The sequence below is a fragment of the Sorghum bicolor genome, chromosome 10 (genome assembly GCF_000003195.3).
Source record: "Sorghum bicolor cultivar BTx623 chromosome 10, Sorghum_bicolor_NCBIv3, whole genome shotgun sequence".
Taxonomy (NCBI): domain Eukaryota; kingdom Viridiplantae; phylum Streptophyta; class Magnoliopsida; order Poales; family Poaceae; genus Sorghum; species Sorghum bicolor.
Window position 1 is genome coordinate 17,521,629 of NC_012879.2, and position 71,353 is coordinate 17,592,981.

The following is a 71,353-nucleotide window of genomic DNA, read 5'->3' on the forward strand; positions in this document are numbered from 1 at the left end:
TATTAATCAAGTGATTGCCTTAGTACAGGTACTAATATAGTTGATAGGTTAATGATAATTAACTTGAGGCTAATAAGAAAGGTTTAGTTATCCATACTTAAGCTTTTTATGCAAAATATGTCTAACTAGCTCCACTTATATAACGTAGCCTTTGCATAGCCCTTGGTGTTATTATTTTGGTTCGACGGGTAAGTCTAGCTGAGTACAACCTTGTACTGAGGGTTTATTCCCCCTTGTTACAGATGATACCTTTTATGATGGTTGCTGCAAGACTTGTCTTCACCTTGCTGGGATGATGACTAAACCATTGGGCACAGTTCTCTCAGTCTTCGTACCTGACTTGCTTTTGGTGGATGCGATCGTACCCTAGCTATAACATGTAAACTTGTGATGCTGGTTTCAAAACTATGTTACTTCCACTACTTCGAACTTGGTTTGTAATAACTTAAGTGAACTCCGATGTATGTTGCTTCGGTAGACTTGTGTGAAATGATGTAACAATTGATGTATTGTGTTGACTCATTATGATCTTGGTATGTTGCTCAGTTGGTTTAAAATCCTTTGAGATTTCGGTTGACTACTAGGATTATATGGGATCAACACTAAATACTTCGTTTGTGTATTTAAAATAAAAGAATTTTCAAAGAAAAATTGTGAAAACTATACTTAAAGTGTGCCCGTGATCAAATCCACCTTGCCCATATAAGGACTTTAGGTGGCTATTTAAGTACTGACTTGGGGGTTTTTATTTATGCATCTACAACACTGCTAAGGTATGGATGTGTGATGACCGTACTATGCTACCCTGTGGTCAAATGGTAGAGGTAGCCTTCATATATGAATTAGCCATATATGTTGCTAGATTTAAATTATGCAATGTCGCACCTATGCTCAAGTTTGTGGGAGCTGTGAGAGCATGATCATCCAAACGGTGGTTTAGGGGAGTGTTCATGGTGGTTTTTGGAGTTGTTGCATGTCTTAACCATAGAACCACAAAAGAAACTTAATTGGGGAGTAATTAATTTTAGGGTAGATGTGGTGTCATTGCTTGCACATGCAGGGTATGTGTAATCAGTGTGCACTTAGCTTCTTGCTTTCTTGAGTGATATATTGGAAATTGTTGGGCTACAATGAAGTTTTGTGCCGGTACTCTAACAACGCACCGTATAAATCGTTAGTTAACATATCGAGGAACGAATGTAAACCACCGTATATCTGTTAGATTTGTAAATTTTCTAAGTATGTGAGGATGTACGGAACGTGCATGCATCATTCTACATTGATACACACATTTTGTCTACTTCTTCCCTTACAATTATCGTCCCTTTTAATTAATAAGCATCTCTTAAATAATCTTCTCTTACCAATAGTTATTCCTTGCCACAGATGGATGGGCTCGCATCACCTCTCCCAAGCGACACCATTCTGAGTGAGTTCGGTACTCCTACTCTGTTGTGGAGAGTGTTGCAGTCAGTGGGGTACTCGGAGCCACCTCGGTACTCTTGATGGGAGATAGACATGCAGGGAGGCTTGCGTTCGTTCACTGTGCATAGAGTTGTTCCTCCACATGAGGACAAGCCCACATGGTTAGGCTAGAACTACAATGCGGATGGGCAGAACTCTTGGGAAGTGGCTCAAGTTGCGGCTCAGGCGATTCTGCTCAATATGTGTCAGAGGTTTGGTGATGAGCTGATAGGAGGGCCAGCGGCCTCCATTCCTCATGCTGACCTAGCAGCAGCAGAGTGGAAGCAGGCTGAAGGTTGTGCGCTCGTTCGAGGTCGTGGTGAGTGAGCTGAAAGCTTCAGCCCTGCTATGAGTGCTATGATGGTAGTGCTCAAGCTGCTTTGTCAGCAGGAGGGCACCTATGTTTAGGTAATGAGGGCTCTTCATCAAGCCTAGGAGATGTAGGAGAAGGCTAAAAAGTGTGCTCGCAAGTTTCGCAAGCAAGCTAGACTCCTTGAGCAAGCCCAAAAGGACCATGATGACTGGGAAGGCATCACGGAGTATCGCAGGCAGTAGTGGGTGAAGGATGTGTTGACGGTCCATAAGTACTAAATTTAATCATCAACTAAACATGGAAAAGGATCAATATGCACCAAACATCTAATTAGGGTTTTATCTGACAGAATTCCACGAGCTTTGGTGTTTGTCTATTTCTGCAGGAGGTTATCAGAAAATATGGAGAGAAGGCCCACATGTCATGTTTACAACGAGATAATTACGTGTCGTGCAATTTTCCTTAATCTAGAAGAGTCCAGAAGCCACGGGAACGAACGGGAGACCGGACGGGCTCGGGGGTAGGGCGCCCACCCTCCCCCCTTGGGCGCCCGCCCTGGCCTCGGGGCCAATCACGTCCAACTTCCTGGATTATGCTCCACTGACCTAAAGGATCAAGGAAAACCGTGCGATCAATGTCGATTTGATCCGACGGCCCAAATTCACTTGAGGGGACTATATAATCAAGGCCTCTCCACCCCAGGGGGAGGGAGGAGAAATCATTATCAGAGGTAGCCATCAAAGTTAGGGTTTTAGATCTTCTCTCCCACAGAGAATTAGAATTAGCTACTCCCTAATCCTTCAAGTTTAGAGGATTGATTAGATAGAATTAGAGAAGTAGAGCCTAGCGCTCTGGATTCGGATCTTCGTTAATAAAGATTGGTATTATTTCATATCTTTCTCTACTACTTTATTCTAATTGCATTATGTCTCTATTTATTATGCTCTTAGTTTGCTCTAGTTCTATATTTGATATAGTTATGATTGATAATGAGTTTATGTATAAGTTTGCAAAGCGCTTAGCTCTTAACACGTGGGAGTTAAGTGGTAGATCACATGTAGGCGTGGTGCTTAGATGTTATTTACCTGCAAATGTATTCTATTGACCAGGTCGTGTGGTAGTTCGCGATAGTGACAGCTTCGTTGATTCTTATATAGTCCACCCTCCGTTGATAGGACAGGCAGAATTTGTATTGTGGAGTAAGTCTTGCGATGCTCTGATTTACTTTAGCAATGTTCCTTATACATGAATGAAGATTCTTTTATGCTATATATGATCTTGTAGATAACTAGAGTATATTGTGACTTAGTAGATAGTAGATAACTTAGAATCCATTCTCTAGCTAATCCGACGTCACCTTACATATATGAGGAGTAGTCTATTTTCTAATCGTTGTGTTATTTACCCAAGAGCTTATATTTCATTATCATTATTATTATGGCTTACCCCCCTGCCAAAATAAGTGACTGTGTGACGAGTTCCTCATTAGTAATCATGTTCTTGCAAGTTTATCTCTAGCCTATGCCTTGATAGATTTTATCCTTATCTTTATCTCCATTGTTCTCTTAAGCAAAATTATAAATAACGATACCTGGAATACTTACCTGGTGAAATGCTACAATGAGGTGTTTTATCTGTGCACTTGCGGATAGAATAGATTATTTTCTAGAGAGCCTTTACATTTATAAATACCTTTGTACACTCTGGCACCATGCTGGGGATGACAACCTAGTATCTAAGTGGTGTTAGTAAGTGTCAACAGGATGCTCGTGAGAGGGATCATAAGCAGGACCAGATGGGTCAGTTGTCCCGTGAGAAGGATGCCTTGCAGGAGCACCTAGTGCAGGTCACTCGCGAGAGAGATATTGCTCTACGCGTGTCGAAGAATAGGCACCAAGGGTGGGAGATGCACCGCATCCATGCAGCTGAGCATGAGAACTATCTTTAGGATCAGATTGAAGTTGGTCTTGTGGAAATACACCATCTCAACAACTTGCTGCACCCAATTCCTCGCCCTGCACCAGCTTATCCAGATGTGGGCCCTCAGGTGATAGTGGCGGAAGATGATGGTACGGAGGAAGATGGGTCGGTTGCGGCTGCACCCCCTCTACATGAGGATGTGGAGGATGAGGACCTTGAGCCGGTCAGTGATGAAGATGGGGAGGTGATCTTTGACGCCGACTCAGATGATGAGCCTGCAATGTAGTGTGTGGAGTCCAGTAGTGTGCTTTTGGGAGGTTCTTTTGTTATACCCCAGTAGTGGCAAACTTGCCCTTGTAATCGTAGTTGTAATCAAGAACCTTGGTTTAAGTTCTTGTCTGTCAGAATTCTAATGGGGTAATGAAGACTTGGATTTGTTGTATTATTGGCGTAATCTTGTTCGAACGATCATTTTTGTTATTTATTTGTGCTTGTGCGTTCGACGGACTATCTGTGACATGTGCTGTGATTGGTGATGTTGTTCTATGGAATTGAATTATTGTGCCTGACTTTTCATAAAGTTATTCCTCTCGAATACTTTCAGGCATGATTATAAGTTCTTCTATTACAAATCTTGTCATCATCAATACTCACTGACTGTGTCTTTATAAATGTCTTGTGGCACTCGCGGTGGTGGGAACCGTGCGAACATGGATCCACTCCCTCCTCCCCACCACCCAATTTGGCTGAATTAATGCAGACAGTGGTGGAAAATCAAAGGTTGTTGACTGATGCTCTCCATCAAATAGCAACCAAGGGGGTCGAAATGTACAGCATGGGTCGACACCCAACTAGTAAAGCAGCTTCAAGGATTTTCTAGACACCAAGCCACCTCTTTTTAAGGAGGCAGAGGAACCACTCCAGGCTGAGGAATGATTGAAAACTATTGAACAAAAATTCTACTTTCTTAGGTTGACTGAGAGTCTGAAGGCAGAGTATGCAGCTCATCAACTTTAGGGTACCACTGGTATCTAGTGGAGCCATTATAGGAGTACTCTGCCGAAAAACACTATGGTTGATTAGAATCAGTTTCGTGATGCTTTCAAGGGGCACTTTATACCCCCTGGACTCATGGAAATGAAGCATACTGAGTTTATGTAGCTAACCCAGGGCAACAAAACCTTGAAGGAATATTTGCATGCTTTCAATCACTTGTCAAGGTATGTGCAAGAATTTGTGGATACTGAGGCAAAGAAGATTGCCAGTTTCAAGAAAGGTCTCGGTCCCAAGCTGATGAAGGCAATAGCAAGTGTGCCACGTTCAATGAGTTCATCAATGATGCCCTTACCCAAGAAAACTACAATGTTGTGTACAGTGCAACCAAAACTCGCAAGCAAGCTTTTGAGGTAGGAGCTTCCCAATCCAAGGCTCCAGTGGAAGTGAAACCCCAGTACCATGCATCAGCTCTAAATGTGTGGTACCGTCCTCCTGCGAGGAAGAAGCCGGTGAAGACTGGTTTCCGCAAGGGGTATTCTATTGCTCTTCCTAAGGGGAACACTAGGCCCAGCAATGCAAAAGCTCCACCCACCAACTGTTCGTGTTGGAATTGCAATTAGATGGGTCATTGGCAAAGCAACTGCCCTTACCCACCGAAGAAGACTAATCAGGGTGAAAGGTCCAAATGGCTAGAGGGGGGTGAATAGCCTATTTAAAATTTCTACAAACTTTACTAGGCAAGTATGTTAGTAAAATAAATGGTGAAGCAATTCTAGCACTAGCTCAACTAAGCTATGCAAGCCACCTATACAAACTAGTACAAGGCTAAACACTAAACCACAACAACAAGAGAAGGCTACACAACAACTCTACTCTAAACAAGAACTAAGCTATACAAGCTAAACAACTAGCAAGATAAGCAAGTATGTAAAGGAGTGGAGAGTGATTGTTATACTGATGTTGTAGAGTAGATATATAATCAATCACAATCACAAGAGAATCCTTGGCAAGAGATGACACAAGATTTTTTACCGAGGTTCACTTGCTTCCCGGCAAGCTAGTCCTCATTGTGGCGATACACCCACTTGATGTATCACGAGCTAATTAGCAATCCAAAGCCAAACCCTCAGTGGGTGCCGCACATCCATTCACAAGATGGGGATCCTCCAAGCCATGATCAATCTACTAGAGTAACCAATTGCGATCTTCCATGGGGATGGCTCAAGAACCCCTCACAAATCACTTGGTGAGGCTTGAAACAATCTCCAATCATGAGCTCAACACCTCCGCTGCTCCAAGCCATCTAGGGCATCGGGAAACACCCAAGAGTAACAAGAAATCCACAGTAAACTCAAGAATCAAGTGCCACTAGATGCAACTATCAATGCAATGCACTTGAATCTCACTAGGATTAGCAATCAAGCAAGGAGATGAGTGGAGGGAGTGTTCTCTAGCTCATTGTATGCCTCAAGTAATCCAATGTGCAAGAGAGAACTCCCCAAGGCCGGCCACCTTCTATTTAAAAGCATCTCAAAGAGATAGAGCCGTTGGCTCTGTCACTGGCCAAATTTCAGGGGCACCAAACGCTCAACAGGGAGCCACCAGACGCTCGACCCCTGCGTCTGGTGCTCTGGAGTTAGCGATGTGTCCACCTTTGAATCTCATGCGTCAAACTCTAACGGTCACCTTCAGACCACCGGACGTGACCAAGTGAGCACCAGACGCGTCCGGTACTCACCGGTCTCGTACGCAGAGAGTTTGTCAAACTCAAGATCTCACCGGACTCGTGTGCAGAGAGGTCTGCAAAACATCCGCACACCGGACTCACACCACCGGACACACTCAGAGCGTCCGGTGCTCTCAGCCAGAAACCCTCTGCTGAAGTCAGGCCACACCAGACGCATGAACAGGGAACACCCTGCGTCCGGTGCAGTGCGTCCGGTACTTATCCCTAGCAGAGCTAGGCACTGATAGCACACTAGATGCTAAAAGCCAGCGTCCGGTGCCTCCGTATGCTGCGTCTGGTGAGTGTTTCTCAGTGAGAAACACTCCCACGACTTCACCAAATTTCCCACCGGCACAATAGAAAATATACACTTAATTTTCTCAAAAGCGCCGAATCCCGCCTCACAAGCTCGGCATGAGGGAGAGAGGAACCCAAACCCCTCTCAACCCTAGGAACTCCACCTCCTTTGTGCTAACACCAACAAGTGTCCACCGCCAAAGTGCAAGTGTTAGCTTTTCACAAACATTTTCACCAAAGGAGTTAAGTTAGCACTTTACTAGATCCTAATGCATATGCTCAAGATATGGACCTAGTAGCACTTGATTTGAGAGATGACCATGATTTCCCCTCTTGATAGTCAGCTATCTATCCTAAATCTGGTCAATCACTTCTTTACTCAACTTAGACGGGTAAAAGCAAAACCCTATGTTTATACCTTTGCCTTGATCACTTAATTCCTTGTCCACCACCATGATCTCTACTCCATGCTTCATCTCTTTGTAATCATGTGGCCACCTTTCCATGCCACCTTGCTCCTTCATCACATGTGTTGCTATGTCTATCTCAATTCACTTAAACACAAAGCATTAGTAACTTGGTGTCATTAATTACCAAAACCAAACTTAGGCTTTCACAGGGAAACATCCATCAGGGGCGTTGTTGGGTATTTTAAACGCAAACAGAAAAATCCGCAAGCGCACGGATACCGATGTAGCTTTCACCCGGGAGTATTCCAGAGTATCGATTTTCCACAGAGAACGTGAGTGTACTAATTAAGATTCAAGATCGCCCAAGGATAACTATATAATTATTTTTGGTGGGAAGAGAGGAAGTTTCCTGAGAGTTCTCTAGTTGATCTAAGAATCAAGAATTACTTCAAAGATTATTTATTTCGGGACATCAGAACACTAACCACAGAAAGAGATGAGAAGGGAGCTAGGAAGCTCTGACTACGGTCCTACAAACACCGATCCGAACGAGGTGGAATACGTCGACCGTTAGGGCTGTCACTACCCTAGGGCTACCATAACAATCCACAGGATTGGGTGCAATTCCAGGTAATTGCAAGACTAAACACCACATCTAATCTATTAATTACTACTCTAGCGTTATAAAGACTAGAGCACTTGATGTAAGCGAGAATCCAATAAATAACTTGAATGTAAATAAAAGTAATTAAAGAACTTAGGAATTATAAATTGAAGAACCTGGAGAACGATGAAGAACGAACCAGTTGCTGCAAAAGTACAATGTTGAGGAAGATCCGACAGATCCGGCTCCTCCTCCGCTCTCCTCTTCTCTCTCCCTATTTTCTTGATTACAACTAGAACTAACTAGAACTAGAACTAGATAAACTAGAACTAGACTAGATGAACTAGAGGGATCCTCTCTACTTGGATGAATAATTGAAACCCTAGCTTTGATTTTGTAGAAGAGGTATGCCTCCAGGGGCTGGTGGGGGTCTGCTTATATAGTCCCCTCAAGTGAATCTGGGCCGTCAGATCAAACCGACATTGATTGAACGGTTATCCTTGATCTATTAGGTCGATGGAGCATAATCCGCGAGACTTGTGCTGATTGGCCAGCGGAGGAGGGCGGGCACCCAGGGGGGTAGGGCGGGCGCCCTGCCCCCGGGCTCGCTTGGCCTCCCGTTCGTTCCTGTGGCTTCTGGAGTCTTCTAGATGATAGAAAATTGCGCGGCACGTTAATATCTCTATGTAAACCCGACGTGTGGGCCTTTCCTCCATATTTCCTGATAACCCCCAGCAGAAATAGACAAACACCAAAACTCGTGGAATTCTGTCAAATAAAACCCTAAGTCTGGGTGTTGGTTGCATTTGGATCCTTTTCCATGATTAGTTGATGGTTAAATGTGAGCATTAAGGACCGTCAACATGCGTGTTTATTACACTACTATTGAAGAGATCCCTGCTGGTGAAGTGGTCATGGTTGGTAAGTTTCTAGTTAATCAATGTGCCGCAGTTATGCTTTTTGATTCTAGAGCATCACATTCATTTGTGAGTTTAGACTTTGTGTCTAAGCATGAGCTCAAGGTGGTCACCCTTGATAAAGGTAGTTACTGCATTAGTGCCATTGGGAATAATATTTCTACAAATCAAGTGGTTTTGGGGGCAACTCTAGAAATAGAAGACCGTTAGTTTCTTGCTGATTTGGTAGTCTTGCCTGGTGTGTTCATAGATATAATTCTGGGTATGAAATGGATGAGTGGCAATGGGGTCCTTTTGACACCACTACTCGTGTGGTGATGTTGAGGGATCCTAGCACCAAGGAGGCATTCCTAGTGCAATTTCCTCGCGATATTAACATCCACAGCATGATGAATGCAGTTACATCTAGTGCCATCGAGGACATTCTGGTGGTGTGTGAGTTCCTAGACGTCTTTCCTGACGACTTACCCGGGCTTCCTCCACACTGGTACGTGGAGTTTAAAATCGAACTGCTTCCAGACACTGCTCCTATCTCTAGAAGACCTTATAGAATGCCACCAAATGAGCTAGCTGAGCTTAAGACCCAGTTGAATGAATTGTTGAAGAAGGGTCTTATTTGTCCTAGTTCTTCTCCTTGGGGTTGTCCGGCTATCTTTGTGAAGAATAAGGATCAATCCTTGCGCATGTGTGTGGATTATCGTCCACTTAATGCAGTGACTATCAAGAATAAGTACCCTCTTCCTCATATTGATATCATGTTTGATCAGTTGTCTAAAGCCAAGGTATTCTCCGAGATTGATTTGAGATATGGGTACCATCAGATCAAGATCCATCTTGAAGATATACCCAAGACGACTTTCTCCACGAGATATGGGTTGTATGAGTATCTCGTTATGTCCTTTGGCTTGACCAATGCTCCGTCACATTTCATGTACCTTGTGAATTCGGTCTTCATGCCCGAGTTGAACAAGTTTGTGGTGGTCTTCATTTATGATATCTTAGTGTATTCTCGGAATGAAGAAGAGCATGCAGAGCATCTGCGTGTGGTTTTAAGTCGGTTGCGTGAGCACCAGCTTTATGCTAAGTTTAGCAAGTGTAAGTTTTGGCTAAAGAAAGTACCTTTCTTAGGCCATGTTTTGTCTGAAGAAGGAATCTCGATTGATCCGGCCAAGGTGCAAGAAGTGCTGGATTGGAAGGTTCCGACCTCCATCCACAAGGTGCGAAGTTTTCTTGGTTTAGCGGGCTATTATCGTCGCTTTATTCCGGAGTTCTCCAAAATAGTTGAGCCTATGACTCGTTTACTTCAGAAAGATGAAAAGTTCCTGTGGACGCTAGTGTGATGAGACATTCCACAAGTTGAGAACTTTGTGACATCTGCCCCTGTCTTAGCCCAACCCGATATCGCGAAGCCTTTTGATTTCTTTTGTGATGCATCTATGTTGGACTAGGCCGTGTTCTTATGCAAGAAGGTCGGGTCATTGCTTATGCGTCGCGCCAACTTCGAAAACATGAGGTCAATTACCCCACTCATGATTTAGAATTGGCAGCAGTGGTTCATGCTTTGAAGATTTGGGTAATCTGTGTAACATCTACACTGATCATAAAATCCTCAAGTATATCTTTACCCAGCCCGAGTTGAACATGCGACATCGAAGGTGGTTAGAATTGATCAAAGATTATGCTCTAATAAAAAAAACTTTTCACCAAGAAAACTAAACAAGGCCTAACAAAACGTGTATAGTACCACTGGCGGAGCCTCTTGGAGGCGAAGCTGGGCTGCTGCCCCCCCTTCTGTGAACAAGTTTCTAAAGTTAGGCTACAGTTAGATTATTTAGCACCAAGCTCAGACACCAATACATCCATTATCCAATCACATTTGTTATGTTTTGCCCCTCCTTTGTTTTATGTCAGGCTCCGCCGCTGTATAGTACATTATTAATATATATTATTAAGGAACATTGGTGCATTTCAGATCTAATTAAGGCTTAATGAGAAAAATTGAAACTACTAAGAGCATGCTCGTTTGTTAGAAAAGTCATGGTTGAAAGTATTGTTTGCTGATTTATTATGAGAGAAACACTGCTGGATGACAGAAAAAGTATGGCTTATAACACAAGTGTACAGGCTCTAAGGCCGGTTTTAGTGGAAGGTTAAGTAATCTCTTTTAATGTATAGTTTCATACGACAGTTTTATAGACTAGTTGCAACATTTAATCATCTGTAGGATCCATTCGCTTATCTTATAAGTCGTTCTTTTTCTACTAGCCAGTAGTGTTTTTTCTCATAATAAATCAACGAATAGTACTTTCATTCATGGCTTTTCTGACAAACTGAGGGTGTGTACGTAAACAAATGTGCCATCGAAAATATGTGGCTATCTGAAATTGTAGGTAAACAAAACTACCTTCCAAGAGAAGAACATGTCAATCTATCATGCTAGTTGAATAGAAGATGTAGTACGTAACAGAGATGGCTAGCGCATTTCACGTATTTTCAAGCTGTGAGAGAATATATTCAGTCAGGATTTATTTTATCACCTAAAATAAGTGCGATAAATTCGGTATGGAATGCATCCAAAGAAACACATCAACCTCCAAATAGTCGACAGTACTTATGTGAAAGGGATAAATTATTATAAATAAATTTTAGTGGATTATATGGTATGCTAACAAAGGTGTGTTTAGATCTAAAAACTTTTTGGATTTGGATATTGTAGCAATTTCATTTGTATTTAGCAATTAGTATCCAATCATGGACTAACTAAACTCAAAAGATTCGTCTCACGATTTACAAGCAAACTATACAATTAGCTATTTTTTATCTATATTTAATGCTTCATGCATGTGTCCAAAGATTCAATGTGACAGAAAATCTTGTAAACTTTTTTATCAAGGACGAGCACATCAAAAACGTTTCAACAGCTTATACGTCCAGCACACTGATTAATGACAATACATCTCAGTAAGACTATACTACACCGTTTAACAAGTCGAAACAGCACAGCCGAGTGGAACTAAAACAAGAATTACAGGTGCCAAAGCAGCTGAAGGATGGGCATCATAATTACTCTACGAAGGCATTACAATATATTACCACAAAACAATAGAACATCAGAAAGAGTCACTTATATCTAATATACGATGCTAGGTTAAAGATCATGGTGTGCTCGGAACCGGATCGCTGACAGAAATTTGGGAGGCCGCGTCTTCTTTGGCTGTTGCTGCCACACCCACAGGTGCAGCTGCAGCTGCATTGTTCCCAGGAGATGCTGTCTTCACCGTGTCTTTCTTGCTATCCTTCCCTCCAGACCTGACACCATGGCCACCGCCGTTCTGTTGGCCACTGATTGAGAGCCTTCTGTTTGGAGGAGTGCCATTTGAGACGCTGCCATTCAACTTTGGGCCAATGGCCTTCTTCGAACTGGCAGGCCGGTTTGGACTCACTCGTGATCCAAATGGCCCTTCATGATCAGTGTTCAGTTGCTGCTCAATGTAGCGCTTTTGTTCCTGAGATGTCATGACACCATAGACAAAAAGGAGTGCTAAATCAGTTCATGTTCCCCAAAAGAAGGGGCGAAAATCACATACTTCAAATTGAAACAATCAGAGCATTCTCTGTCAACATTTCCACAGCAATAATTAGATGTAACACCACCATCCAAAATGAATTGAATTCAAAGAATAGCAAAATGCCAAATTGGTGAAGTCAAATGCAAAAAATGGAAAATGTAGTTATATAGTACCAAATATCAGTAACCAAAAAAAATGACCAGACTCCAGCATAGGTCCAAATGGAGCGTAATGGACAATAAACAAATTGGAATCCAGGTGAAAATAGCTTCTAGATTTAAAGAGCATATCACACTAACCCGCATTCTTTTCTTCTCTTCTTCCCTTTCCTGCCTGAGCATAACATACTCATCCAACATAGCTAGAAGAGGTACACCATCATACATAAAGGACAGACCACGGTTCTCCTCCCATGCCCTGGTCTTTGCCACCAGAGTTTCAACAAGTGCTAGGATGAAAGAAAACATTACATCAGCAATCAATGGAACATAAAGCATATCTATCAGATCAAGATAAAAGTCCATTTTACATAAAATAAATTTTGCAAGGCACAAACTTCTTCGCAGCTAAAGTAAAGGGCGTTCATGTCATAATTTGAACTGATACCTGGAATCTTGTTAACAAGAATACGAGCTTTTTCTGCACGCTTCAGATTGAGGTGGGCACCTCGGCTAGAGTTATACCTGTTGTCATCCTGCAGAAGGTATTTTAACTTTGTGGTTAAATGCTACTTCACAGCCCGCACAGCTTTGGTATTATCACATAAATGATCACAGGATACATGAAGCAGTAATTTTGACTTGCCGAACCAATTATTGCCATACCCGGTTATAATCTTCAAGCCAGCTCTCTTCTTCACATGCAGACATCCATCTTTCTACTTTATCAAGGATGTCTTTTCTACTCAATGCTTCTTCCTTTGCTTTTGCTATCTGGGCATCCATATCTGCAATTAGTTCTGATGGTTCTATGTTACCTGCCTCAATCAGCGCCAAGATTTTCTCATGAGCAGCAGCTGTGTCTATTACTATATGAGCACCAGCGTAGATATCTTCCAGCTCAGTTTGCTTCTTGAAAGCTATTTCTTTCATCTTACTGTATTTCAGCTGGTCTAACCTTTGAACCTCAACCTCAGCCTGAATAAATGGAGAAGTAAACGTCAAGCAGGCCAAAGGAATAGTTCATATCAGGTGATGGCACCAAAAAATTATTACTAAGACCCACTTGTTCAATTAAATCTAGAGCAAGAGATCCAGGTGCTGTCACTTCATCCACAGATGCTGATCTGTTGCAGGTAACATGATCAAACATGCGCCTTTCTTCCTTGGGGGCATCCATGAGATCCCAAAGATCATAGAGCTGACCAGCGAGTTCTTGAAGCTGTGAATGTAAGAAAGCCAATGGTGAGATCGTGCACGTAAGCAGAGAGTGCAATTCACATTTATAGACTAAGAGATGTGCTTTTACCTTGCTTAGACGCAACTTCTTATCTTCATTAAGTGTAGCTACTGTCTTGTCAAGATTTGACAACGTATCATTACTAATGCTCTTACAGTTGTCCCCAACGGAGTCATCTAAACTGGGATGAACTTCAGTCACTGTGCTGAGAAAATCCATCCCCAAGACAGTACAAAGATCATGTACCATGCTTACATACTCAAGAACCTTCTCCAACCTATTACTCTGCAAACCAAATTATTTTCATGAATAAGAAACCAATACTGAAGCAATGCCCAAGTATGAAGCGCCATAAAGATAGAAAAGTACCTTCTCTTTCTCAAGCTCCTGGAGCTGAGACCGAAAATCTTCAAGCCTCTCAAGTGTCAAATCATCCTCATTGACTTGGGGGGTTGTCACCTGCTCACCCACCTCTATGGTGCCAGCGATTTCACCACATATTTGATCAATTTGTGATTGTACATTAACAAACTCTCTTTTTCTTTCATTTTTCTGTTTAGTCAACTGCTCAAGTGTTGGTGCTATAGCAGCTAGCTGCTGCTTGATCGTTCCTGTTGTCTTCTCAGGCTGCATGGATTGAATATTCTCAATTGTATGCCCAGCAGTAAAGCAAATAGATTCAAATCTAAACAAATGGAGTAAGGTTTCATATGACTTCTGAGCTAGAACATTAAATCTACTGCACAAGGCATTCAGTGGCAAAGAATGTAATGCAGGTAGTTTCATAAGTAGACACCAAACACCAAAAAGAAGCATAAAATGTGACGACAAAATCTACAAGTAAAATAGGGTTATATACGAAGGCAGCTAGTTCCAATAAGTAGGTATAAGAACATCTCCAGGAGTTTCCAAAAAAAATCCCAAAACCACATAATTCCAACTCGCCAAAAAGTATTGGGAGGAATAAATAAGACCATCTCCAACAGTTTTCAATAATTCACTCCTAAAATATAGAAGACAATTTTACATCAGGAATCCTATACTATTTCTAAATTATCCTAACCACTTTTATGTATTCTCTCTCTTGTATATTGCATCTGGAACCTTTTCCTACTCTTTATTCTTTCCCACTCCCTTCCACCTTAGATTGGGAGACCGGGAGACCAATACACGCATGGAAGACGCTCGGATGTATGCGTGCGTTAGGTGTTTTTTTTTCCAAGTGCCAAAAGATTGGGAGGTGAGATTGGAACTCTTGGAGATTAGTTTTTTCTATTCTTGCCAAAAATCCTAGACTGAGAGGCTTTATTGGAAACTCTTGGAGATGCTAACATGCCATGAATAACACTCTAAACCATGCATAGAGATATACTGGTATTTGTTGACTGCTCTTGCAAAGCATGCTTTTGGGGTCAGAGTTACGGAAGACATAAATGAAGCTACGGATTTTCCTAGCACGGGCATATAATCACTTACGGTTCTTGCAATAGCTTTTTCTCCAAGAGCAGAAAGAAGCCTAGCAAGTTCTATCTTTGAGTCATCCAGCGCCTGGATCAGGAGATCCCTAGAGTTAGTTGCTTGGTCAACTTTCCTCTTGTAAACATCAAGGCATTCCTGATCCAGCTGATAAAGGACCTTGTCACGGTCCTCCTCACTCTCGCCAACTTCATCCCATATGAACTACAGTGGAAGTAGAAGCAAGCCATCATCAGCCACACTATCAAGCAAGAAAGCATAGAATTGCTGCTACTTGTGCTTGTGGACAACAAAACGTGAACATACCTGCAACTTTTGCAGCAAGGATCCGCATGTAATGTCACCGGCCATCACTGACCAGAGCAACCTGTAAGGAAGAAACATTACTTCTGAAAATTATAGCTTACCAGTTAGTACTACTAGAACAAAAAATGCATTTCCAAACTTGATGATTCCAAGCTTTTATCAAACAAAAGTGACTCAATAATTATGTTGGTCTAAAGTAGGCATTAAATCCACCACGTAAAGCAAGCAAGGCAATGAGACTGGCATTCATGCTCCCTATGCCTAACTACCTCATCCCCAAATTAGCAGCACAAGTACAATCAAACACGGCTAATTACCCTACTGACACTAAACGCACAGATAACGATCCCACTAACACTAAAATCCCCAATCATAGGCAGTATTAAATAATGATAGAGACCTAAAGCTTAGGGGGTTTCGCATCTAGGATTTCAGCTAAACCCCAGCAAACAACTCTGGTAAAACCTCGGAAAATCCCACACAAAAACACATGTGAACTCGCAAAGCTGAAGTGTTTGACCACATTTGACCAAGCAAGAGAGCGCCCAAAAGAACGCGATCTGAACATGTCGCTATCACCTTTCCTTTACCGGATCAAATCGTTACGCCAGAACCCAATCGGAAGCAGATCCCCCAGTGAGGCATCAGACCCACCTCCTAATGCCCAGCAAAACCGCCTAAAACCCACACCATCCGGAGCCGTACCACCGCATTAGTGCCCAGGTAGCCAGATCCCATCCTCCAGCGATGCCCCCCAACCCCAACCTCCGCCACCACCACGAATTCTGCTACGGGAAACAGAGAGAGGAAGCAGCCGGACGCTCTTACCAGATCACGCGGAGAAGACTAAAGGAACCCACGGAGCGGTGAATGCAGGCGGGCTGCGTGGCTCAGCGCTCCACTCGACGGGACTCAATGCCGGAGGAGCTCGCCGGTCGCCGGTCGCCGGCCGCCACCACTGAGAGCTCTGAGCTGGGACTGAACTGGAGCGGAGGCAGTAGTACTGCTGCTGTTGCTGCCAGACCACGGGGCAACCGAATTAATTGGGGGCGTTGAGGGGCCGGTTCGCGCGCGGCGGGGCCGCTGGATGCGACTGGTCGGGTGATCGGACGGCCCTGGTCAGCCCAAGGATTTACCACGGGTGTCGGTGAAAAAAGGTACTAGTACGGTGATTAGAATATGTATACGCGGGGACCACTTTAGGTGTACTGTACGCGGTTGATTAATTTTGGGCGTTAAAAAATTTTGTTCTTGGTTTGCTGCTGCCTTCGGGAACTGTTTATTACAATTTGTTGACGAGGCGATGACCGGTCAAATCTGTCTCCTTCCGTTCTGGGTTTGCTATCCTGCGGTGTTTTAATGCGATTTTTCAATTTAATACTAATTGAGTTTCCGAGGTTTTTTTAAACAGTTTCCGTGGTTAGGAGCTTGGAATTTCATAGCGCCATAGCTGCCCAAGTACCATTTCATGGAGTAAGGCTAGTGTTAATGAGGAATTTCATATCCTAATTTTAACATATCTTAGAAAAGTTTCTCTCCTTCTATAAAATTCTTATCATCTCTCATTTTATTAATATGGTGTGACATCAGCATATTTAATGTCTATGAAACTTCAATAAAATCACATTGAAACTGACCTAAGTACTCCATATTTGCTAGACTTAAATAAATTTGATACTGTGTATATTTATATTAGAAATCTAATCCACTGAGGATTCATATTTGGAAGCATTTTTATATCAATTCTGTGGCTACGCATATTATAGAACATGACAAATTGATACTTTAAAGAGTCTGTTCGTTGATCTGAAAGTCATAGCTAAAAATATTATTCATCGATTTATTGTGAAAAAAAATACTGTTGCCTAACAGAAAAAGTACAACATTTAACACAAACGAACGTAGTCGAAATTGGTATGCAATTCCTTGGGCCACGGTTGTTAACAATGGCACTTTGTGATTATAAATCACTTTGTTATAGGGTGTGTTAGAATATTCGAAGTTAAGGTAAGTAAATCTGTGTCCAAAATAGTTCTGTAACATTGTTCTGTGTATTGCAAATACATCTTAGCAGAAGTTAGCAGCTTTTTTAGATGATGGTGATGAATAGAAGTTAGCTCTAGGAAATAAGATTTGTGGTTTTCATCTTGCAATCGGTGCCTGTAATGATGCAGTGTCATGTTGAGGAAGTCATCAGTACTCAGGCCTTGTTTAGATATACCCAAAAACCCAAAACTTTACAAGATTCCCCGTCACATCGAATCTTGCGGCACATACGTGAAGTATTAAATATAGTTAAAAAGAATAACTAATTACACAGTTTACCTGTAAATCACGAGACGAATTTTTTAAGTCTAGTTACTTCATAATTAGACAATGTTTATCAAATAAAGACGAAAATGCTACAGTGTCAAAATCCAAAAACTTTTTGCATCTAAACAAGGCCTCAGTTGACGAGAACACAAAAAACGCTGCTCCAGTCTAATCTAAACCCTAAAATACAAGTGTCCCGCAGACATCCTTGGTGCAAAAAGAGGAGAAGCCACGCATTTTCTCTTGAACGGCGTGAGGCTCCCTCGGCCAAAGACGGAGCAGATTATTTGTAAAGGAACCAGAGATGTAACAGGACTGCTCTCCTCTGCGTAGGCAAGGAATCCGGGCAAGGCGATCAGATGGGTAGGCTTTTCCGTTGAGCACGAGATCAGCGGCGGCCCACCTTTGGTTCTTTAATCACACCCAGCCACTGAGTGCTAGTAGAGGAGTAGATCAATCATCCAAAAGGCGATTACCGCCGGCCTGCCACTCCCAAATCAACCAGGTTCCGTTTTGAGCCACGCAAAGGCACAGGCAGCCGACGAGTCCCACTAGTCCCACCGTCCGGCTCCGGCACCATCAGCTCCCGTTTTTTTACCGTCGTTTCACCGGACGGACGGCCTGCGGTCCTAATGGCATGCGATGCGAGCCGGAAAAACTGGGAAAGACGAAACAGAAGGATGTGGATGTGGATGTGAGGCCGCGCGCGCGTGAGTGAGCAGGAGAGAACCCCGCTTGGCTTGTCCTCTTGCGCGCGGGCGCGGGGGAAAGGGGGAACGGGTGGACGCCAACGAGTGCGTGGCGGGGCCCGCGGGAGCCGGGGGGCGCAGGGCAGGGCAGGGGGCGCGGAGCACATGGCCGTCCACGTGCTGCTGCAGAGAGATCTACCACCACCCTCGCTCGCCTCCGCGCCGGCGCCGGGGGGCGTCGTTCGCGATCTCGAGCCCCCGAGCCCGAGCGTATGCCGCGTCGGCCCGCGCGCCCCAGCACGTCGTCGCCAACGTCGCGTGCCCGCAGCGACACGGCACTGCCAGCCACGACCACGAGGATTTTTTGGGCAGGAGAGAGCCGTGAGCCGTCCTCCCGCCGCCGGGTGTGCCGGCCCGGCCTTCGGCGTGTCCGATGGCCGGCTGATGCCAAGCGACACGCACGGCGCGCGTCCTTGGCTTTGGTTTCCTTTCGGGCTAGAGTATGTGCTGTTCCGCGAGCTGCCTTTTTGCTTGGCAGCCTCTGCACGTCGGCTTGCGTTGCGTTGCGTCCGTCATGTCATCCAGGGGTCCGGCCGGAGACGGACGGGTGGGGACGGCGCCTGCCTGTAAGACTGCACCTGCATGCTGCAGCAGGCACGCTCCCGCCGTATCTGCCCGGTCGATCGGCCTGCTCCTGCCTCCTGGCATGGGGTAGGTTAGGTTGGTGCGCCTTTGCTTCGGCCATGGGTTTGGTTTCTTCTCTGCACCACAGCACCAGTACGGCGCCTTGTTTAAGCGCACTGCAAAAGGGAAACGGAAGAGAGGGTGCCTCGTCACAAAAGGCAGAGGTGTAGACTCCAAAAATCAAAAAGTTTTTAAGTTTTTACGTCACATCGAATCTTGTGGCACTTGCATGAAGCATTAAATATAGATGAAAATAAAAACTAATTATATAGTTTAGCTGTAAATCGTGAGACGAATATTTTAATCCTAGTTAGTCTATAATTAAATATTATTTATCACAAACAAACGAAAGTGTTACAGTAGCGAAATCTAAAAAAATCGCATCTAAACAAGGCCGTAGTGTAGGAGTATAAGCCCGTTTAGCTAAAGATTAGCACGTGTGACAGTGATCGTTTGTTCATTCATCAGCGCAGTTCTCAGGATGTCGGCTCGGAAACGAATGGGCCCAAGGCCCAAAACTGAGATGGATAGCCTGCTCCGTGGTCCGTGCACCTTACCGGGAGCACAGCCCATTGCCCCACTCTTCTTCTTAAAAAAGAAAAACGAAGACAATTTCCACTAAAAAAACGAAGATCAAGCTAAGGCTCACCCCAAAAACCAAAATCTTTTCAAGATTCTCCGTCATATCGAATCTTGTGGCACATGCATGGAGATTAAAAATAGATAAAATCAAAAATTAATTGCACAGTTTGTCTGTAAATCGCGAGACGAAACTTTTAAGCCTAGTTACTCCATGATTGGATAATGTTTGTCAAATAAAAACGAAATGCTACAGTGTCAAAATCCAAAACCTTTTTATCTAAACAAGACCTAAAAGGTAAGGTTTTCCACCTATAACGTGATCTTTACATATTTTCAATGGTATGTACTCCCTCCATGCCCAAATTATGTCGTTTTGGGCTACCCCGCGATCTCACAAAGATTGTCGTCACGGCTGTATGTAGCTGCACTTTGACCCATTTGCCCCTGACGCTTGGACGGCCATGCCCCACCCACTCCCTCGACAAGAAATTAATTGCGGCATGCGCCACCCGTTCGGTGCTCGCATCGAGGCATGGGAAGGCAAATTGCGTCATCTAAGACTATCTCCAACAATCGTCACCCAAAATACAAGACCCATTTGTCCTTTGGGTAGCGCTACAGGTAAAAGGTTCCATACCTATTTTTAGTCTTCTCCAACAACAAGACCTAAAAGACAACACTCTCTGCAAATGGGTCTCGAGGAGAGAGGATACCCAAATTTGGGTTAAGCCTCCCCTGATACAAAAAATGGGTTTTCTGTATGGGTACTCTGTTGGAGGCTATAGGTATTGTGTTGGAAACCTATTTTGGGTTTGGGTTCCCAAATGCATATGCTATTGGAGACAGCCTAAAAAATGCATACACGAGGGGATTCAAACCCTATCCACAGGGCTTAAGACGCATCCTCCTGACTAGTCAAGCCACAAAAAGATTCACATATAAAAGATGCTTGTAGCCCTATTTAATAAGGGTAAACATGGAAGAATACCCACTAATTAATGACTCTTCTGTAAACACAATTATATCCTAAACGACAACTAATATGGTTATAGAGGAAGTACTACTTTATGAGAGTAAATAAAAGGAAATGGAAATATTCTTAAATTGGGATGTCCCACTCTGTAGGCCTCATTTGGATTGGAGGAAGAATGCAGGAAAAGAAACTCAATTCCGAGGAATCATTGTCTTTCTCATCGTTTGAAACAAGGGAACTAGTAGAAAACTTCCCTGAGGAATCTAAAACGAGCTATGAGCTCACCGGAAACTTTCCCACGGTTGCTCACTGGCTCACTTGCTCCCTAAACATACTGATACAGATTAAGGGACTGCTTAGTTTCCTTTGGTCAAAAAAAAAATAGGTTTTGGTTTACCATTTTGCATAATAAAACTAAACACCATGCAAAAATTTTAGCAAAAAGGTGGCTATTCTCTATTTTAAATTTTGTCCTCAAGAGGTAAAGAAAAGTCCAAAAAGACTCAAGAGGCTCTAATGAGGGAAATAAATTCTGCATTTTAGATATAACTAAACTTAACCTTAAAAAATTTAGCATTTTACATTTTATCATTTAAAAATAGTTGACATTTTATATTTTATATTCTATGGGTAACTAAACAGCCTAGACCGTTTGGCGAAGGGAAATGGTTCCGATTCTTGGCCGGGTCAGCAGAATCGGTGACAAATGCGTAAATCGCGAAACATTTCTCACTCAGAAGGCTTTGTATAGTTCTACATTTTTTGCACGGGTGAGCGAAATGGCCAGGGACTGGTTTCGCTAGATTCGGTTTCTAATCTTTGTCGCACACTAGCGATCGTATTTTTTTTCTTGTTATTCTTTTTAAGGCCTTGTTTAGATGCGAAAATTTTTTGAATTTCGTTACTGTAGCACTTTCGTTTATTTGTGGTAAATATTGTCTAATTATAGACTAACTAGGGCCAAAAGATTTGTCTCGCGATTTACAGTCAAACTGTGTGATTAGTTTTTGTTTTCGTTTATATTTAATGCTTTATGCGTGTGCCATATGATTCGATGTGACAGAGAATCTTAAAAACTTTTTTGATTTTGGGGTGAACTAAACAAAGCCTAAGTGCAACAAATAAAAACGTGTTGTATTAAGTTATTTTTGGACCACAACGTTTCTTAAAAGAATCTGTAATTAAAACATTTATACGAGAATCTAGATCCCTACTAAAGTTTATGAGCTGACAATCTTTGGCCCATATGTAGGAGTCGATGACTATAAAATGCCACAAGTAATTATAGAATTTCCTAAAAAAACAAGTAATTATAGTTTATCGTTCCTATGTTTTTTTATCCCAAACATCTATTTTGTTATTGTTTCTATGTTTTCTATTCTTCTACTCTACAATCACATTCCTTTCCATTTCCTGTGTTGTTTTATGTATTCCTTTATTTTCTATTTCTCCATTCCAAACAAGCCCAAAGTGGTGATACGGTTCTCTAAGAAAAATTGTGCCTCGCTTTCTGTTGGGACAACTAGCGATGGTACTCTATGCTTGTGAGCAATGTGTGGGTCTATGATGCCATTAGTGGCAAGGAGCTTACTACTTTTCCTCCTATTCCTCTCCTTCTTTCTACTTTTCTCTACACTAGGTAGCGTGCCCGTGCGTTGCTACGAGATAGTAAACAATTTATACTAGAAATACACAGATCGCACAATAAGGTAACATTACTGTCACACATAATCTATTGAAGAACAACATGGCATCAATCAAACTTTTCGAACCAAGATCCAACTATACTATCACACAGCTTGTATAATTCATATGAGATGATAACAATCTATCTGGCTACATATGGCTGAGTCGAAACAAAAGGAGTCAGGAGAATTTTCCCAAACACACTACCTACACTCACATCTAAGCAAGAATGAACCAACAAGGAACTGTCTACAAATTGCATAAGTAGACTGAATAACAAATTATGAGATGTCAGCAGCATTTAAGCAAGGACGAAACAAGGAATTGTCTAGGAATTGAATAGTTATATGTTTGAATCAAGGAGCGAGAAAGCCAACACTTTGGTAAATATTGTCTAATATAGGCAATGCAAAGATCAAAATTTCATGCATGTTTTTTTAGAGAACTGGAGGGGCCGTGGCCCCTACAGAAATATATTAATCAAGACAAAAAGTTTCAAGAGTACAACAAAAGGAGAAGACTAGGGACTAGGGTACAAAAAAGGAGAGAAAAAAGATGAAGAACAAAAGAGCAGCAGCGCCTAAGCTAGCAAGACTGAGATTGAATGCATCCATAATTCAAATCTTGGAAGGGCACTTGGTTTGATTCTGTGAAGAACCAACTTTAACTCTCTAAGAAAGCTCTGCTTGCAGTTTTGGATAATGGGGTGCATGTTCTTGAAGATCCAGTCGTTTCTTGCTATCCAGATCGACCAGCATAATAGTATAACTGCCACCATGTAGAATTCTGACTGGAGTTTGTCCCTGAAGGAGCTTGCAACGTTAGGGAAAGAATCTGATTGGTGGATATCAATCCCAAGGAGATTCCAGCACTGCTTGGCAAAATCACAAGTGAGGAACAGGTGATCTAGGCATTCCTCTATCGACATGCTACAGAGGACACAGTCGTAGCTATCCATGGCCATGTTTCTTCTCCTTAGGATGTTTCTAGTGTTCAGTCTATCTTTGAGCAGCAGCCAGAAGAATACTTTGTGCTTGGGCTGGCATGGGCACTTCCAAACCCATTTGAAGGCAGGGTGAGGTACCGGGTGCTCTACCAATTCCTTGTACATTCTGGAGGAAGAAAACTGATTCGATCCCCATGTATAAATCCATCTGTCCTTCCCATCAGACAGATTGATGTGATGTAGTCTAGACTGGAGAAGATTCATTTGTTCTAGGGCTATCTGGGAGACTGGGAGGTGGAAGAGATCAGGCGATATGTTACCAAGCATGGCTTTTTCCACTGAGACCGATTTGTTTTTGGCAAAGGAGAATAATTCCGGGGCTAATGACGCTGGTGGTTGATGACACCAGTTGTCCGTCCAAAAGAAGCAGGACTTTCCATCTTCAATCACAACTGAGGTACAGTCTTTGAATTTCTATAGCAGCTTCAAACTGTCCCTCCACCAAAAGGATCCTTTTCTTATATGACTTGGCAGTTTCCCATTTGCATAATGTTTTTCCCAGACTAAGCTGACCCAGGGGATGTCCATTCTGTTGAAGAATTTGTGAAGGTTTTTGAGCATCAGGGCTTGATTTTGCTTTTCAATATCCAATACTCCCAATCCACCATCCTTCTTTGCCACACAAACCATCTTCCAGGCTGCCTTTGGAGGCTTTCTGGCATTAATTTCCCCTCCTTGCCATAGACAGTTTTTTCTGAATTTGTCTATTTGTTTGATAACAGTTTTGGGCAGTTCCAAGGAGCACATATAGAATGTGGGCAGTGAGGTGAACACTGCATTGGTTAATTCAAGCCTTCCCGCCTGACTAAGAAATGAGGAGATTCCAGCCAGTCTCCTTTCACATTTGCTGATCATGGGCAAAAAATCCTGAAACTTGGGTTTACTGATACTTAGGAGCAAGCCTAGGTAAGTAAATGGGAGCGAGCCTGTTGCACATCCAAATATTTTTGCCAGGGTCTGCAACTTTTCCTCAGATACATTGATTGGGACCATCATGGTCTTCAAGAAGTTTACCTTCAGTCCCGTGCTCAGAGAGAAGCTGTTCAAAAGGGACTTGAGGAAGAAGAGCTGCTTGGTGTATGCTTCCATGATGATTAGGGTATCGTCTGCATATTGTATCACAGGGAAGTCACGATTGTGCTGCATGGGTATTGGCAGATTGATGAGTCCCATGTCTTTTGCCTTATTGATCATGGACTGTAAAAAATCAGCAGCAAGGACAAACAGCAATGGTGACAGTGGGTCTCCTTGCCGCACACCTCTCTTACAGTTGAAGGTCTTCCCAGGGACCCCATTCAGCAAAACTGCTGAGGTAGCAGAAGAGAATATTCCTTCCATCCAAGATATCCATTTCTGTCCAAAGCCTTTTGCCCTGAGCAGAGTTAATATGGCTTGGTGCTCGATCTTGTCAAAAGCCTTCTCAAAATCGATTTTGATGATGATTATTTCTTTTCTGGAATGATGGCATAGGTGTAGGTATTCAAAAGCCCATGCGAGGCAATCTTGAATAGTCCTGGTACGAATGAACCCATACTGATTTTTGTGGACTAGATTGGTGATGACAGGTTGTAACCTATTTGCCAGAACCTTTGTTATGAGCTTGATAGAGGTGTTTAGCAGAGAGATAGGTCTATAATCAGGAATAGTTGTTGGGCTGTCAACTTTTGGGACCAAGGTAATGTGGGAAGAATTGATGCTTCTGAGACAGATATTGTTATCATAAAAGGCCTTACACAGGTTATAAACATCCATCTTGATGATATTCCAGCATTTCTTGTAGAATTCATTATTGAACCCGTCAGGCCCAGGGGATTTGTTGTTTGGCAGAATTCTAACAACTCCATCTATCTCAATGTTGTCAAAGGGCACTTCAAGGCTAGACAGACCATCTATTCTGTTGACGAAGAACGTAGGGTCAACCAAAAAGCCCTCGAATTCAGAGACACCCAACCTGAACTTAAAGTCTTCCCAAATAGCTAGTTCCTTGTCCTTGTGTGAGGAAGCCAAGACTCCAGAGGGTAAGGTCAGCTGGGAGATTAGGTTCCTCCTATGCCTTATGGTTGCATTAGCATGAAAGAAAGTGGTGCCTGCATCCCCTAGTCTAACCCACTTGATAGAGCCTCTTTATTTCCAATAGGTTTTTTGTTGCTTCCGAAGATCAATGAGCCGATCATGGAGTAGTTCCCTAAAGTTCCATTCTTGTAGGCTGAGGTCTCTGTAGTCACCTACTACTTCTAGCAGCTGAATAATCATCTTGACATTCTTTATGAGGGTCTTGAGGCTGAACTGAGATGTCTGCCATTCTCTGATCAGATGCCTTGTCTTTTTAAACTTGGTTGTTAGTATTTTGGCCGCATCATCTTGCCTAGTTGGGATTGACCACCCTTGCATAATGAGTGGCAAAAACTGGTTATGTTCCATCCAGTAGTTTTCACACTGAAAGAAGCTTCTCCTAGGGATGGCAGTAGAGATCGTTATGACACAGGGGCAGTGATCCGATGGGTCCATTCCCAGGGCCTTTACATAAGTATTTGGGAAGGTGATGGTCCAAGAGTCATTAGTGAAGACCCAGTCCAACTTTTCAAGGAGAGGAGATGGTTGTTGCTGGTTAGACCAGGTGAATTTCCTCCCTTGAAGCTCGATCTCATTCAGTCCAAGGGTACTAATTGCATCATTGAACATACACATTTCTGAGATATTGCCCCCTATTTTGTTCCTGTTCTCAGGCTTTCTCATTAAGTTGAAGTCACCAAGAATGATCCAATCAAAGTCCGGGGGCATTTGTATGTTTTTCATCCATTCAACGAATCTTTGCTTCCCATCGGGTGTGCACGGACCATACATGCAGGTTAGAATCCAGTCGGTATTGTTGTGGAGGGAGGTGAACTGAATTGAAAGAGCGAATTCATTAATGAACAGACGCTGCCCTGCAAATAGGGCACGCTTCCAAGCAATGATAATGCCCCCAGACGCCCCCACCGAGGGTAGAAAATCAAAGGAGTCAAAGCCGACTGGGCAGAAATTTTTCAAGAACTGGATGTCAAAAAGTTCCTTTTTGTTTCCTGAAAGCAGATGATGTCCGAACCAGCTTCCACAACTTTATCCCTAATTGCATTCCACTTCCAGGAGGCATTGATGCCCCTAACATTCCAGGACAGAACATTCCAACTTCTATAATAGTTCTGATTCATGATAACAGGAGCTAAAGTCTGATTCTGCTAACTGTCTACTGCTTAACAGTCTGACCAAAAGAACAACAAAAGAAAACGACACTGATCTAGGATCCTGAGGCAAGCCTTCATTCCTTAGGTCCTTCCTTCTCCTCAGGCTCCCTTGAGGCTTCTGGGGGCTCCTCTTCACCTTCAAAAAAATTCTGCTCAAACTGAAATTAAAACTCAGGGCGGCACTGCCTCTCTTTGAGGGCGGCACTGCCTTCCTGCAACCGTGTGTCCAAATGAGCCCAAACTTGGTAAAGAAGTACTAGAGGTATCCAATGACAAATCTGCAAAGTTTCAACTCAAAACACTATCAAATTAGAGGGCGGCACTGCCGGCCTGCGCAGGAGGAACTTAGTACAATTCAAAATCCAACCAAGGAAATTTAGATCAGGTAAATTTCTCAGCTTCCTGCAAGTATGTTAGTCACTGAATAGTAGTTATACGCAGCAGAACAAGTACCACCAAGTAGATCGGCCACAAACCTTACAAGCACCTCAACAACAATATAAACTTGCAAGAATGTAAAACAAGCACAATATGACACGGTGTTTATCCCGTGGTTCAGCTCGCCACCAAGGCTTGCCTAAGTCCACGTTGTTGAGGTATCCACAAAAGGATTGGCTAGCCACCAAGGCTTGCCTTGCCCTCGTTCTCAAATCAAGAGAATGAACTCTTGAGATGAGGGGTGATTTCACTAGCTGCAAGAGAGTCTTACAAACTGTCCCGCTGCTCACCACAAGCACGGGAGCTCGCCGGACGACGCCTAGCCGTCTAGGAGGATTTACCTCCAAGAGTAACAAATGCACAATAAAGATCGACGAAGCTCAGCAAGTGCTCAAGGTTAGGATTGCTCTAATATGCTCTCTAACACTTAATCACATAGCCCCAACACTTAATTGTGCACTAAGCACTTCACTCCCACAAAGAGAGGGTTGGGGAGAGGCTTTGCAAAGGTTGGGAAAGTCTGGAGCATCAGCAGCACGACCAGAAGCAGTGGGATGGGTATATATACTCATTCCACTCAAACTAGCCGTTAGGATTCGAAAACTAGCCGTTGTGACTGTACACTTGTAAAAACTGCACAGGTCACCTTACGGAAAAAGTCATAACTTTTTACTCCGAACTCCGTTTGCAGTGATCTTGGACTTTTCGGAAAGCTTGTTTCAAGGGCTGTCCAACTCTGCAGAGAACAAGCTTCAAGATCAAATAGTGCAGGTGCAGTGCTAAGTGTTTTCTCTCATGTTAGCACTTGGGTTCGGTTAGTTTGAGCACTTGAGACTTGTCTATCATTCGTATTGCATCCCCCTTGATAGTACGGCATACCTATACTCAAGAACAAAAGAATATAACCAATTTAACCACTTGAGTCTTCAATGTCTTCATATGCCATTTCTTCTCAATATTACTCCATAAAGGGTTGCAATCAACTTTGTCTCCTTTTCTTGAGCAAACACACCTTGAGCATGTGACTTGACCCATTTCAACACATATGAGTTCACCTCCATGGCTTCAAGTCACTTCTACTAAAGATTTGATTCTCAACACAATATGACTCCTCATAGCTTGATTAGTTCCTCGACTCAATGCAAGTACTCTCTTCTTCACCTTAGCCATGGTACCTCGGTCCTTAAGCCGTCGCTTATCCCTTCACCTCCGCTTAGTCCCTCGAAGCCCTTTCCTTGCTATCTTCACCTTATCAAGCCATACTCAAGTCATATCACATTAAGTATCCATTGAATAATCATTTCTTCAATATTGTGATCCTTGCTTGAATATCTTCTAGATATAAATATTGAGATCAATCAAGCTTCAGTTTGACTCACATAGAGACATATATGGATCAGCATCAATATGATCAAGCCAATTCATAGTTCCTTATATACTCTCTATTTTGGCTTGACACTCAATACTCACTTCAATCTTGATCTTCATACTTCTAGCTTGATCAAACCTAGTTCACTATCAAGCTTTTCTTGTTCATGAAAAGCAAGCCATTGTAGACACCAATCCAAGAACATCAACTCATGTCTCTTTTGCCATTTGTCAAATATGCTTGCTTTCTCATGATGTTATGATATCCCACAGCATATAAGCCATTCCATAGATTTTATTTGCATTGTTGTCTTTTGCTTGACCTAGATTGTTTCCATAATCCTTTAATACAACAATACACAATTTGGCCTTCATTTCAACACTATGTGGCATATCATCAAGTTTGCCTACTTGTTGAGCCTTGAACATACTTGTTAATACACAATCCACAAGTATGTGCAATAGACTCAATATCCTGTTCAACACTTAGCAAACTTATTAGACCTTTAATCATGTTGTCATTCAATTCACCAAAACCCACAAAGGGCTAGATGCACTTTCAGGTTGGCTCCCTCTTTTCTTGGGGGTGGCTTTGGCACCTTTCTCCTTTCCATGAGACGGGCACTTCGGTGGAAGGGAGAACTTGATGGAGCCACTAGGGTCATCAAACAGGTCTAATACATTGGAGAGAACCAGTTCTCTGGCCCAGATGAAATTTGAGGGCGACAAGAACATGACCGTAAAGAAGTTAGCCCAGGAGGTAGGTATCTGAATGGAAGTATTACCCGGTGAGCTGCTGCAGAAGAACTTGGACCTAGAGTCTGGTAGCATCAGCTGTCTTAGCCTTTTCCCACATTTGCTCCCACACCTGCTCAGCTGAGTTGTTTCCCTGGTTCTGTATCAGTGCCATCCCCACCTGCAGGTTCTGATGGAGGCCTACATCTGCATTGTCTGGTTCTAAATTGTCAGGGAGGACCACATTTCCAGGGAGTGGGATGTGGTCATTGTTGATTGCCAGATCCACTGGGCCATCCTCATGTGGTAAGTTTGCTGGGCCCCCATCACCATGCAGGTGCATCTCATTGTCCTCTTGTTGAACCAACTGTTCAGGAAGCAGCCCATTGAGCCCAGCCAAATGGTCAGGAAAATTAAACTGCAGCTCGTGCTGTGCCTCAAACAGATGGTGTTCATCCAGGAAGCCTTGCATCTGCCCTTGGAGGCCTTGATGGCCATGCTGCTCTTCTTGATCAATCAACTGATCCAGGGGAACTTCATCTCCCAGTAGATATTGCAATGGGGGGATTGGGAAGCCCTCTACTTCAATAGGAGCCATGTCAACCTGCATATGAACTGGGTTTTGAGGAGCCTGATTTTCAATGTTTTGCTGCTGGGGGATGTTTAACTCCACTTCCTCAATGAAGCCATTCACTCCAAGGGGCCCATTGTTGATTGGGTTGATGATGACTTCTAGAGGGTCTAGGTTCAGGTCAATCTCCATGCCCATGCCTTGCTGCTCATTTTGTTGTCCCATTGGAGGGGCATTGAGATCCTGAGCCTGTTGGGCCTGCTGCATTGCAGGGATTTGCTCCGGCCATGCGGGCCAGGGATCCCAGGGGTTGAGTTGCAGCTGCCCTTGCCCATTGTCCACATGCTCCTGGTGCTGAGGAGGCCCATCTGCGTGCTGACCTTCCTGTTCTTGCTGTCCTGCCGGCTGGGCCACTGGTTGACCTAAGCCAAAGAAATCAAAGGGCACCACTGCTTCCATTTCAAGCTCGTTTGGAAGGGGGTCTTCCTCTGGTGGGTCGAGGTCAATTGGCTGGTGCTGACAGACCTCGCATTGGATAGTCCATGAGTCTCCGTGGACATTGGAGCTATCAGAGTAGACAATGAAATGCGGAACAGCTTGAACATTGGTGACCCTAACCCTGGCCATAATTCTCCCTTTGTAACCATCACTTTCCTCCCACAGCATCAGCCTGCCAAAGGCGCCAACAGCATTCTGGATATGGCGTTCAGACTTGTAGTCTTCAGGGAACCCCAGCATCATAACCCAGCACTCCTCATTGAAGAAAACCCTTCTCCAATTCCTGCCCTCATTATGCTTGGTAAAGGAGATATGGGTGTTCCCGAAGGGCAACGGACTCTGACTGACCATATTATCCCTATCGTATGCATGAGCAAACCGCACATAGGCCTGTCCCAAATGGTAGGGAAGCACAGCAAGGTAGCGAACATTCCGACCATCTAAGAACTCTCTCATGACATTTCTAACAGCAAAGAAGTTGAGTTCATTACTCGGGAGGGGGTCAAAAGTAACGATGGCGAGGTTTTCGTTGGTGGCCGGCGGCTTTACTGGCGCCACCGCTCTGCACATGTATTCCCGATTGGGGACATCGACCCACTGGAAGGACGCCGGGAGGAAAGGCCGGGGATCGGCGCGTTGATAGGCCATTGTTGCTGAGCGGCGAGCTGCGGAGGGACAGCTCGTCAGCGGGGAGGGAGGAGGCAAGGCGGGGTTTTCGGAGGAGGGAGCCTGGGGCGCAGCAGGAGGTGAAGAGTCGAGAGAAAGACGAAGGAAACTAGGAGAAGAGGGAGAGGCCACACTGGGCTGAGCATGCCTGTCCGCGCCGGCAACATTAATCGGCACAAGTTCCCTGGTAGCCCAAACGCGGTTGGGCAAGAGCGTCCGAGCCATTTCCGTAAAAGAGGGAAAGATGGGTGGGCTGGAAGGGGAGGGCCCAGCCGCAGCAGAGTTGAACCAGCCAAAGGGGATAGGCCGATTTGCCTTTCCAGCCATCCTAGTTTTAGGAGCAGTAAAATTTTTTCCAGGGTGAGAGATGGGGTCTGAAATTACAGAGTGACAGCGTTCGGCAATATGGCCCCAGTCAAAACAAGATCGGCACCTGATTGGGTGCATGCATACCGCCCTTCGATGACCAGAGAGAAGGCACCTCTGGCAGAACAGGGCCGAGGTTCTGTCCCCCAGGCGATCTTCGTAGGATTGGTATGTCGGGACGCCATGGCCCTTCCGAGGTTGAAGACGAAGGAAGACAGACTTCCTGGCAGCGCTGCCAAAAGCATGAGGGAAGGGCGACGGCGCCATGGCCAGACCCCCTCCACTAGGCCCTAGAGGAATGGCGTTGGCCCCAGAGAGCGGTGGCATAGAGCGATCAACCCCCTGAGGAGCGAAAGGGGCTCCAGGGTGAGGCCTAGTCAGCGTCCTCCTGACGATATCAGCAAAGGATGTTCCCGACGCCGCTGCCGGATTCCCACCAGTGAAACCCAGAGGCGTGGTATTAGCACCCGAAAGAGGCACAGAAGAACGATGAGGCTCCTGAGGAGAGGCGTAAACACCCAAGGGGAGTCTAGCCGAGCCCGGCACCCCTTTTTTGCGCATCAGATGCCAAGAACGAGCTTCCTCAACAAGGAAGAGCCTGAGTTCTCTCCTCCAATCAGGACCTCCATTGCTCCAGAGGTGAAAGGTAAGCTTATAGTCGTCGCAGGAGAAAGAACGAAGGCTATTGATATGAAAACCCACCAGCCTGGAAGAGACAAAGAACTTGAACGTTCTGTTCGAAAGAAGGGAGACATGGAACTGCTCAGCAAGGCCACCGATGGTGGCCTAAAGCAAAAGGCCAACAGAAGAACAGTCCAGGCGGAACTTGCACCAACCAAAAGCGACAACGAGAGCAAAGGAAGATGGACAACGGGCCTCGAGGGTGACCGGCTGCCCAAAAAGGCGAAGAACATCACTCTGAACTTTGGAACCCGGAGCAAAGGAAAGACCGGGAAGCGCCATACGGAAATCAGGGCAACTTACAAGAAATAGGAGCAGCGAGGGGAATGACTCGCCACCGAAGCTTTAGCGAAGCAGGCGATTGACCATGGCTTTCGTCGGTTTGCATAACGCCGGTGATTTGCAGGGCGGCGGCCGGGTTTGCATACCGTCCGCGCTGGTCCTCCAATTTCATGCATGTGTTTATGTACTATCCTAACAAGTGTGAATTCAGGGAGAACAAGGCACAAATTGGTGAAGGGCTCTAGTGGCTCCCTAGGCTTCTTTCTGAGTTCACTTGCTTCCTACAGGGCACATATTAATCTAAAGAACATGGTATATATTTAACACAATGATTTCTTAAATTGTTTACACTCAACAACCTCATAGCCTCACAGTATACTTGATAGGACAACTACTTAACAAGGTTTTAAAGGAGACTTCCATAAACATTATGACGAAAATCAAAGCATACTACAAGATATACTACAACATATAGTTCTGATATTTGCTTTGAATTTAAGTTATGTGCATGCCAAGGAGATAGGAGCTGCACAAACCGTGGCTAAAATTGAACTTCACACTTTATATAGAGAAAGAAATAGTTGACATTTGATCAATAGATTTAAGTACTTCCATGGAGTGTCCAGGGAAACAAATTATCACAATATGGCTAAAAGAATATATGTATCATACTTTTGTTGGAAGAACAAGCTCACTGTTGTTAGCAGTACCAACATCAACCATAATGGTTGTAAACTCAGTGCCACCTTCAAAGAAAACCACTGTGATAACCTTATCATCAATTCCCTGTCAACCAGCAGAGGATTTCAGTGTGTTTAACCTAAATGATTCAGAAATACAGTAGAAAGAATTTTGCACCTCAAAAATAATTTGGGTTTAAAAGAAGGCAGAAGAAACAAAATAAGTTGTGCACAAAGTATATTGTAGTTTCACTGAGTAGTTCATCCATTGCCCCTATTATCATAAATATTAGTTCTCAAGTCCGAGTATCCCACAAGTCATTGCATACAAAGAATTAGGAGGGCTGACATGAAATGCAGACCTGCAGTAGAAGTCGGCAAGAAGGGATATCTAGGAAGTTTCTTTCAGGTGAGATCTCATCAATCTGAAAGCCAATAAATAATCAAAAAGATAGTGCATGCCACAATCACTACTGAAAGAATTATAGTGTCCTTTGATTTCTTCCACTAAATGGCGCCTGGAAGGATGGATAGGAATAATTATATGGATGTAGTAACATAGTGGCTGCAAGGAGTCCATTGGGAACGTAATATTACACAGCAGTGAGTAATACAATTGCATCACAGCATAACAAAAAATTAGTGCTGCAATGTGCAAAGAGATACCTTGATTATCAAGAACTTTTCACCCAATTGCATGACTTTTTCTTCAATCTATAAACAAGCCTGTCTGATTGGAAAGGACCACCAGAAACTGCTTGACTTTTTCTTCAATCTATAAACTTTTCACCCAACTGCTTGACTTTTTCTCAGCTCTAAGTTTGGTAGATAGCAAAAAGTTTGGCATTGAACAAAATTAGGACGTGTACCTGCAAATAGAAGGAAATCTTGAGAGACCAATAGCAAGTTTTACCTAACCTGACACATTAAAGGCATATACAAATTCAGAGTAGTTCATATTTGTGGCTGCAGCTACTGGCTGTCAAAGGCATATACAAATTCAGAGTAGTTCATATTTGTGTCTACAGCTACTTTCTATTTTCTTTCACTTTAGTAAAATAACAGCTATGGTTTACAAGAGACAACATATGTATGAGTGTGTGTTATGAACGGTTACAAATTCCTTACCAAAGCAGAGCAAGCAGGCCCAATAACATGACATTAAATTTTAATTATAGTAATTAAATCACATAATGAAATCAATTCCAAGAACCAGAGCAAGAAACGGACGGGCCACCCGACCGATCAGGCGCGCGCGGCCGCAACAGCCATGGGGCTGTCATGCTGGTGCCGGGGCCTTCGCCTCCTCTTCGTGGCGTCCCTGCTCGTCCTCTCCGCCGCGGCGCTGCTGCTGCAGCCCTCGCCACGCGCGGGGAGCCGACCTCCTCCGCCCGAGCCGTCCACCGCCGCCGCCGACGCGCTCCTCGCCCGCATGTGCGACCCTCGCGGCTCGCACCCGGCGCCGCCCTCCTGGTGCCACACACTGCACCTCAGGCGCCGCGTCGGGGCCGCGGAGCACCGCCACCACCAGCACCACCACCACCACCGGCCCGTGTCGATGCCGCTGCCGCCTCCGGGCCGCGACGGCGGCGCTGGGGAGGAGATCGACGTGCGCTACGGCGTCGCCAAGCGGCTCGTCCCGACGGGGCCGAACCCGCTGCACAACTGAGGCGGAGATGGCAGGAAGACGCAGGCGCAGGCGGATCTGGGAGGGGGGGCAGGTGACCACCGACGGTGGTTTCTTTCCTTGAGCGAGCTTGTTTCCTTTTTTTTCGTCGCAAGAGAGAGAGTCGGGCGAGATGCGGAGGCAGGACGAGAAAGGATAGGGTAAAATGTCGCACCAAAATGGTGTCCATCTTTTAGTAATCTTTTTAGTTGTAGGAGATCTCTCTATTTTTGATCCTTCATATTCGTTAGCCATGTATGTATATAAACTGTTAGGGGGGAAGAGTTGCTTTGAGGGGCTCCATGGTCCACATAGGGTAAGGTCCTCAAGACCCCTAGCCCACACGTTGGACTTGGGCCTTGTTTATATCAAAAAAAAAAATTCAAGGTTATCCATCACATCAAATCTTTAGATGCATGCATGCAACATTAAATATAGATAAAACAATAACTAATTACACAGTTTACCTGTAATTTACGAGACAAATCTTTTAAACCTAGTTAGTCCATTGTTAGAGAATAATTATCAAATATAAACGAAAGAGCTACAATAGCCAAATTCTAAAAAAATTTGGGAACTAAACAAGGCTCTAAGGATTATGAGCAATGTTGACACTTGAGCAAATACCAGAAGGAACTAAGCTCTAAATATCATAAACATTTTGCTTATGGACTACTCAATCAATAGAATTTTACGTTTGTCTAAGCTTTGCCTCTAAATAAAAATGCAAGAAGATACCAAAACTTGAAATATAAGTTGGAACAAACAGTATTGTGTCAAAAAAAAGTTGGAACGTGCGAAACGATTACTATTGACTTCGTCCAAAGAAAACGTAACACTGTACCATTCAAAATCTGTCCAATCCGATTCATATATAAACTCAATTTTCGTGAATGAAAATCCTAAAACACAAGTATTTTTTAGCACTGTGATTGTTGAATAGATCCCGACACCGAGTAGCGATGACGTGTACATACATACATATACTACATACATTATGGCCTTGTTTAGTTCGCGAAAACTTTTGGTTCGGAGTACTGTAGCACTTTCGTTTTTATTTGACAAACATTGTCGAATCATGGAGTAACTAGACTCAAAAGATTCATCTCGCGGTTTACAGGCAAACTGTGTAATTAGTTTTTATTTTTATCTATATTTAATGCTTCGTGCATGTGCCGCAAGATTTGATGTGACGGGGAATCTTGAAAAATTTTGGGGTTTTTTGCGAACTGAACAAGGCCTATATGCAATTAACAAACCACAGTTCAAAGTTCAAACGCCATAGGATAACACAAACAAAGCGTTGGGCGGCGGTTCTAGGCTGTGTTTAGATCAAAGGAATTTTATAGGAAAAGTGGAGGAAACAAAAACAAAGGAAAGGAAAAAAAGATTTACGTTTGGAACAAAGGAAAACTCCAATTTCTTTCCTCTGGAATATTGTACCATCTTTAAAGCCAGACCTCTGGTTTTCTCTTCCTGTGTGGAAGCCCGAGGCCACTGCGCACTAACTCCTTCGCTGTTAGAGAATTAGCCTTCCGATGTGCATGTAAATAAACATGGGTACATTATTTAATACAACAATGCCATTTATCAAACCAACTACTTTTGCCATTCCATAATATAATTTTCCTGCATTCCAAACACCACCTTTCTATGATTTTTCATTTTTTATTTTGCTACAACACTCATATTATTTTTCAGCGTTTTTTTTATTCCTCCGTTTTACATTCTTTCGTTCCAAACACGCCGTCTATCGCAGTCTTGCGCAAACTGATCATCCTGAAGATCGGACGGCCGAGCGCTGCCAGCTTCAGCCGCGGGAGGACTCGGTTGCAAACGCGTGAGAACCTGGGGTGCCTCCCTGCAAAAATACCACCACGATTCCACGATCGGAAGCTTCTCCGCCGCTCTCCTCTGTTTTCCTTCCCGACGAAGCAGCGGCAGCAGCAGCAGCAGCTGCAACGACTCCTCACCCAAATCAAACCAAACCAATCCGCCGCTCACTCCGCCGTCATCTCCGACCTCCTGGGATCTCAGCCGCCAAATCCGGGCCGTGCTCGCGCTTGGGCGTCTGCCGCCTCCGATGGGGAGCGAGTCGGAGCCCGCCAAGGGGCTGCTGCCCTACCTGCAGCGCGCCGACGAGCTGCAGAAGCACGAGCCCCTCGTGTCGTACTACTGTGAGAGACGCCTTCTCTCTCCTCGTCGGGTTCGTTCCCAATCGCATCCTTATTGGTTAGGGTTTTGATTCGATTTGGATTTGGGCAGGTCGGCTCTACGCGATGGAGAAGGGGCTCAGGATACCCCAGAAGGAGCGCACCAAGACCACAAACTCCATCCTCATCTCCCTCATGAACCAGCTCGAGAAGGCACGTGCCTACATCTGGGTCTCCTCTCTCTTGTCCAGTTGGATTAAACAATTGCTGTGGTTAATTTTCCATTTTAGATCTATCTATTGTATGCCCTTATGGTGGCAACCAGAAAAGCATTTTGGATGTTGTGTCTTAGTAAAACGTTTCAAGCTTTCTGTACAACTGGTATCAGTAAAAATTGATTGTTCCATCAATATCGATTGTAGGTTCTGTTTAGATATATTTGTTTTTTTTTGACAACAGATATATGTTGAATTATCAGTATAGAATTATAGGTTCTGTTTGGATGTATGTTGAATCATCAGTATAGAATTATAGGTTCTCTTTTGATGTGTTGAACCAAATGTCTGTGACAAGGATACTAGAGTGGGGGTTTATGCTTTGTCTACTTCTAGCATTCATGTGGTAGGACCTTCGTTATATTGCTGAGTTTGATATGTTCGTATCATGCTGTGTAACAATTTGTGAAGACAGATTTCACCAGTGTTAATCTGCCATGATGCAAGCCTGTCCAGAACTTCTTTACAAGTTTAGTAAAAATCTGGAAGTTGTAGTTTTTTAATAAACACTCATTGACTGGTTGATACTAAGAAAAACTAGTTTAAACCACAAATTACCTTCATTTTATGTCTTATACCATCATATTCATGCCAGTACTAAATCGAATCAATCTCTTACTATCTGGAAATTGGAATGCTGGCGTCTTGCCTTTTTTAGTTGGTTTAGTGAAACCAATATGGTTATATGCCTTTGCTTAGCATTTGACTAATATATGAGGTTTATCAATTGGAAAAGTTATGGATGTGTGGGTTGGATTGATGATCATATCTGCATATTATATTTTGGGTTCTTGACATTTGACAATACACCAATACCCTGAAAACAATATGAACTTATTGATATGTCTTTTGCTTTTATGATGGAAGAAACACTGATTCCAATTTCACAGTGACTGGCATAGAACCTGCATATTTGTAATTCTACTTTATGGCTAGATGCTGATTGACCTTTTGCAATCATTGTAATAATTTATTGTATGAATTCAGCAGCTGTCCCACCACCCTTAACAGCTTTTGTAGTGTAGCCTTATATAGTTATATGTGGAGTAACTGTGACATTAAACTTCACCTACTCATGCACCAATAACACAAATGTAGCATGCAACTGGTTTTGATATGCTTGTCAAATTCATATGTTTTCCATTTCATCACTTAGTCTAAATATGTTTTTTCATCCCCCAGGACAAGAAATCATTGACTTTGGGGCCTGACGACAATCTTCATTTGGAGGGATTTGCATTAAATGTCTTTGCTAAAGCAGATAAACAGGACCGTGCTGGACGAGCTGACATGTATCACACCTCGCGAAATTCCCATTCTGCTTCAATCATTTTGGTATCATCTTTTTACAAAGTCTTACTAATGCATGCCAAATTAATCTTGCAGAAACACTGCTAAAACCTTTTATGCTGCAAGCATCTTCTTCGAGATTCTTAACCAGTTTGGCGAGCTTCAACCTGATGTATGTTATTGCCTACTAATGCATTATTAATATATAATCTTAATGCTCCTTGACCTATAGGGAAAGCTTCCATGAACATATCTGTATTGCTTTTATTTTGCCTTGAGCAGGTTGAGCAAAAACAGAAATATGCCATCTGGAAAGCTGCTGAAATAAGAAAAGCTCTCAAAGAAGGCCGGAAGCCTGAAGCTGGACCACCTGGTGGGGATAAAGATGAAGCGCCTGTCAATACCACCACCATTTCTCAGGTAACTATCCTGACTCACTAGCATTGGTTTATGAATGACTATCGCCATACTCTCACTCTTGGCTAGTGTGAAATTTCCTCTTTCTATCTACTATAGCAGTATAACTTGCTTCAATGTTGCTAACACCAATCCTAATGTTCCTTCTCATAGGTTACTCAAATCTTGTTAGATTGCTTCTGTTTATCATTGGCTGCATATTAAGGCCTTGTTTGGATGTCGGATTCATCTCATTCCACATGTGTTGGAGTGGAATTTAGTTCAAGTTCCACTTCAACCCACCCTTACACATGTGGATTGATGCGAATCTGACTACATCCAAACAAGGTCTAAATGTATTACCCATCCAACATACATTCAATTTCCGTGAATGTATATTGTCAACACTCTTTAGTCTTAATTCATGTAAACATAGATTCTGGACAGTTCTGTTACCTTTACCTGTTTCAAATGAACGGACACAAGACAGGAATATTTTTATTTATTTAACTTAAGTTGTAACTTACATTCAGTCAGGATTTCCTCCAACCTTTCTTCAATGCTTCCATATATGTCATTTAATTAGCTTGAAAGATCTTAAACTGTACAGTAATCACTGATTATGCTTTCAGTATTTTGTGCAGATTTTGGCATTCACTGGTTCTCAACTTTTGTATTGTTTGGTACTGTAAACAGGATATGGGGCAAAGTCCTTCCTTCAATGTACACCAGGGCAGTGAAGCCTCACCTCGACCTGTCAACATGGTTATTTCCCAGCTTCTCTTTAGTACTTGTGATTTGCAATCTTTTAACATGGTTTTGTTGAACAAAGCAGCTTTAAATTTTTTTATATCAATTTTGTGCACAGGATTTTAGTAGGCGGGATAGCTTTTCTGCTGTGCAGCCAGGAAATAATGTGCCTCGCCAAAGTACAGAGTTCAATGATCATCCCTCTACCCAGTTACCTTATTCACCCCCACCACCCTCACAATCTCAGTATCCTTCTCCATCACAATCTTATTCCTCTCCCTCGTACCAGGCAACAGATTACCCTTCTGATTTACACACACCATCCCCCAATTTTTCATCTCCCCCCTACACAAGCACAGATCATCCTACCAATGAGGTCCACAAACCACCTTCCAATTATTCCCCACCTCCTTACACCAGGACAGATCACCCTTCCAGTGATGGCTACAATCCTCACAGCAATGATAAACCAGATGTTTCGGCTTACCCTCAGGCATACCAACCCCCACCCTACACAATTGACCCTCAGCACACCTCTCAAAACTACTACTCCACCGAAGCCCCAGCTGCTCCATACAACTACCCTAATTTCCAGTCATATCCAAGTTTCCAGGACAGCACGGCACCTTCTGTCCCAACACATCAATCTTCATTTTATCCTGCAAGTGATGGCCCTGCAGCTACATCATACACTCCTGCATCGAATTCCTCTGCCCCTACACACTACCTCTCAACTGCTGAGTCTTCACCTCAACTTGCTCCTCCAGCTGTGCCACCAGCTAGCCAGTATAAATATGATAGCAGTTACCAGCCAGAAGTTGAGAAGATTGCTGAGGCTCACAAGGCAGCCAGATTTGCTGTCGGTGCTCTTGCATTTGACGACGTATCTGTTGCTGTGGATCACCTGAAACGTGCACTGGATCTTCTGACAAACCCTTCCGCTGAACCTCATTAGCTCTTTGCATCACCGTGCGTGCTCTTGTCAGAAGCATCATCTGTACATATACAAGATTGGTATACCACCCATGGGATATTGCCAGTTTGCATACATACAAGACAGGGGTTACCACATAAATCTAGGAGATAATAAGCGAGCCGTGTGGGCTTTTGAAGTGACACTTACAGGAATTGTCAAATTCAATTATTTTATTCAGAGTTTTGTGCTACGTAACCCATCGTATTCATTCATTTGCATATTCTTGAGGTCTGGTATGGTATTTTGGGTTTGGATTGTTGATGCAGTGCCTGCTTTGTTTGTCTCTTTCATGGTTTGTACCACAAAAAAACACTAAATTTTGAAACTCTGGAGTAAGGTAAGCAGTTGAGCCAGAATTCGGGTGGTGCGCACCGATGCGTCTTCTCTAGGGATTGCTTCACGTCCTGATAGCGTTGCCCTCTGGCAATTGTTGTCATCCTCCTCCTCTGACGGTCTATCTGTAATCGTTTGTCTGGTTAATCCTTTTTTTTTTATCTTCTCTGGTTAATCCTTTAGAGGAGAAAAAAAATGATGTTCGATAGTGGTGGAAGAGTCCAAAGCTAGACAATTACTGTGCCTTATTGAACTACAGAGCTGCGTGTCATTGATTACTACGACAAAAAAAAGAGAACATCAGACAGAGGACAGTCTAGGTCGAGCACAAAACCAACTCGGATACAAACAAACAAACAAAAAGGAGAGAAAACTCGCCACAAATAGAGGGGAAAAAGAACCATACCAAAGACCATCATGATATCCGAAACCTGAATGAATATCTAAAATCTATTTTATATGGCAACATAGTAATAACAATAAGGACTTTCTATAAACTTATACATGATATATATATACACATATTTACATGTACTAGGTTAATGCCCGTACATTGTTACGGGTTTTAAAATCCACATACTCTATGTTTCTTCATTGTTATTTTATTTTTTTCTGTCTATATTCTTCCTTTTCCAATTTTTTTTTCAGTTTTCATTTTTCAATTTTATATTATTTTGTATCCTTTCTTTATTCTTTTCTTGTTTTAGTTTTACCTTTTATTTTTTTTCTTTTGGTTTTATTTGTATTGTTCTTCCTTGCTTATAATTTATATATCTGGTTTAGGAGTTATGACTTTTTTAATTCGCTAAAACAATTTTGCATGCATAGGTGAGTAGGGTCTAGGTTAATGGGATAGCGTGTCATCGTGTAGTAAAAAAGACCACCAAACGGATGAGAGTTGTGGGCAGGTCCTCTCCATAATTTTTAGTTGTAGAGATAAATATTCATCAATAAAATTTTATCTAAAAATATCCATGTGTGATCTTGTTTTGAAGGATTTGTTATAAGAAATTTAATGGTGCAACCGGAATTTAATTTATATCTTCGGTTTAAGATTTATGACTTTTTTTAATTCGCTAAAACAATTTTGCATGTATGAGTGAGTGGAGCCTGGGTTGATGGGATAGCCTATCATGTTGCAGTAAAAGGGATGGGAGTTGTGGCTTCACCATAAGTGTATTAGATGGGTTCTCTCCATAATTTTTAGTTTTAGAGATAAACAAGAGACAATAAAAAATAAATATTTTTATGAGTTAGCTTAGAATAAATTTAATAATCTAAGTAAACAAATTATTATTAGCATATTATAAAATATAAAATTTAATTCTAATAATTTATTTCAGATATTCATTGGATATCCACGGATGAAAAATCGGTTTCGGGGCTCCAAACCTGAAAACCATGGGTGAAAAATCATCCCTAAACCTAAACACGCGGGAACCAAAACCCACGGATATCTGACCCAAAACTGGATATCTGACCCAAAACTGCCCCGCTGCCAGTTCGGTTTCTATTTAAAATGTTGGCTAAATAATGAGTTAGCCATCTATTTTTACCATCACTTTTAGCTTTCTAGCTTTTAGTTTTAGTTTTAGCACGCAGCGTTCCAAGCCTCCAACCTGGGCCGTAGGGCGTAGGTGGCGGTAGTGCTCTTCTGTAGTCCAGCTTGGCAGTCGGTACGCCGTCTCCACCTGTAGGCTGGTCTGGAGCTTCACCTAGAAGAGGGTGGCAGCAGCCAGAGAGGTTTGAAGGCAACGCTGCTGTCAGTTTGTCACACTGGCGAGCGAGCGAGGCCGAGCGGAGCAGAAAGCAGAGGCTGGATGAATAAAGTTTGAGCACTTTGGCGAATGGCGATGGCAAGTGGGCAATTTTTGGTCCAAAGCTGTCGGAAACCGCCAAGATGAGCTTTTGAGTTTCTAGCGTTTCTTGGTTTTGGTGGTCTTTCTGACTTTGGCCTTGGAAGCTGCTTTTGACGACCAAAAGCTTCCAGGAAGTCTAACAAAACAGGCCTTAAGGGCAAGTTTCCACTTTGAGAACCGTTCGGGGCATCAGACTTCATTCCATCACTATGTTGTCTTCCCTTTGAAGAAGCATGTCAACCACTTTGCTGCCAGCTGCAGGGAGGGTTTTGCAATGCACATACGTCCGTGACAATATTACTTCAGCGCCTTAGCCAGCAAGAGCACCGACCATTTGAACAACAAACGAAAAAAAAAAGAAAGAAAAGAACTAATTAACTCCAGGATCATGTCGAGCGCACTTGCATCAATAATTTCACTGGGTGCGATATAAGGGAACAGCTGAATGCAGGAGCAGCAGGCAAACCACTAAATTCCCCCCAGGCACTCACCAAAGTTCTACGGAAACAACTTCGCCTGTACCAACAAGCAGGATTTGGTAGCAATCAACCGCACCCCAAAACAATGTAATAATAGCTATTATCGAGCAACCAGAGAAGGAATTTTTTTTTTTAAAAAAACTAGACTCAAGCTAATTACAGAAAAGGAATATATACGGACAGATATGACATAGCAATAATAGGGCCAGCCAACAACCCTCTTCTAGCCACACCCCATCTTACAAACTTTACAGGCCTGCAAAGAGAAGTGGAAGACATCTTATTAATTAGTATATATCATAGCTAGAGCTTACATCAGATAATTAGGATTGCTGATTGTATGAACGCAATCAAAGGTAGCATACCACAAACCTGATTTCAGCTAATCCCTTGGTTTGCCATTGAAAATAACGATGTATAATTCTTCAAAAAACAAAGAATGTCAGAAACTACTTAATTGTCAACATTGTAATCTTTATACAGACTGCTTGTGGATTCATCATAATTCCACCTGCAAAATAAAAATATACAAGTCAACCTTTTCAGCTTCGGTAGTTAATAATTGTACTAATATGCAAACTTTTGTAAGAATTATTAGTTGGGGAATTCGTGAGGGCGAGGGATCAAAGGTGATATCTATGAGGTTGGAGAGGGAAACTACAGGTCTTGGGCCCTATTTGGATCTGCTTCTTGGGCGGTTTAACTTAGAAGCAAAGCACTTCGTGGCCAAATGGAAAGCTTCTAATGAAGCATATTTCCTAAGCGCTTCTCTTCCTTCAACGTGGGCCTCCGAAAAGCCAGAAGCCCATGCGAGGGAGCCTTTTCAGCTTCCCCATATCCCTCGCATGCCACCGTCTCACCCATGCTGCTCAGTTGTCCCATCCACACTGGCGTAGCCGACGGCCTCCACCGGCTCCACCCTTGAAGCAGTGGCGTCGGCCTTCGATCTCCCCCCTCCCCCCCCCCCTCCAACATGCTCTGCTGGCCCAAACTATAGCTGAGAGCATGCTCAAACTAGAGCGACTGTCCCTCCCTCCCCCCCTCTCTCTCTCTCTCTCTCTCTCTCTCTCTCTCTCTCTGAAGCGGCCATTATCTAGTAGACTTCAAAAAAGCTCATCCCCAATAAGTTGATCCAAACAGGGCCATTATCTAGTTGCCTCAGGGTTGGTGCAGCATGACAAGCAGGATGAGGCTGGCGGAGATAGTGAGAACTGAGAAAGCGGCGACAACTAGGGATCAGGATTAAGAGTTTGAGAGGTAAATATCTTCTATTCTTGATTTGATGAGAGAGAAAGCCAGTGGACACTTAATGAATTCAATCTAACTTAGCAAATACGGCCAGATCAGAACTAATCATAACCACAGCAATGATCCTCCCTGTTTGTGTTAGTCCCTAACTTCAGAAGCAACGAAATCCCTTGGAAATTTGCAGCCTAGCTATTAGCTTCTTTTTTCTGAAGGAAAAAAGCCACTGAAACATGTGATGTATGCTTATATCAAGGGTAGCACTAAGACATGATAAAACTGACTCCATGTGAAGTAACATGCAAAATGGTTTAGGCTCTGGTGGTCCTTGGTCAAGCTTTTCTTCTTTGTGGTGAGTTTTTTGTTCTTGGGGGTATGAGTGGGTTTTTGTACTTGGACTGGGCCTCTGTTCTTAGCCCGTTGTACTTTCTTTATCTATCTCAATGAAATGGCAAGCAACTCTCCTGCCTAGTTTGGGGGGGGGGGGGGGGGGGGGGTGATGCAAAATGTCAATGCTTGCAATGTTAATGGTAATGTGTTTGGCATAGGAAGCATCAACAACAGGGGCGGTAATAAGATGGGAAATGATATTGGTGCCGTTATTGATCACTACTAGCTCCAAGGGCAAAAGGAACACACAATCTCTGACAATAAAATGACAATAAAGGTCAGTGATGCCTTCATTTTCTTGATGTGTAACTAGTTGACTGTTGCAAGATAGCCTAGGACTCCTTAGCAAAGTTCAGCTAGGCGCTGACCCTCCGCCTAGCGCTTAGTCGGGAGTAATCGCGCCTAGGCGTTTCTAGGCGGTGATTAATACATGTATAAATACTTAAAAGAAAAGAAAAAACAAGAAAAGTAGTAATAATGGAAGGGAGAAAGAATAGAAGGCCCATTTAACAGCCCACTTTAGCCCAACTCTCTCATCCCCGCGTCGCCCCCGTGACTCCCCGTCTCCCGCAAGCCGCGACGCGACTCTGCCCGCCGCCGCCGCCACCGCCCTCTCCCGCTGCTCCCTCTCTCTGCGCACGCCGTCGCCTGCGCTGCTCCCCGCCGGCGACTGTCTCCTCCTCGCGCCCGCGCCCTCCGCGCTCGCCGCCGTCTGCGCACGTCTGAAGCTCCGCCGGATGCTCTCCACCCCCACCGGCGGCGCCGCCGCCGCCTAGGTTCCGCCTACCCCCATAGGCGAGGCAGGGAGCCTCCGATTCGCGACTAATCGCGCCTAGGCGAGCGCCTAGCGGAACTATGCTCTTTAGTGACACTAGAAAGCATGATGGGATAGTATGGCTCTAATACTACGGCAATGACTGATTGTATAGTTGGACTTGGAGAACAGCATGGACACAGGGATAGGGTAGAGGGGGGACTTGTCGACGACGAAGAAACATAGGCTTGAGATAACTGACTAATTATTAGTGAGAAAAGAAGATAAAGCTGTTCTTATATAGATCCAGCACTAAAAACTCAATCTCACCACCTTATGAAGATAACATTTCAACTACAGGTGACATACTTGACAACGAACTCAGCCAGGCCTAGCTCATTTAGTACCATACTACCATTGCCAGGACCAATGTTCCCCATTGAAAAAAATAATATTGTTAATTTGGATATTGTTCTAGTTCAACTCTCTTCTTCAAGCGAATTAAGCCAGTGTTAGAGGAAGGAATAAACCAAACTCAACCATCCACAAACCACAAATTTGGATTTAGTCATTAATTAGCAGTTGTATGCCCTTGGTCAAGTTTTCAATTACCATTCATGTATCAATGTGAGAATGGCCACGGAGAAAATCCGAACTACCAAACCAACCAAACCAGCAGCAGCATGACCTATTTCTAGTACTACACATGATTTTCTTCATTGATAAATGAGTACGTTTATTAATAACAAAATAGTTTTGGGTCGGGCAACCAGTTCTGCAAACAAATACATATGTTCACTAAGGTAATATAAATATTAAAGGATAAGAAACAGACCTGCAAAAGAAAATTGGATGCAACCTACAACCTGAACTGTCTAACTGACATCTTCTCTTGGACTCTTCTCTAAACTTGTCAGCATGAAGTACCTCACAAGGGCCACAAATAGTGGAAACTAATACAGTTCTTTCATCATTTGAACCATATACCTTCAAGAAGAGAACAGGAATAAGCAAACCAGAAAGTTATTACGGTAACATTTATCAACTACCACTATAGGAACTATCCTCCTGAATAAGGCTTATAAATATATTATTACTACAAGAAAAACATGAGAAAGCTCAGATCTAGCTAATTGGCGGAAGATTTTCGTAGCAATGAGAATAAAAATTCTACATTATGATTGATAAATTGATTTCTTGATGATTTAATAATTGTGTATCTGTACAATATTATATAGGTTGCTTACGACATCTAAAAGAAATATTGACACAGGTGAGATTCCACGATATCTTATGAAAAGTAAACATTCCAATGGTTTCCAGTTACATCACAATAATTAGTTGGCTCACCTCATCCTCTTCAACACATGGCTTGCTAATAGATTGTGGAAGATCGGAGCCTAACAAATAAGGATTGACCATAGCCAGTCTAGAACCAGAGTCATGATCTTCCCATAGTGACTGTAAAATGGGCAACACAATTAGTAATCCTGCCTTTGTTTCAGAAAGAAATAAATTGCCACACACTCTACTATGAACAAGCATAGAACCAAGGTCATGCTCTTCCCACAGTGACTCTAAAATAGGTAAGACAATTAGCAATCCTGCCTGTGTTTGTAGAAAGAGTATAGTACCACTCACTCTACTACAAATAATGGTTGGTATAAACTCAGAGGGAAATGATAGCCTTTGACTGTAAAATAGGTAAGACAATTAGCAATCCTGCCTGTGTTTGTAGAAAGAGTATAGTACCACTCACTCTACTACAAATAATGGTTGGTATAAACTCAGAGGGAAATGATAGCCTTTCAATATCATGACATATGCAGTACAAAGTAATTAAGGGAGCAAAAAGAAAGCAAACATACCTGCAGCTTACACGGACTGCACTTGTTACCTTCAATGGCAATCAAAATATGATCATGAAGACTGTATATTATGCCATCAATGTTACAAGAGTTATAATAAGTCTTGTTGTCAATAGATTTGAGGCCATCACCAACCCAACCCACAATACTGGCTGTGCTGCAACCTACGTATCTATCATTACAATCCCCTACAATTTCATGCTTAGAATAGATGTGTCCATTTGAAGTCACCTGATGAGCATTGTCATGGTTTGTGACGGTATCATCTGCCATAATTTTGAGTTTACGTGGCTTTCCTATCCCATCTTTAGTGACCCCATCTGCTTGATGTATTTCATCAGTTGATGTTCGAGTGCTAGGCAACTGTACATTTTCGCTTGGATGTCGGAAAGGTGTTCTGGTGCTTTCGCAAGTCTCTACAGAAGAAACAATAAAAGAATGGTATGTATGTTTCAAGCCAGAAGGTTCTGTAGACTGCCGATTGGAATAATTTACTGGATTTGCAGAATTGCTCTTGATATGCATATGAGACCCCCCTGACAGATTGCCAGAACCATATGTTGATGCTCTGTTAGTTTGATCTCCATTGTATAATGTTGCAGTTTCTGTAGGCATGCCACCACAAGGCACGCTATTTCCTTCCTTTTCTACAGATGAGGTTTCCTGATATTTAACATTTTCCTTTTGAGGTTCAGCACCAGAGATTGATGCTGATTTTGAACCAGCATCTAAATCCAATGTACCACTCTTGCACACATGGCTGCCAACTTTGTTGGTGTTTTGATTGATGACACTTCCATTTCGTGCTAGATTTTTACTACAACTAGTGCCACCTGTTTCAGTTGGGTTTTCTGCTCCTACATGAGAAGGCTGTGCACCACCAATCATACAAGTCTTTAGTGCAACTATAGTTCTTGTAACCTTGCCATATTTTGGAGGGAGGGGTTTGCCCTTACAATGGGCCACACATGTTGGACAATACCACTCAGTTTTTGGCAGGCCTTGATTCCCATAATACTGAAGGCACTTTAAGTGCATGCCCCTCTCACAGGCATCGCAAACAAGCAAACTTTCCATATTCATGTTAGCAACTTTACATATCTGACAGTCCAGTCTAGTATTCATATACTCAGTTGAAGGCACAGTCCAGCTAGAGTGATTAGCAGGTCGGTGCAGAATCCGTTCAACATTTTTTGCTATTGCCTTGTGATTGGAGAAGATTGATTGTCTTTGAATAGGTAATTTCTTCTTAGGATCTTGATACCCCATAACAACACTTGATGTCACCGGGTGAACAGCAGGTCCCTTTTTGTCCACAGATTTCTCTGCTTCACAGGAACTCTGTAAGGAACTTTGATTGGCACTGGTAGTGTGATGACCTGATTGATTTGACTCTGTTGACATAGAGAAAATAATTTCAGATACAGAAGATTGAAAATCCTTCACTGCTAGTCTGCTACTCCCTCCAACCCTTTTAAAGTGACGCCTAGATCTTCATGCTAGAACTTTCTAAAGTTTGACTAGATTTATTGAAAATGTTAGTAACATTTGTATCTCCAAATAAGTGTATTATAAAAATATATTCAATGATTAATCTAAAGATACATATTATGTACCATAAATATTAGTAATCTATTGTATATATTTGGTCAAAGTTGAATATGTTTGACTGATATGTGAGAACGACACTTAAAAAGGGACGGAGGGAGTAGTTACTAATTTATTTTATTACTATCCTTTATTTTAACTTGGTTTTGTGGATGTTGTTTGCTTGGGTCCAAAAGCTTTTATTCTTGTTGTACTGTAGTATAGCAGATTCAAAATAATAGTCTTGCATTCAAAATCAAATATCAAATTTTGCAGGTGTGAATACATATTTTTCCCATAATATTTTTTTTATCGAATACACAAATCTGTGGATCATTGCATTAAGAGAGAAAATGTGACCAATCTAGGAGGAACTAGGCAGTTTTCATTAAGAAGAAAATAGGCACCCAAATTTGAGCGTGCGCGGGGGGGGGGGGGGGGGGGGGAGGGCTCGAATTTGGATGCTTGGGTGCATGACCACACCACCCACGGTAAAGTTTATTTTGCCCTTGAGGGCATCCAATGGATGGGAGAGTGAGGGTATGTGCCCTTAAGGGCAAAAAAACCACCTCCACCACCTATCCAAACAGTTGAGCTAGGCTCACTTCCTAGTTAAAATGAGACCAACCTGGGAGGACCTAGGCGGTTTTGCAATATAATAATACTCCCTCCATTCCAATTTGTAGATCGTTTTGGTATTTCTAGATACACAACTTTTATTATGTATCTAGAGTCTAGACACATCGTATATGTAGGTGCATAGCAAAAGCTATGTACCTAGAAAAGCCAAAGCAACCAATAATTTAGGACAGTGGTAAGAAAATAGGCACACAAATTTGAGTTGAAGAGGACTGAGTCTGGGAGGTTGGGTGCATGACCACCTTCCATCCCAATGAGTTAAGCTAATAAAAGAAATTTATATCTTCATATCTGCTTTTACCTCTCTCTGATTCAGAGAATAGGCAAAAGACTGTAGGGGCAATAAATACAATTGTAACCTAATAGGAATGTTGTGTGAACAAAGGTTCGCTATTCAGAGATTGGCAAGCACACATAAAAAATGTAACTGTCCACTTAATTTATTCATATATTGGATTCTAAAAAAAACAATCATGCAATCAGGATCTCTCTCATCACCTACAGACAAATAAACATAGGTAAATATTTTGTACTCCTAGGAGTATGTTAGTACTACTATATGCACTTACTATGTTTATGACTTTTAAGTATCATGTACTTTTATACGGCACAGAAGGAAGCTGTTCTCCTATCCCATTGTGCATTATCTAAAGGTTTACATATTGCAAAATATACATGAGCAGTACAGACTACAGAGCTACACGACATGCCAACTTGCATGATGATGTGATGTACCAGTGGAAGGAACTATTTCTAGGAGAATGGTAACAACTTCCAAAAAACATATTTATCTTAGTGCATGGCCACATTTTTATATGGGGACATATCAAGTGCCAAACATGAACTACATGCAGCTATAATCATTTTTTTTCTTAAGTGGAACAAACCAACACAAAATGACCTAACATCTGAGAAGTTATTATACATGTGTTCTCTCAACCTTCTTATAGAAGTTTAAACTGAAATACAAAGAGAAATAAAAAGATTCGCTGCAGACAGGGCCTCTTGCCATTTCACTATTTTGTTTGTTTGTAGTCTGTCAGGATTTTACATTTTGTTTCTACAAACAACCCATCTTCATAGTTAGTCATGTTTGCCAAATTGCAAGTGGATCTAGACAAGCATACATAGACCCATCTCAGACATAAACGTTAAGCCTGAGTGGTCTTATGGGCGGATCCGTTATAGCGTGGATAGTGGGATGTTAAAACATGTGAGTACCTCGATTTTGTGTGGAATCTGAACCATTAACAACAATTTGCTTTTTGAAATCTGCAGATCCTGTTGGCAGCAAAACAGCAGAAGGATTGCTAGGTGATTTTACAGACGATGCTCCTGCTAATGTTCTATTTAACAGGGGCTGCTTCGAGATAACTTGGGATACCATTGGGGTTGAGAGATTCTTGGATGATCCAGTGGTGACCTTAGAAGCTCCATGCTGCAATCCGTTTCTTGCACTTGAGGCTGTCATTTTAGGGACAGTAGTTGAAGGGGCAAAATCATCCTTCCCTTCCATCTACTTAAGGGGATGAATAAGGAAAGATGACAAAAGATCAGTAAAGAGGCATCTAATTTGTATTGAATGCTCAGAGCCAATGACGGTACAATTTAACAATGTTATAGTATGTATAACAGATTAGCATGTTTGAACTATTGCGATGAGAGATTATACTCAGAGCTTTATCATAACAAATAAGGGAATCAAAGGGAAACCCAAAATTCAAAGGCACTAGCATATCCAGAGAAAAAAATATATCCAATTATCAATTTTTGTCGTGCGATGCACAGTGTACGTATTCCTGAGCTTTGTACATGGTTCCATTTGTAGTCTTGATGCTCACGACGTGCAAAATCATAGTATAATATCTTGGTATGAAATACTAGATCTAGCCTTTGGTCAGTAAATTGCAACAGATGGCTTGCTCATTTCTTGGTTTAGCATACAATGCATAATAAATGAAAATAATTTAGCCTGAAAGAAAAGGCCCTGCATATCACTAGTGTGACCCTATACTGTGTCACTATGGGTCTGTTTGGTACCCGACCAAAGCCTGCCACCACAATGGAGTCCGCAACACTTTCTGGCGAACTTTTTGGCTGCCACACTCACCATGGAACGGTGAATGCAAAAACAGTGGCGGCCACATCACAAGGCGAGCAACCAAGCACCAACTTTTTTCCCGTGGCTGCCGAACTTTAGCTGTAGCGCGCTTTGGTTCAGAAGCAGACAGGCCCTATATGGCATTGCCATCATGTAGGTAGTACTAAAAACTAGTTGCTGTTCCAACTCATTGCATCAAATCAGATATGGTTGGAGCTGAGGCTAAGGTTGCGTTTTGCGAGCCGAATCCGTTTCTTTTCTCATACGTATCGGCAGAACGCTACCAAACGCACCTGTGACCCAGAGTTTCGAACCTAAAACGTTTCTGGGTTTCTGCCTACAGAGTCAAAACGGCCACATGCTAGTTTTGCGGTGATTTTCCTTTGCAATTAATAGAGGTCCCCACCTGCTTGGTAAGAAATTACATGACCTGCCACAGTTTATCCAGATCTGAAGCATTTCTATTAGAAATCATGATCCCTACCAAACGGACCCTAAATAACAGAATCATGGCCCAGTCGCTCGTGCACATGGCCTGGACTGTGGCATGCTTACTGCTTTCACTGTATAGCATTATCGAGACAAAACAGCAGGCATTAGCAATTCATCACTTCATATCCGGCATTGTACAAGGTGAGGCTAACTATCCGAAAATCCGAATCAATAATACGCAGTGCTGCCGGAAAGGGAACGAGCGCTGAATTATAAACGATCAGAGAAGAGGTGTCAGCGTCAAACCTTACGCTTGGTGAGACGGACCCTATCTGCGATGGAGGCCTTGAGCGGGCGATACCCGAAGACCGCGGGATCCCTGGCGCGGGTGAGCCCGAGGTCCTCGACGAGCGAGCGCACCGCCTCACGCGGGAACAGCTCCCTGGGCCGCAGCTCCACCTCCCCCATCACCGCGGCGACCAGCGCTCCCCGCGCCTCAGCCGCGAGTGCGTTCTCCGCCGCCGTCGGGGCCCAGCCCCCCCGCGCCTTCCCCGCGGTCGCCAGCACCATCACGATCTCCGCCACCCGGCCCAGCTCCCCGTCCCCGCGCCGCCGCTTCCGCCCGATCCCCATCGCGCGCGGGCGGTGAAACCGGAGGCCGAACCCTAGGTGGAGGAGGGGGTCAGCGAGGAATGGAGAGGGGTTTGGGTTTTAGAAGGTTCCAGAACTGATGCGGGGGGTTTGGAAAGGTTGCTTGGCGTGGCGCCGTGGCGCCTTGCTTGGAAGAGATGGGGAGGTGTTGGCGGTGATGGAATTTGGGATGGATCGAAGCGAAGGCAGCAGGCCACCAGCGGGCAGCGGGAAGAAAATTAGGTGCGCCCAGGGCGTAAACACTTTCCTGTGCGCGAACATCTTAGATACACGCCGCGTGGCATAAAATAAATCCTGCGGACGCCATCGACGAGTGCTTCCACGATGGATTGGCTCTCAACACGCAAGGCTCGACCAATTCGGCTCCCGTGCTAGCACGGCTCCCAGGCTCCCAGCCACCAACCACAGAGCAGCTCGCGAGCGCGGCTCCCAAGTCTCCTCCGTCCTCCCTCGTGGCCTCATCCTCCGAATGAACGTCTCCACAATGGCTAGCGCACGCATGTCTTATCTTTTACCGTCACTTGTGCTTTAGGATTCGCGTTGGCCCTTTACTACCTCCGATTCCCAGCTTCCTTGAGTGCTTGGTTGATTCCCACCTGGTCCTCAGCGCCATTTCCAGGTTCCAAGCGTCACAACCCAGGTTCGACTCCCACTGACATCCTCAATTTTTTTTTCCGACAGTTCTTTTTATTTTTCTTTTGCCTTCCTTATATCCTTTTTCTATGTCCTTATTTTGCGGCAGTTTGTTTTCTTTCTTTTTTGCCTTCCTTATCTCTTTTTTTGTCTCATTGTTTATTTTTACAACATTTTTTCATTACTACTCTTCATTTTTATATAGTCACTATCATAATGACTTGTTAAATTGCTAGGGTAAGGGTCTACATATCTAGCATTTTCTCTTAGCATGATGGCTTGTCAAATACTTTCAACTATTCCAAATCGCCAAACATTTTCTCTTAGCGTTCAGTTACTTAGCATTCTTATGTTCTAACTGCCTTTTGCAGTAACTTCAATCACAACCAAATCAGGCCTCAGGAGTACTAGTACTTGACAAAATACTATTACTTAAGAGAACAAAAATGCTATATGCCTTTTTATAAAAGTACCATCACCATTCTCAGAGATAAATACATGTATGACCAAACAAAGAAAAGTATATTTAATACTAAGACCAGAACCATCTTGGCTTGTATTTCCTTCGAGACCATAGGTATAAAAAACAACTTAATTTTTCCTAAAATCTCACGTAGTATAGCAGTTCATGGAAAAGTGCTTCGTTCACACGTAGTATAACGTATCCTTCTAGCAAGTCCTCTTAGATCCATATTTTGTAACCATTCTCCTGTGATGTAGAAACTCACATTGATAAATAGGTGTTCGGCACACAAATGACAGAGTATATATGACATGAGTTAAAAAGGGGTGATTAATACATGCTCCCATATTGCCTGTTAGCATAAACTAAAAGGTATTAGATTGGGAATTAATGGGCAAATTAAAGAAGGGGGCAAACAAAGGCAACATTTTGATGAAATGATACATGACCAAAAGCAGAGAAATGTGGTGTATCTGCGGATGTCTGGTGCTCTAGGATGTCAATGACAAAAAAGTGATTTTTAGCATATAACTAAGCGCAGAGAAATGATACATAACAAAAATTTAATGCAAACAAAAATAGTAATTGGCAGGATGAGTACCTTAAATTCTAAAAACACTATTAATCAAACATTCTCATAAACCAACAATCTCTATTGGCATATAACTATGTTGATAAAGTGATTTTTAGCATAAACCAACAATAGAGAAATGCTATAAGTTGCATTTTTGTACATATAAAGATGGCATGTACATACATAAATATGGAAAGTATATGAGGTAATCCAAGTTAAATTGGTGTGCAACAATCTAACCATCATTGATCAATGTTTTCTGCTCCATCTGAAGAGAGGGCATCAAATCCTTAGGGACAACTAACGATGAATGAGGTGAGAACTGATGTACCAGCTACTCAGTGTAATAATGACTAATGGTATCACATCACAAGGCTAAAGATCAATGTTTCGGCACATAGCAAAAAAAACTATTTAGAAGATTGACACATAATAATGACTACAAGGTGTTCACATCACAAGGCTAATAAGACATATCTAATACATCTTAATAGTTCAAAATAGATTCTAGTTAAGAAATTCATAATAACAAAAAATAGAAAATTGATCTTGCAAGAAGCTTGAGGAGAATTTTAGGTCAAGGAGTAAAAATATGGAGTATAAAAGTCTGCCAGCTAACGTTTGCAGAACAATGATCAATAGGATAAAGACATCAGCATGGTAGGTGAAATTCAATGTTAAAAATAAACCTTGAACAAGTATGTCTGAATGTGCTACGGTTGGGCTCAAATCGGAATTAAACTAAAATCACAGTAGAGAAATTAGGATGAAAGCACGAAAAATTATTACTAATTGTGTAGGATATCTGGACTTAAAAGAGATTACAATTAAGTGAAGACAGGGTATATTGCTCCCTAATATTTCACTGCATACCTCCATTAGTTCAAGATAATAGATCAGTATTAGGGATCCCTGTTTCTTTTATTTCAGAAATATATAGTAGAAAATTAGCATTGCACATTAGCAACAATACAAGAAACAAACAATAGATATGTATATGACGATTTATGTGTAAAATCAAATGTTAGAGCTACATACTGAAAGTGTGTTCCCATACAGTTTTGGAAGGAGAATTACAACTCTGTCCCAGCACTCAGTAGGTAAATTGAACTACTCCCTCCGTCCCTGAAAGAATAGATTTCTAGCAAGTTTTAGACAGATTAGCATAGCTGCCAAATGACCAAGTTACCCTTAATTAATATGAGTTTTACCATTAAGATGCACAGAAATCACTGCTTTGGGCTACGAGCTGTTCACGTCATTTACTCATCCAGCCAACTGTCCACCACTAAATGAAGGAGAGAGAGAGAGACGAGGTGTGTGCGTTTTGGATGCCACGATGAATACGAGGCGAGCAGTGGGGACCATATATCCTAGAAATTGATTTATTTGGGGACAAATTTTTAGGCCAGAAATCTATTCTTTCAGGGACGGAGGGAGTATCAAAATTGATGACTGCATGCAAATTTAGATAAAAAACTATGGCATATCTTCAATCAAAAATAAGTTATAATAAAATCCAAAGCACCATAGCTATATGAAGTACAATACCATTAATGCAATTTCACGAGGCAGAGAGTATTAGTTAACTTATATTACCATCTACAAGGCAGTGCATTGAAAAAAGTATAAAAAAGGTGTTGTCATATGGGATCTGTACAACATATTGGCAGTGCAAAAGGCTGATAACTTGGTGTGAACTGAAATAGTCCATAAATTCATCAGAACACAACAGACATCGTAAGATGAAATATATCATCACTGCAAACTCACATTTTTAACCAAGTTAATCTCGTATTCATTAACTTAGAACCTCTCTACAAGTTAAGTGTAGTTTCTTCTAGCTAGTAATTAATAGAATAGAAGACTCGTACAAAAAAGTAATAACCTAGTACAAATTAGTATGATGAGCAGAGGTAGAGGAAACTAATGTAGGAAATAAAAAGCCAAAATAATAAGCATAGAATGGTAACCGCTCATTAAAAATTATGACAAATAGTGGCCTCAGTAGTATAGACTCATACAAAAAAGTAATAAGTACAAATTAGTATGATGAGCAGAGGTAGAGAAAACTATTGTAGGAAATAAAAAACCAAAATAATAAGCATAGAATGGTAACCGCTCATTAAAAATTATGACAAATAGCGGCCTCAGAACCAATTCTCTACGTTCATATGAATAGTGGCCTCAGTAGTATAGACTCATACAAAAAAGTAATAAGTACAAATTAGTATGATGAGCAGAGGTAGAGAAAGCTATTGTAGGAAATAAAAAACCAAAATAATAAGCATAGAATGGTAACCGCTCATTAAAAATTATGACAAATAGTGGCCTCAGAACCAATTCTCTACGTTCATATGATCTTGTTCTTGGAGCTTAAGAGCCATAGACAAAAATTCCAATAGCATGAAAAGGCACCAAGGTGAAAAAGAAAAACAACACAAGAAAACATAAGGTCTGTTTTATAGTAAGAACATCACTAGAAAACTGTAGGTACCTAGTCCCTCACAAGAATTATAGTAAGAACATCACTTGAAAACTGTAGGTACCCAGTCCCTCACAAGAACAAGATCACTTTTCCATCACTAAATTGGGGATTTTCATCATTGGCCACTTATATAAGAAAAGCCTTGCTAGCTTGTCCAGCTCATGAGAAAGAAGGCTTCAACTTTCAAAAACAAAATACTAATCAATGCTCAGATTAAAAACAACCATCATAGCAATAGACATCGAAGGATGGGAATACAATGAGTCAGATGTAATTAGGAAGGAGAAGCCAGGAATAATGAAATAGTAGTAGGAATCGTGCACGTACAATTTTACATCATGGTAAGCATGCTTACCTCTTACCACAAATATGCAGCTCCAACTATGTACTATTAATTTATAAGCTTAGATCAATGGAAATCCAAAGATGATTATAGGTTTAGATACAATCTAGCTCCTGAGAGAGTGTGATAGAGAGGACATCCAACCCATAGCAACTCTAACCAAAAGAACTAAAGAGTAGAACTTGAAAAGAATATTTTATACTGACATTTAGATTTCTTTAATATAGACTATGAAAATAATCAGAGGCGATTCTACTGAATAATGGATGTGCTCACTGCAGATTTTTACAGCTACAGCTATGTTTGCAAAGAACAAACAATATCCATTTACTATGTGTAACCATGGATACAAATATATAATTTAATCTCAGGTTGCAGTACTAATGAACATTTGACTAGGTTAAACTTATCAAACGTGCATAAAGGACAACCTACTGTAATCTTAGGAACCATACCTATAAGCATTATACTTGTTGGGAAATAAAACAATACTAAAATCTTTTTAAATGACGCTAACACAAGCCATTCCATTCTTTTTAAATGAGGTATACATTAATATTGCTAAAATAAATAAATTCATCATAAAAAGGAATATTACAGGATGACATAATCATAGAGAAATCCAAAAGTGGAGGTATGGAATATGTTCGTCTAAACATATGACCGACATCGTCAGTGAGTAGTTTGACAAAAAAAAATAGACAGATGCATTTATTCCAAACTGCCACAAAAACAAGCTATCAGAGATGTGCTAGTTTTAAGCAAAAAAGAAGCAAAATCAAACTGCGAGACATTTTGGGATGAACAACCAACTAAAAGTGATTAGATCAATTGATATTCTATATTGAGAAGCAACTTGACTATCACACTTAAATGAAAATAGTTGAAGAGAGGAGATCTGTGAGGAGAAATTTGCTACTAACGACAAGGCAGCGGACAATGAGGAGATCTGTCATGATATGTGCTATTTGATTTACCACTGCATTTAATCTTTCACATAAACATAAGAAGTTCTTGGGAAAATCAATATCTGCTAAAATTTTAGCTATATCTAACTATTAGAACTAAACTTAGTAAAACTAAAAGCAACATACCAATAGATGGCAAACTGAATGCACATACCAGAAAATTAAAATATTTGCATCTACATTCAGTCATGAATTTATTTTGTTTGAAATGTATCGAAGAAAAAGGAAATTTTGTTTGCCGAATAAATAAAATTAAACTTTTATACTTAAATTAATACCTACTCACATCTAACAACAATTTATTCATACGCACAGGTATACTAGATGACTGTGGGAAAAACAACACATGTATATCTTAGATGTTAAGAAAAAGCTAAAATGCTTAGTTTGAACAAGATAAGGTTAAGGAAGTTCTATAAACTAATTGTACTCTCATGGAAGAAGACATTGCTAAATTTTATGACTGTAAATTTGCACCATGAAGTCATTGAATAGAATGTTGATATGAATTATGATCTTGTTCTTGGAGCTCAAGGGCCATAGACAGAAATTGCAATAACATGAAAAGACATCAAGGTTGAAAAGAACAACAACACAATAAAATATAAGGGTCTGTTTGGTAGTAAAAAGAATAGCACTAGAAGACTATAAGTACCCAGTCCCTCATAAGAATAAATATCCAGCATTAACATGGAGTCCATTAGCACAACAAATAATTAGTTATAAATATTGTTGAAAATAGGAAAATATTAAGAATTGTGACAAATAGTGGCCTCAGAACTGGTCCTCTACGTTCATATGATCTTGTTCTTGGAGCTTAAGGGCCATAGATAGAAATTGCAATAGCATGAAAAGGTATCAAGGTGAAAAAGGAAAATGAGTGGACGGGAAAGAGATGGGTGAACATGAGGGGTTGACCAGCGCGAATCTTGGAGAAGCTGCAGCCGTAGGATAAGGCAACCCGGTTTTTCCAGAATGGCATGCGGATGCATGCCTTATTCCATCGCAGCAGGTCTGTTTTAGTAAGAACATCACTAGAAAATTGGAAGTACCCAGTCCCTCAAAGAACAACTGAACAAGATCACTTTTTTATCACTAAATTGGGAATTTTTTCATCATTGGCCACTTTCAAACAAAAAGATCAAATTAATTTAAATGCCATAATTAGCAAAGATGTCTACAAACACTTATGGAATGTGAACATCGATCTATTGTGAAAATTCTTATCCTATTTGTTGGTTCAAATTTGTCCTACTGGTAGATCAAGAATTTGTGTTGCATATTTTAATATGCTTCATATCAAGCTTCAGACCATGTGCCATCTCTTAAATGCAGTGAATTAGTATGAAACCAAAATAGTTGAAGGTTGTGCATAGATTCATCGCAGGCATTAAAGGATGGGAAACAAAAAACTCATGATGGCTTGTTAAATTGCCAGGGTAAGGGTCTACAGGACACTCTAGCATGAAAATCTTCTATGTGAAACCTATCGCTATTAAAACTAGTAGTCCATATCCAGCACCTTTCTAATCATGTAAAAAAGGAAAACATGTTAGGAAAGCGGTGTTGTTGTAGTATGAGTATTAATCTCAAAATAGAATACGGTTAAAAATATATGTGTATGAAAAAATAATAAGATATAGATCAGTATAGGTACATTGGAAAATAGAAATTAGAAAACATGATAGACACACACCATATTCATAATGACTCGGTAGAGTTCTTCAAAAGGCTAAATAAGAAAATATTAAGACACGTAATTAGTTAGTACCAGTAAAAATGCAAAGAGGAAAAATAATGATAACAGTGATTAAAAAGGGGGACTAGACGAAATGGTACGAAGAAAAGGATATGGATATTAAAGTAATGTTGTGGAGATGATTTAACTGCAATATACTATATCCAGGTTTGTAAAATTGAGAGGCTATAATATATTATACGAAAGAATAAAAACTGTAAAACGTAGATACTCATAAGTAGGGGAATGCACCTCTAGTTTTAGAAAAAAAAACATGCAAACATATCTAAAAGGTCATGTTGTGTAACCAAACATCCACATTAGCTTATCGAATTAGCAAAAAAAATTATATCCTAGATGCATAAGCATGTTGCAGCATAGAGAGTGAATCGTAGGCACAATGAGTAGAAAGTAAATATGCATTTTACCTCCAACGCATGAAATGGACATAGCTAAATAATAGGAATATCATTAAGCAGACTTAGTGAGAGTGAATTTTTGAGATGCAATATATCTCATGACAAACATTATCTGATATGGATTGTTTATCATATAATATTTGAATGTGGGTAGGAATAATCTTAGAAGAGTTTTTTTTTACAACAGAATAATCTTAGAAGAGTTGATGGTGTGCAGGTGAGATACCTTTTATGTAACAGAATCAAGCATGTATGAGACCTAAAGGCCACTTAGGGAAGGAACAATTAAATTTCTCACACCTAAAACTCTATTTTTTAAAGAAAACACACAATTAATCTGATGGTTAAAGTAGTTCAAAGATTGATAAAAATATCAAATCACCTAAATCTGGATCTATAGGACAAAAAGCAAACTGCAGCAGATATATAAAGAATTGAAGAAAAAATAATTTACAAAATAATCGAGTAACTGCAGATGAAAGATCTGTCTATGTTTGAGGTGACTGTACACTTGAAGATTGATAAAAACATTGAATAATCCAAAATTGGATCTATAGACAGAAAATAAATCGCAGAAGATATAAAAAAATTGAAGAAACAAAAATTAATATAGAAGAATCTAATAGACTCAAATGAAAGATCTATGGATAGACTAAGGTACGAATACATCTAGAACTGAAGATACACAGTCGATTTGATGAAAGAAAACTTTCAATCGGTTGCAGACAGAGAGAGGGACGAGTAGAGGGGGAGAGAGAGGGAGAGAGAGATGGAGAGTCATGGAGAGACAGAGAGGGAGGGAGAAGACGGAGGTAGAAGACGACTCATAGAGGAGAGAGGGAGAGGCCTCAAGAGAGACAGAGACAGAAAGAGATAGAGAGGGAAAGGCGGCGATGGAGAGGGAGAGACGGAGAGGGAGAGGGAGAGACGGAGATACAGAGAGGGAGAGGGAGAGATGGAGAGAGAGAGGGAGATGGAGGGAGACGGAGGTTGAAGAAGGCTCGGGGAGGAGACAGATGGGGAGCGGAGATGGTAATGGATGGGGGAAAGTAAAGTGGAGGATGGGAATGCATAGAAGGTTTAGGAAAGACTGGGGAAAAGGGCCGGCGTGAATCTTGGAGAAGCTGTAGCCGGAGGATAAGACATGCGCCCGCATGCCGTTGTGGAAATACCGGGTTGCCTCATCCTCAGATTGCAGTCACAACACAGGTGCCTGTGCCTCCAAGATTCATCATCTGTTGCGGCTATATCGTCTTGTGCTATCGCTGTCTCGTCCCCATTATTTCTTCTCTGCTAATCTGCCTCCCTTTTGTGCTTCGTCTGTCTGTCTTGATCGACAGGAGGCATTGGTGGTCGCGTTGGCGTCAGAGTTCGCTATGTTGCATCCTAGCTGATCGACTAAATGCACTACTGGGACATTGATCCTTCGGTAACTTATTTTTCTTCTTTTGCCTGGCTTGTACTGTGTTTCCAAATATACTCTCAGGTTTTGTCGATCATGGCAGATAGGTTGTTTTTTTTCTTCTCCTTTTTACATTGTTCCAAGTGGAAAGAAATTTGACTTGTTTTGCATTTGCAGATGATACCTCGCTTCTATATGGGCCACTTTGCCTCGTGCAACTGATGCAAATTAAAAAAAATTAAGCAATTTAGGTACGAGAAATCACAAAGGAAAGCTGAAAGTACCTATGGCGAGCCATGATTTGGTCCACTGTAGGTGTGTTGTATTGTTACATCAGTCTCATATTCTCTGGTGACTGGGTGCATGTTTGCAGAAAAAAGGTGATTTTTTTCTCTGATGTCTTGGAACAAAGAATATGTGTATGTAAACTGACAACTTATATATCTTAGATAGAGTACAATTTGATTGCATAAACAGAGTGTTGTCTTGAGAAATACAAATAGACTGAAAACATATTTCAGTTCGCATAGTACATGATAAGCAAATGTACTAAATATGTGGCACTCCATCAAAGTGTAACTTCCTAACAGCAGTTTGCATTGTGGCATCTTGATCAACTCCAAATAGTAGACTTGTGTATCCTCCTGGTATATAAGGAGTAGCCATTCCAGAAGGATTTGCAATTGAATTCAAGTGTGACATTGTGGAAGGAGCAGCCATGATTGGCATTGTGGAATTAGCATATCCACCTTGCATAAAAGGAGCTGTCATGATTGGCGTTGTGGAATTGCCATATCCACCTTGCATGAACGGAGGAACCGCTAAAGATGGCCCAACATTAGAATCCTGTGTCATAGCATAAAAAAGTGTTCTCAAATCATACTTGTAAGGAAATAAATTATGAAAATAGCTAATGCCTTACAGTCATCTGCGTTGGATCAGCATGTTCATTTCTTTTCTGTATATCATTATTTAGATCTTCACCTATAATACAATATATAAGATATTAGAAGACTTAAAAAATTATAGACATAAGCGAATGGTAGTGGACAGATCACTACCTTTCTTCTGAGCAGTCTTCTTCTTCTTCTTCTTCTTCCCTGGATTTTTTTCAACAACATTTTTGAAACGTGTATTCTTTGGACCTTTTATTACCTGAGGAATTTTAAATGATATGGCACCATTTAATGGTTCTCGGGCACATTCATTTGGAGTTGCAGGAACCTCGTTGGATTTTTCATGCATCTCACTTAGATAAGTATCTGCTTCCAAGCTCAAGTTATGTATGGCTTTTTGCAATTTATCAAGAAGTTCTTTTGAGGGCAAACACTTCAATGCAAGAGATGTCGCCTCTCGAGATATAACTGCAACCTGTGTTTTCAAATCCTCCTTATCAGTTCCTTGTGTCTCAATATAAAATCCAGTTTTCGCATATTTTGTCCATCTAGGCAGTATATATTGCGATGGCAAATTGTATACTCCATTCATATTGAAGACTCTAAGAGCATGCTTGCACAATATTCCTGTAACATATAGTCGCCAATTTGAATAACTTAAATTATAGGCTACAATGTAAAAATTGAAATGTAATAATATGCATACCTATGGATTCAAACATCCGGCAAGAGCATGTAATATTGGAATCATCTTTGTTGAATACTACAGTTGCTCCACGATTAGACTGCATATACTTAACAAAGAATGTCAAGTTTGTCCCAACAACTTCCAACAATTCAGAAGACAATGTAAATTGTTTTTTAAACTCTTCCTCAAACTCCGAATACATTCTCCTTGTATATGATTCAGCTGCAGTATTCAACATAGGTAGATTTGAAATGTAGGTAACTGGATTCTTTTGACGTGACTTAAAATCAGCATCCAACTCATTTGCACGTAGACTAACTGCAACCTTCTCACATTCTACAAGGAGTTCAGAAAGACCGAGTTTTCTACGAAATCTTTTCTTGAAGACATTATTCATACCTTCACTCCTTTGGGTAGAGTTCATGTCTGCTGTAAAAGAGTCACGATATACAGCAGCCCACTTTGCCCTCAAAGCATATAGGTTTGCCATCCATGAGTTATTCTCAAGATTATATTTATCTAACAATTCATGCCATTTCTCTATGAAGTATGTCTCTGATCTGTCTTCGTAAACACAATTCTTGAAATCTAGTAGGAACTTGTTATCCGACTCATGAATTACATGACTAAGATGTTTAGCAGCATTTAAGCAAATATGCCACAAACAAAGACGGTGGCTTGTATTTGGGAATACATAAGCAATTGCGCCTGCCATAGCTGCGTCTTGATTAGTGAAAATTGTGCTTGGGTGCTTTCCTGACATTGCTGTTAGGAAGGTTTCGAAAAGCCAAACAAATGACTCAATAGTTTCATTAAATAGAAGCGCACATCCAAAAATTATTGTCTGCTTGTGATGGTTGGTGCCAAGAATTGGAGCAAAAGGCATTTCAAACTTATTAGTTTGAAATGTCGTGTCAAATGACACAACATCACCAAAGCATTTGTAATCCATGATGGACTGACCATCTGCCCAAAAAACATTTGCAATACGCCCATCCTCTTTGTCTACCTGAATCGCATAAAAAAATGTAGGATCCCGTAGCTGTTTATTTCTCAAGTATTCAGATAGTGTTTGTGCATCATTAGCTTCTAAGTACTGTCTCCGTTCGCGACCAATCTCATTATTGCAATCCATCTTAGACATAGGCATTTTGTCTTCCCCTCCATAAAACTCTTTCATGAATTCATATACTTGGGCTGGCTTCATTCCGGCTTCACGTATCTGCCCAATTAACTTTATGTCTGCCTCTACAATCTGTCGTTGGGATCTTAGTTTGTGTGACTTTTTTGGACTAGCAAGATAGTGGTTGTGTGCTTCTACGACCTTTTGCACTGTCCAAATCCCCTCCCTGCTGATACTAAACTGAACGCAAGCATCACAGCCCGTCCTTGTGACATCCTTCTGTGATAACTCATTTTTTCTATGTCTCTGGTTACTACAGACTATTTGTTTGTGACATATACTACCATCTTTGCGGTGCTTTGTCCTGCTCTTTCTAATACTAAACCCAACCTTACCGGCATATGTGTTGTACATATCATAAGCCATTTTCTCTTATTGAAAAGTCATTCCAACTTCAGGTTTCATTAAATTTTGCCGAGCTGTATGAATCACCTCCTGTACATACCGCTATCAATTAAAGTACTATAACAAAACAAAATGTATTTATTACCTCATCACGTACTTCATCCTCCATTGATCCAGACTTATTATCATCGCCATGAACACTGCCATCGACGGTGTTGATGATCTCGACTCCCACGGTAACTGATGCAGTCTTCTATAAAATATGCACAATATATCCATGACTAAACACAGATGAACAAGCGAGACGTCTAAACAAATACACAACCTGTAATATATAATCTTCATCTTCTCCACGACAGCCATAACTACTGCCGACGGCTTCGATTGGTACCACACATGATGCCTCCATTATAGAAGATGATGCCCTCATATCAACAGTTGTGGCATCTTCTTGGCCTTCAACGTCTGCCATGGAGACTGCTTTTGGATGGAAGCGACGACAGCGGCGTGCAACTGTACGCACTACCTAGGGCTCGATGCAATCTGTTAGCATGTCGTGCGTGAGAAAAGCATATTCTAATTAAGGACTTGAGCCAATCTGGAGCCGAGCCGTCCGAGCCCATGTGATGGAGCGCTCCTGTACAGAAGCCATTAGATAGAGCCGGTGACACGCGGCAACCATCAATGAATGGTGCGCATGCGAGGCGCAGTACGCCCACGGTGCACCCAATTTTTTTCCCAGCAGCGACGACGAAAGCCCGAAATCACGACTGTAGAAGTGGGGAACAGTAGAGTAACGGCTAACAGGGGGCCGAGGGTCAGCCGTCAGGTAAACTGATCGCACCGGTGACCAGTCACCTCCCCTCGAAAAGTCAAAGTTTTTATAAACTAGCATCATGCCCGTACGTTGCAACGGAAAAAAAATAAAATACTGATATTTGAAATTTTAATGTGTTATATACCACTACTAAAAGATAGTTGAAATTCGAATGTGATTTGTGCCACTACCAGAAATGATAGATTGATAAGATGCTCAATGTGTTAAATAGCAATAGCCATCAACCCGTATGAAGCAACTTAACTGTGATAAAGATACCGATAATTGGAACTTAGTGATGAAACTAACCTTGGATCAAGAGACTCGGTACAGCGAATTTAAAAGACTATATGATGTGTAGCGTCTAAAAAGGATAGGAGAAATAAGTTTAAAGAAGGTGTCTCGTCAATATTTTAGGAATACTTGAGAGGCTACTTGGAGTAAGAGAGTGGAATCTTGCTATGAAGATATAACTACTCAAGAAAGTGAACAATATTCAAAATCTACGTCTCTTTGATAACCGTCTTCCGAATCTCGAGGACGAGATTCATCTTAAGGGGGTAGAATTGTAACACCCTAAAATTTACTCCTTTTGAAATATAGATAAAATTATTTAATTTTGCATTTTTGTGCTCATGAAAATATAGGAAAAATAATATTTTTCATTAAATTAAAATTTATCATAAGGCTTAGCAATATTATTATGCATATATGCTGGTGCATATGTTTTGATGTGATGCTTGTTGCTCCTTTATGTGTTGATAGTAAGAAAAATATTTAAAATACGTTTAGTAGATCGATCTTCCTTATTCGACACGTATTTATGTTTTATCTACAACCAAATTCCTTGTTTCTAAGCTCAAATTTTTATTAGGACCTTTCTAAAATATTTTCTTTGTCACTCAAAGCACTTCTTTTAGTTCCTCGTCCATCAAGCACTCTCTACAAACTTTTCGGGAATTTTTCCATCTTCTGTTCTCACTTTTCTCTGAGCATGATCTAATTTTTAGATGCTCTAAATAATCTTATCATGAGCTCCAAAAACTTTATTTGGGTTCCCCATGTTCTATAATATCTCTGAGAATTTTTCCCGAATTTTCGGAGCTTTCGGAGTATTTTTCGTGGCTTAACTACTAATTCTAAACTTTTCTAGAATTATTTTATCAATAAAAATAATTAATTCCGAAAAAAATAAATCTCTTATTATTCTTCCAACGTCAAAGCCCATAATAAATCCCAAAAACCATGTAGTTATTTACTAATGGGCTTTAATAATTAATTAGGCCTATTAGTAAAGATGAAGGTTGCAAATCAATTAGTACCATATCGCTAGTTGACGTGGAGGTGGGGAGTTGTTCTCCCTATATATATATATGTACCAACCCCTTAGGCAAAGCAGACTATCATATAGAAAGCCTCTAATATGAGAATTTCTAAGGTAGTAAAATAAAATTTATATTTTTTTTCTCTACAACGTGATCGTCATCGTCTCGTCTGTACACGACATCTACGAACGGTCGGCTGCTCCGGCGTTGCTGTAGCTCAAAAAAGTGTCACTGCCGGTGAACCTACTTTCTGTCCACCAACGTAAGCCCCAATCACTTTGTCTTTCAGTTTGGAAAACCAAACAGCTCGGTTTTAGATTAAAAATATGTTTTCACTATTTACAGAATTGCCACTGACTTTCTTTTGGCCATAAAATATTCATTTTAACTCCGATTTGACCCATTCAAATTGCGTTAGGTTCGTTTTAATGAGCTCTACATGTTAGTAACATTGTTTTCTCAGTTTGAAACTTTTTATTTTCGTGACCCTAATTAATTAATTACTTTTCTATATAAAATCTTAGAAAATTCATAACTTCTCCGTTTTAGCTCCGATTTTCGTGATCTTTACGTCTATGATATCGTAGCGATGCGTAGAATCATTTTATAAACTTTTTCTACTGTTTTTATATGATTGGTGTACTGTTCTAATTGTAGCTTTGTTTGCTTCGTGTATGTTTTCTCCGATTGTTTGTGTGATCGATGATCAAGATTAGACGATGAGCAATCCTTGGTGAACCAGAGTGCTTTAGTGACTAAGATCAGAGCCTTGGACAATTAGTAAGACCAGCAAGATCAACAAGAGCATTTGGATTAAGGCAAGTATAGTATTTGGATTTTATTTCTGTGACCATGATCATGTGACTAGATTAATGTTAAGTAATAAATGATAAAAATGACTTTTTAGCAACTTGATGATTTGTTTGTACGTGATCACCCGGGACAACAGTGCAACCATGAGGGCTATAATGGCTCTGGCTTTAGCTTAGTATGAAGACCTTTTCTAGCATGTTAGAGGTTACCCGAATGAGCGGAGGGGCTGAACCGTTTTGGGTATAGTGTGGCCTCTGTCTGTATGTGTATAGGCTGCGAGTCATTGTGCCATCGGAAGGGGGGCTCTATATCTGCGCGCAAAGAAAACCTTGCGGCCCTAACATGTTAGACGAACTTTTGAAAGGCTTCATAGTGATCCCTGCCGACCTTCCTTGGAAGTGGGTTAAGAGGCTAAGAGGCTGATCACCTCGGGCGAAAGGGTAAATCATGACTCATGGGTAAAGATGTACGACCTCTGCAGAGTGTTAAAACTAGTATACTAGCCGAGCTCCGGTCAGGAGCGGCCTTGGGGACATCTACATTAAGGGTGATGATTCTTGTGTGTTAAATATGCTCATTGTTTATTGTTTAATGCTTTACATTATTTATGTCACATTGATCATGAGATTGTGGAAGCTATACAATCTAGTTGCTATACTTGTGGAGTTCGACATGGACTCACTCTTGCTATTTTCCCCAAACCTTAGGAGAAGTTTAGGCTTGTGATCAACCAGTCAGTTGGATCCTGTAGAGTGGAGTTAATACCCGAAGTTGGAGTTATCTATCCGCTGTTTGCTAATAAAGGTTATCTCTTTTATATTATGTACATTATATAATTTATGCATTGTCTTTTGATTGACTTCTAAAACTCACATATGGTGCATATCTGGTTTTGTCCTTAAAATCGGATATTACAGTTTAATGCCATAGTTTGGAGTTGTTGCTCTCTTGATTCAGCATTGACAGGTTGATGCCCACTACTTCGACGTGCATTATCAGCTTCGTAAAGTCAGCCATCGAGAACAGGTACAATCCCTGATGAGGATTGTCAGGAAGGTCAAAATTTAAAAAAGGACAGTACCTGAAATCATCGCCATTTAGTTCAGAGGGGGGATTGGGAACGCCACGATGGCTGAGATCAACACCATTGAGTTCAGTGCCCCCAATGCTGTCTGCATCGCCAGTTACGCCATTGTTGTGTGCAGCGCCATGACTGCCTCCTAGATTCAGCTCTTGTACCATTGACAACACATCGATTGGAGTTGACATTCATATGATCTGATGAAAGAACAGGTTTAGTTGACATTCATATGTTGTCATCGTTTACTGCCAACCTAGATGTAAAGGTGCAGGTGAGCAAGCTATACCATCATATTTAAGTTGTATTGCCTCTATATCATGTTCCTATCTTTACTTGACAAATCCTGCACCATGAGATCTGGCATCTCATTTGACCACGTGTCAAGCAGAAAAAACAGCCACGTTTCTAGCATGAACAGGCCACATTTCAGGCAGTAACACCTTTGCAAGAGCTTCTAACCTTGCTATTATTCCAGAAAACACATTCCATAACTCTTTAAAAAAAATATATTCTAGATAACTCTACCATCTTCCAGTTGGACACCTTGCTCTTGAGGTCCTAGGATAGATCAAGTACTTCCTCTACATTTTGTCACAAAAAAAGTACTTCCTCCGCATAGAATTTAGAAGATGTTTAGGACAACATTACGGTCTCCAAAACACGACTTTGACCTCTTATTTTTATAAAGATATTTACAAAAATAATATATGCATATTTTTATGAAAGTATTCTTCAAGACAAATTTATTCATATAATTTTACATTTACAAACTCGACAATTTAAAAGTTATTGATGATTTACATTTTTAATGTTTGACCCAAACTTTGTCCAAAACGACTTGTAAATCCTATATGGAGGGAGTATATATATGATCCTACTACTCTTTAATGCCAACAACCTCTACTGCTCTAAATTAATTTGGTTTTGCAAAAACTTAATTGTCCTCACTTGCTTAAAATATTTTACAAAATGCAGTGCCCTCTGGTATACTCCAAACCACCTTTGACTTTTTCTCTACAATTTTCTCTTAAGGTTTCTAAAAATCATAGGACTTGCACATAAACTGGATACCTTCTAAAAAAATTTTGGAGTCCTAAACTTTAGGTGTCCTTATAATTGGGCTAACTTATATCCTACCATCATTTTATTTTATTTTTTCATAGGTACGTTGATGTCCAAAGCTGTTGAGTAAAGCTTGAAGATGGATAAATCTTTTAATGTCCAAAGCTGCTGAGTAAAGCTTGAAGATGGACAATTTTTTTGGTGTACATAGCAACTACACTTGACTAGGCATGATATAAGTTTCGACCTACCTTTTAGAAATCAAATGTATCCTTGCTAAAATGACCTTTTGCTATATGTTGTAGCGGCACATACAGCTTTATATATAATGTAGTTGCAGCACATGCAGTAGATTGGCTACGATATGTAGTTTCCACATGCAATAGGTTGGTTAGGAGCTTAATCAAAACTTTAATAAATAGAGTTCCTCAACAATCTATCTATCTATTTGTATACATATGGACTTCACTAAAGTAGGACCTACTTCTATATATCCAAGGCTACAACCCATGTATCCCGGCCTACCTTGTGTATGTTGCCTATTGATTTTCCCCAATGCCTTTTCTACATTCTTGAATGTTTTTTGCATCCTACATCCCAAAGTAATGATCTACTAGTAGCATGCTCCAACTAGGACGTGACAAATCTCATAAGTTAGAAGTAAACTGTTGCAATTTTCATTTGTAAACTATTGAGGCCAAGATTTTATCTTGTATGCCAAGGTATTACTACTATCTAGATTATCTGTTTTGTGGTACGAACTTGAGCGCATATGCTCCTTTAGCAATGCTTTAATAGGAGTTTGATCTACACTATTTCTTGCTCCACTCTATTCACATGATCTCCACACCATGGACATCCATGACCATAGGCTGGTTCTCCGTCGAGGGCGCGGCAAAGCCGCGCCAGTGTTTCTAGTCACTATCTAGTCCTATATATACCAAGGGTGCATGAGCACAATGTGAAAAAAGAAGGCCTCTAAAGGAAAAGTCGTGGATCATAATATATAAATATAACTTGGCTACTGATCAAAGAAAAAAATTGGATGCCTAGACAGCTCTGTAACATAAATATAAAAAAATAAATTTTTGAGCTAGTAATAAAACTTGATTTTTAACCTGTAATAAAGATGATACTATATAGATCATTGAATAATAAGTATTATTTTTTAGGTGATTCGGCTCATGTGAACAGTTGGAACTGAAATTTCATTTGTGCAATGAGGAGCAAATATCGTGGACCCTCTCAATATAATATAATGCTAAAACTCTTATCTCCCACTCCATCCGTCCTCTGTGAAATTCATCAATATCATGATAGCTAGCTAGCACTCCTAGCACAACATTTAACAATAAAAGCTAGCTAGCTGGTGCTCCTAGCTCAACATTTAACCATAATTGAGTAACAGAGTAACAAGCGACACAAATCCCAGC

The 71,353-nt window shown here is 41.5% G+C and overlaps 5 protein-coding genes across 16 annotated transcripts in view; 2 read left to right on the forward strand and 3 right to left on the reverse strand.

Moving 5' to 3' along the window:
• On the reverse strand, positions 11,529–16,410 carry LOC8078236 (65-kDa microtubule-associated protein 1). Its single transcript, XM_002438262.2, has 10 exons — positions 16,225–16,410; positions 15,397–15,457; positions 15,091–15,294; positions 13,984–14,241; positions 13,684–13,899; positions 13,441–13,596; positions 13,041–13,352; positions 12,823–12,910; positions 12,516–12,664; positions 11,529–12,153 (listed from the first exon to the last, which is right to left on the reverse strand). The coding sequence occupies exons 2-10, from the start codon at positions 15,439–15,441 to the stop codon at positions 11,803–11,805; spliced, it is 1,779 nt and encodes a 592-aa protein (XP_002438307.1). The 5' UTR covers positions 15,442–15,457; positions 16,225–16,410; the 3' UTR covers positions 11,529–11,802.
• LOC110430768 lies at positions 34,094–34,507 on the forward strand. Its single transcript, XM_021448699.1, has one exon. It carries the CDS (start codon positions 34,109–34,111, stop codon positions 34,505–34,507), a length of 399 nt encoding a protein of 132 aa, XP_021304374.1. The 5' UTR covers positions 34,094–34,108.
• LOC8078238 (protein HOMOLOG OF MAMMALIAN LYST-INTERACTING PROTEIN 5) lies at positions 36,383–40,605 on the forward strand. Its single transcript, XM_002436898.2, has 7 exons — positions 36,383–36,681; positions 36,770–36,870; positions 38,115–38,224; positions 38,319–38,394; positions 38,505–38,642; positions 39,315–39,383; positions 39,487–40,605. The coding sequence occupies exons 1-7, from the start codon at positions 36,588–36,590 to the stop codon at positions 40,321–40,323; spliced, it is 1,425 nt and encodes a 474-aa protein (XP_002436943.1). The 5' UTR covers positions 36,383–36,587; the 3' UTR covers positions 40,324–40,605.
• Positions 42,901–52,904, reverse strand: LOC8072851. 3 transcript variants are annotated; one of them, XM_021449310.1, is made up of 7 exons: positions 52,338–52,904; positions 50,720–51,014; positions 47,273–48,666; positions 46,755–46,865; positions 46,240–46,391; positions 43,381–43,526; positions 42,901–43,271 (listed from the first exon to the last, which is right to left on the reverse strand). In XM_021449310.1, the coding sequence occupies exons 1-6, from the start codon at positions 52,662–52,664 to the stop codon at positions 43,469–43,471; spliced, it is 2,337 nt and encodes a 778-aa protein (XP_021304985.1). In that variant the 5' UTR covers positions 52,665–52,904; the 3' UTR covers positions 42,901–43,271; positions 43,381–43,468. The 3 variants fall into 3 exon arrangements, with proteins under 3 accessions (XP_021304985.1, XP_021304984.1, XP_021304986.1); XM_021449309.1 differs by having other exon boundaries at positions 43,388–43,526; positions 52,338–52,903; XM_021449311.1 differs by having other exon boundaries at positions 43,388–43,526; positions 50,720–51,017; positions 52,338–52,468.
• Positions 62,077–71,353, reverse strand: part of LOC8078239 (protein FAR1-RELATED SEQUENCE 5) — a 10,233-nt gene continuing 956 nt past the window's right edge. The window contains exons 1-7 of one of the 10 annotated variants that reach the window (XM_021450212.1): positions 68,859–71,353; positions 65,148–65,365; positions 64,968–65,072; positions 63,313–63,391; positions 62,772–63,233; positions 62,633–62,694; positions 62,152–62,556 (exon numbers count right to left, since the gene is read on the reverse strand). The exon at positions 68,859–71,353 is cut by the window's right edge and continues 954 nt beyond it. In XM_021450212.1, coding sequence (XP_021305887.1) covers positions 62,260–62,556; positions 62,633–62,694; positions 62,772–63,233; positions 63,313–63,391; positions 64,968–65,072; positions 65,148–65,294 — 1,152 coding nt within the window. In that variant the 5' untranslated portion in view covers positions 65,295–65,365; positions 68,859–71,353 and the 3' untranslated portion in view covers positions 62,152–62,259. Of the gene's footprint in view, positions 62,557–62,632; positions 62,695–62,771; positions 63,234–63,312; positions 65,366–68,858 lie in introns of all 10 variants that reach the window. The other 9 variants (XM_021450208.1, XM_021450206.1, XM_021450213.1 and 6 more) reach the window with 9 other exon arrangements.

Coding starts and splice junctions, on each gene's coding strand:
- LOC8078238 (XM_002436898.2), top strand. CDS start 36,588: ATGGGGAGCGAGTCGGAGCCCGCCAAGGGGCTGCTGCCCTACCTGCAG. Junction 38,225..38,318: donor CGTGCTGGACGAGCTGACAT/GTATCACACCTC, acceptor TTAATCTTGCAG/AAACACTGCTAAAACCTTTT. Junction 39,384..39,486: donor CACCTCGACCTGTCAACATG/GTTATTTCCCAG, acceptor TTTTGTGCACAG/GATTTTAGTAGGCGGGATAG.
- LOC8072851 (XM_021449310.1), bottom strand. CDS start 52,664: ATGGGGATCGGGCGGAAGCGGCGGCGCGGGGACGGGGAGCTGGGCCGG. Junction 51,015..52,337: donor TCCGTCTCACCAAGCGTAAG/GTTTGACGCTGA, acceptor CCCCTTAAGTAG/ATGGAAGGGAAGGATGATTT. Junction 48,667..50,719: donor AGATTCCACACAAAATCGAG/GTACTCACATGT, acceptor CTATGTCAACAG/AGTCAAATCAATCAGGTCAT.
- LOC8078236 (XM_002438262.2), bottom strand. CDS start 15,441: ATGGCCGGTGACATTACATGCGGATCCTTGCTGCAAAAGTTGCAG. Junction 15,295..15,396: donor CCTTGCTGCAAAAGTTGCAG/GTATGTTCACGT, acceptor CTTCCACTGTAG/TTCATATGGGATGAAGTTGG. Junction 13,597..13,683: donor AGAAGTTGCGTCTAAGCAAG/GTAAAAGCACAT, acceptor TTACATTCACAG/CTTCAAGAACTCGCTGGTCA.
- LOC110430768 (XM_021448699.1), top strand. CDS start 34,109: ATGGGGCTGTCATGCTGGTGCCGGGGCCTTCGCCTCCTCTTCGTGGCG.